Here is a 72,089-nt window from a genome sequence, read left to right on the forward strand (position 1 = left end):
GGAGCCCACACTGGAGCAAGTTTTCTGGCAGGACTTACAACCCCAAGGGAGACCCACTGGAGCAGCCTCTTCCTGAAGGGATGCACTCCATGTGAGGGATCCCACACAAGAGCAGTGTTTGAAGAACTGTAGCCTGTGGGAGGCACTCCGATTGGAGCAGTTCATGGAGGACTGTCTGCTGTGGGAGAGACCCCATGCTGCAGCAGGGAAAGAGTGTGAGGAGTTCTCCTGCTGAGGAGGAAGGGACAACAGAGACAATGTGTGATGAACTGACCTGAGACCCCATTTCCTGTCCCCCTGCATCACTGGGGAGAAGCAGATAGAGAATTCAGGAGCCAAGTTAAGCCTGAAAAGAAAGGAGGGGTGGGGAAAAGGTGTTTCTGAAATGTTGTTTTATTTCTAATTATTCACTCTGATTTGACTGGTAATATTTTTTTTTACCTAAGTCAAGACTGTTTTGCTGTCACAGTAATTGCTGAGAGATGTCTCTCTCTCTCTCCTTATCTACACCCACGAGCCTTGAGGAGTGTTTCTTCTCCCCTGTCCAGTTGCAGAGGGGAGTGATAGAAGGGCTTTTGTGGGCATCAGGTGTCCAGCCGGGGTCAGCCCACCACCAGACTACCACTGTACTTATATTCAGGCATTCATACTCACATATACTCATATTTATACTCATATATGTACTTATACTCAGGCACCAAGTAGCTGGTGACAGAGACTAAGAAATAGCAATTTGTATCTGATATAACTTTTATTCAGACTATTTATAGCAATCACATTTATTTCCTACTACTATTTTTCTAAAGTGAAAATGCTCAGTGTCAGGTTTGACCGTACTGTATTTACTGCAGAAGAAATACATAATTCAGTTGGTATTTCTAAAAATATGATTAGTTGATGAGTCAGAGAAGAATTTAATTTTCATAAATGTTAAGGCTGGAAGACTGGGATTATCATGATCAGTGTGTCTGACCTGTGACTCTCTCATGTCTTAGGAGGCTGCCTGGTAATTCCTGCATCAATTTGTAATTAAGATGTATGATTCTTCAGAGGAGACTGAATAAAGGGCGCAAACCGCTTTCTTGAGATGTGCTGAATGTAATTTCACACAAACAAACAAAAGGTACACCCCACAGACAAGCCCGAATATTGTGATTCATCATTTTAATTTAAAATTTTAAGACTATTAGCATTTACTAATTTCTGATATTTCAGTGCAAATTTTTAGAACATCATAAATAACTGTGAACCACCATGTTTTGTGTGTGTATATATAGATACATATTTATACATATAAGGCAATGAAGCACATTTCTATTTATGAGAATCTAAGCCTTACCAAGAACCTGTGTCAGTCATGGGAGATGTGTAAATAGAAAAGGAAGCAGCTGGGATAAAATGAAAAACATAAACTAATCAAACTCTAGACTGCAATAAAAGCTGTGATGAAAGAAGAAAATGAAAACCAAAAATTAACACCACATAGAGCAAAAGATCAATATTTTATTGACTGACAACACACTGCTATGTACTCATTGGTCAATCATTACCTATATTGATTTTATGCCACTGCACTTGGCTCTAGCTTAGCAATGTACACATATTCTTCCTTTTTTTCCACTTTTCTTCCTAAAATAATGGCTGTCTTCAATATGAATAAAGGCCACTCAAGCCAACCACATAACCCTATGCTCTCAAGGTCAGAGTCTGAAGAAAAATGACTTAAAGACATCCGAGATGAGACTCAAACTCTGCTGGACAGTGCAGAGCCTGCCATTCCTAACACCACTGCTCCATCCACAATGGCCCAGCACAGGAACCAGGCCACTGCAACACTCACTGTGGAAGAAGGAGGCAGACATATGTTTGTGACTCAGCTCTAGGTGACCTTTCAGAGTAGACATTTGAGTGCTGGAGCTCAGCAAGCAGATATAAAGGCTGGCTACTTAGAAACTGAGGCCCTGTGCTGCAAGAAAGAGCTGTCTGGCTTGCAATGACAATTACTAATTCTTGACATACTGTTAAAAAACACATGTGGCTAATGGTGAAATGAATCAGGAATTGGTTCAGTTGATAGCCTGCTGTCCACAAGCAGAGGAGTGAACTGTGAATCAAAGACCAAGCACATAACAGGGCTTCAATTGCTGGCAAAGCAATATTTAATGAAGGAAAGGACAAGGTTAAATGGAACACTATGAGTTGGCTCTTGAGTCAACTAATAAAGAAAGTATGTTTTGGACCTATATTTGAAGGCATAGCAAAAACAGTGTCTTAAGGCATATTAGTTATGGGAAAATGTACATCAGCACTATTCAATCTTGGGCATTCCTTACCTCTTGCAGTAGCTGAAAATATTTGTGTTCTAGAGCAACTAGAACGTAAATAGGGTTTAGGGTTTATTTATGTTCTAGAGCAGCTACGCCTAAAAAATTAAGTACAGTCACCCAAATTTGGGAAAGGATCCGTGCTGTGCTGTAGTATTTAGGGTGACTTCTTTGGGTAGCAATCCCAGTAAGGGAAGGTAAGTGACCTTTTTGCCGGTTGAATTGGCCCTTGGAATGGGCCTTTCTGTGCTCCTCAATGTGGAAGCATCTCCTACTCACAATTTCTGCCTGCTTTGTCAGCATCTTTTTTGCCCAAAGTATGGAAGAATATAATATTTACAAGGTGCTCACTTCAATGTTATGATTGAAGAGAAAAATGCTTGTTCCCAGCTTTCCATGCCAAAATCTGCATCTGTGAATCAGTGCTAATGCTTCATCATTATTCATATGCCAAACAAACGTTTCACAATCCTTCTTAGTTCAGAGGTGATAAAAGATAAATTTTTAAGCTTCTAACAGCAGAGTGCAGTATGTTACAAGGAAAACATACTGCAGTTAGGCTTAAAATATATACAAATCTTTTCTGCATTGTTTTATTAACCAATATGGGGCAGCTGATTAGTTTTTGTTTATAAGCAGTTGAGAATTACGACGTTAAACTGCTGTTGGAAAGTTACTTGAATGACAAAATAACTGTAGTACCTTTTATCTGGTTTTCTTACAGTAGACCAATGAACTACCTTGCTACAGAGTGAGAATACTGCAGCTGTAGAGCTTTCCACAGACTATGAAGCAGAGCCGCATCTGTGGCAGAGGATGTCATCCTGCCGAGTGAGGAATTCCTTGCCCACCAGGGAAACAGAGCATTTTGCACAGCTAAAGCATTCCCCATGCCACTGACGTTCCTCAAATGAGATGTATTTGGCACCTCCGAGAGCTGAAAGAGAGTATGAAAAAAAAGAAAAAAGAGAAGATTTGAATCCAGTATTTCTGGACCTGGTTCAGTAATGCAACAGATGACTTTCTGATGTATGTTCAGGTTGTCTGTCATTCATACAGCGAATGGAAAAATGAAGGAAAAAATCCATAATGTGAAATATTCTTCATTGGCTGAATTGAAAAGTATCTTTAAAATTTAAACAGTGGGTAATATTTAAAGCAAAGCCACAAGTCGCTTGCATGTCCCATTATGAGATCTGAACACAATGGGTTTATCAGAATGTCCATTCAGGTTTGCTGATCTTCCCAACAAGCTCTCATGGAAGTTATTTGCAATATTTGTATAGTTTCTATAGAACTCTGAATGAAATTTAATAATTAAGTTTCTTCAAGATGGATTCTTTTGGAAATTACCAGATAATGATATTCCTAGCAGAATTATCTGAAATAAAATCTTGAAGATTGAGGGAATTTTAATAGTTTTGATGGGGTTGTTGTTTTGTAGTTTGGGTATTTTTTAAATCATGCACATGTGATTGGGTATTCATTGATTTCTTTGTCCAATGGCATATGCAGCATCCACCTAAGAATCAGGAAGTACTTTTCAACAGCTGACTCCACACATAATAGGATTAAAGTGCAGAACACCAGCAAATGTTCTCAGAAAACTCCAGCTATCATAGACCAGTGACATACATGTCTAATTATAAATCATATATAAGTATACAATAATTCAAGAAATTGCTGCATTTGGCAAGCTTTCTAATTTGACGCGTGTGCCTTACCAGCAGGCAGTTAATCTGTGTTCAGCTTGATCACATTTGCATTTAAAAATTAAACTGTGAAGAAATCACAGAGGGGCTTGTGTGTACTGTCCTGGGAAGAGCAAAAAAAAGCACCTTTTGAAATATTCTTAAGGAGGAATTTTCTACAGAAAATACTACATCAAACAATGCCTTTGGGCACATAAAACCACTCCTCATCTGTTAGAGAACATGTGTGATCAGTATGTCCTAGGAAGATACAGGACATGTGACACAGAGAGAGTCTCTATGATAGTTAACTCCTTCAGTCTTTCATTATGATAGGAGTAATTTTAAGGTTTTTTTTTCCTAAAGTGAAAGTCTTTGAGAGGTGACTGATGATTCATTTCTGTCTGGTCCCCTCTAGAAGACAAGACTCACCTGCAATAGGTTTCTTGCAAGCAGCACACTTCTTGGCATGAAATTTGCTGAAACAGTCTACACAGTATGGGTACTCATCTTTGGAAATGAATCTTTGCCTAGACAGCTGAGTTTTGCACACAGCACACACAAAGCATTCTTCATGCCAAGGCTGGTCGTGGTAGGCCACTCCTCCAGAAGTTATAACCTAATGTATTGACAAACAAAGGCAGAACAAAGAAACAAAGGTGTGAATCATGAAGGATTGTCCAATCCTTCATAAGTACTTCCACTTGTTTTCTCTCTTCCAACATGCACAAGAGAAGAGAGGGTCGTCACATCAACTTTTTTTCATCTGGATTATCCATTTAACTAATCTGCAGTTGAATTCTATATGCTACTGGTTTGTTATTTTCAATTTTCTACCACAGTATAACCTCATAATTTGTAATAAATATGTTATCTTTAAATGAAATTTTCTATTGTACTGTAGATAAGTGTTTAGAATCAAGCGTGCTCTCAGAAGATAAATTCTCAGTGACAGGCAGTGGGTGAGAGAACTGATGCTGAGATAATTGTTAATCTCCAACCAGGATTTTGCTGTCTCTCAAGTGCAGCAGTATTTTAAACAGGAAGAAGGACAGCAAAGAAACAGAAGTAAAACAGAATGGAGGTCTACACAATCAGAAGAAGAAAAAAAAATCATGTTTATCAGTGTCATCTACTTCTGTTTGCCAGCAATACACTCACAGCTCTGCACTGGTTACTTCTGAAGAGGGAAATTTCCAGTTGTTATGTGGCTCCTATATGTGTGGTAAAGAGCTGCTTTCACAGAATTTGTGAGAGGCTGTACAGAGAAATTTCTATAAAGATGAGCTGTAAGACAGTGTTTCTACTATCAAGTCACATGCATGACAGCGAATTAATGAGTGAATGAATGAATGAATGAATGAATGAATGAATAATGTTGGAACAGGAGGAGAAAAAGTTGAAGAAAGTTAAGTAAAAATAGTGATATCATCAAATTTCCCTGGGGAATACAGTTTCAGGTAAATCAAGAATAATATGGGGTCATGTCAAGCAATAAAGAGATTGAAATAGTTTCCAATCCCTTTAACATTCCAGTTTTGGGCTATTTTGTGGTTACATTTGCTTTTCCATTAAAATCTAAAAATTACTGACAAAAATTCAAGATTCAGTTTGGCAATTTAATTTATTTGGGCTCAATTATCAGGTATGGGAATTGATGTGAGTTTCAGCTATTATGTAGGGGGACTATTTACATTCCTAGAATTTTTAAGAAGAAAATCCTGATTATTTCATGTAGGTGGTGTTAAAATCAATGCCTGTAATAAACATTGAGCATAATTACTATAATTGCCATGTGTTCATTTAATGCAAGTTAAAGGCTAGATGTAGAGTCTTGGGAATATATAAAAGCACTTTCTAAAGTTTAGTTACTGAAGAAAAAAGTAGACAGCATATTTTCCTGAAATTAAAAGCTTTTGTTAGAGGTAGAGGTTTACAGGTAATCATTACATAACTACAGGAAATTATAAGTTATTTGATGAGTGGAAAAAAAAAAAGCTTCCAGAGTGATGCAGGTACTAAACAATAAGTAAAATTCTGGCCTTAAAAACAGCTTCAAACATTTCCCTAGAGAAAAGTATCACACTAATATAGTATGATGCTTTGAGTATTTTCATGAACAAGAGATGAGAAGTCAAGAGAGGGAAGATATGATTTATCTGTACTTGGGGGAAAAAGAAATCAAATCAAGATTTCTGGTACCCACAAGGGTATCATTACACATTGCATCAGTGATCAGTGGGAATCCTGAACAGTATTATCACAATTGCAAGTTAATTGATCTGCTAATTGCCTGATAAATTTCAAGAAAAAATAGCCAAGATTGTGGATGATTTGCTCAGTTCAGGTGGCTAATTATACATACGAATACATCTGAAAAATTATGGAAAGAGGCATGTTTACAAAGACAAAGTCAGAGATTTTCAGGAAAGAAGGGTTTTATATAACTTTCCATTTAAATTTTTCTAAAAATCACAACCAATAACTAAAGAAGCCCAAAACATTGGTTTTGGCAAATAAGATTATTTCGGATATAATCAGTCTTAGATTAGTCTGATTAGTCAATTAGTCTTGTCCACAAGAGTGGACAGCAGGCACTGTCATAGTTGCCTTTCAGTGTCCAGTGTCAATGGGAAGACTCTGATTTTACTCTTAGTTCACCACATGTTTCACACGATCCATCCCTTTCTTCCATGAGCAATATTGCCTCACTAGGGCGTTTTTTTGTATTGTGTGTTTAATTACCTTTTTGCAAGCATAGCAATGGTGAGCAAATTGCTTCTCAAAACAGGGCACACAGTAATTCTCATTGTCTTTTGTGATTAATGGTTTGGTTCCCAATGGTTGCCGACAATACTGGCAAACGAAACAGGATTCATGCCAGCAACTTCCCTTAAATTCCATTTTACGTGAACCTGAAAAAAACCAAAGTGAACAATCCTCTCAGATATAGCCTTGTAATACAAGTTTTAGATGTTGGGAATGGTCTTGTCTTGAACTGTCTACATCAGCATTGGATTACCCAAGAAAGCAGTTATCCAGAGCTTTTAAGAAAGCTCTTGAAATTTCAAGAACACATTCAGTGCCATATATTCATCTGGCAAAAGATGTGCTGAATTGCCGAAGCTGTGATTTTTAGTTTGTCTTATATGAATTTTTCAGGGTTTCTTCTTTGTGGTTATGCTTGAATTGCTCAGTTTCTCTCAAACCAGCCAACTCAGTGATAATGTTCAGGTACACAGCAATTTTATAAATTAGAAACTAGTTTGTTGGATGCTTAGTACATTTATTATTGGCCTGTCTTGTATCTTTCTTAAACTAAGGCTCCTTCACTTATAAATGCATTATTTATCTTAATCTTATCTCAAATTGGCAACTTTCTAAAAATAAATATTTTTTCTCTGATACAGCACATTACACTGCCTTCTCCTATAGCTCACCATTTCTGTCCTAGACCAACAATTCTTTTTATCATGTTTCACTAGATGCTTTTGATACAGCACAAGGACAGAAAGTTGCTCAGTTAAATGTTTGTCAGAGGAGTCTCAGAGCTTTTATCTCTGTGTACAGGTGTCTTATCTTGATAAAGAAACATAAGTCTAAGATATGCACATATATCTGGGAGCAATTTTTCCAGTGGATCTCCATCCTCAACTTCCTATCTGTAGGTAGCGTAAGACTGCACAGAGAGGTGCAAGGTGCTTTACCATCCTTTCCACATGAAGAAGAGGATTTCTGCTATATCTGATTAATCCCACTGTATCTGTTTTCTGAACTGTGGGGCCAGTGGAGAAACTACTGGTTGTATTCGGACAGAAAAATTTGCAGCTTCATCCCAGTGATCATAAGGCAAATTTCACAACTAGTTCTTTTCAACACAGAGCTAGCAAGTTGGTGAGAAAGAAGTGAATGATATAGAGACTGGCTGGCATTCCCATGCCACTGCTGCACTGTTTCTCACACCTTTGGCCATTTGCTGCAAGAATTTAGACTCTGTGACAAAACAAGCAGCATGGATATACACCAGAAGATAATGATGCAAACAGTATCAGTGTATTCTGGCACTTTTTTGATCACATCTAGTGAGGTGTGCCTATTTGACAACATTTTTGTAAACGATATAAAATTTTTAAGAAATCCTTAAAATAAACACAACTATATTGTTACAATATTTGCTTCCACTAATGCAGATTTTGCTTGTAATGAAAAGGAAACAAACTGTAAAAATACAAGCTAGTGTTACAGGCTGAATACAACTTGAGTAATCTAGTGCCAATAGTAAGACTATAATTTTGCACAGCCTGGATTTTACTGTTTGGCATTAAGATATACTGAAAAATAAAATTCTAATGTCACTACCAAATTTACTGATGTTCCAAAAGTTAGGGACACACTTTCCTAAGCAAGCAGCTTCCTTTTGCAACAAATGGTGCCGTGGCTTCTTTCAGATGCCTGTGAAGAGGCAGTAAACACTCTGCTGTATGGGCTTTACTGGTGTGGTGACAATGAAAAGAGCGTGTCCTGAACAGACACAATCAAAAGCTGAGAAGCAACTTAATGGAAAGTGCAGAATCTTCAACATTCCTAATTGCAGGAAGTAAGCCTATTGTAAACAAGGATAATATTGTAAAATTGACTTTTATTCATTTTAGGAAAAATGCTGCTAATGATTTGAAAGCAAATTGTCATGTTTTGACAATTTAAACAAAAATTATTTCTGAGTGAAAGCACTAGTATAAAGAACACAAGCACAGGGTCTGGTCAATGTGGAAAACTTGCAGATGACTTGTCTAATGTGGCACTTCTGCTGACAATAGCTGAGTTTGTCTGCCTATTCTCACAGCGGGATATGCTTCCTAAGAACTGCAACGGAATCAAGGACACCACATGAACACAAATGTACACTCTATTGAACTCTTTATATTTTTATAAGGATTCATAAGACCTGTCAGTGATAGATCTGAAGTGTCTGCCTGCCTTCTCCTTACTCCTGGGAGAATGCTACACACAAAGGAAGAATAGTCACCTCCAAGCTGTTCTGAAAGTCAAGGACCCTGTAGCTTGGTTATTCCAAGAGGTAGTTATCATTAAAAATGTGGTTCCATTTCTCAACAAAAGGCCCCTGTTGTCTTACCAGGCATAATGGTCCTCTGGCAGTGAAAACACTTGGATGAATACTCATCAGAGTAGCACTCAGTGCACAGCAATACTTCGTCCTTGGCAGCAAATGGTTTCTCCACAAGTGAGCGACTGCACTTGGCACACCTGAAGCACCCCTCATGCCAGTGGCGGCCTTTGTAGGCCAAATCCTTGGAGAAAGTAAGTTCATGTTAATGAAAACATTTATTTACAGTGCTTTTATCCTTCAGTTTCTTCCAGAACTGAAAAAAACAAGGAAGAGCATTGCAGTGGTGGATCCAACCAGAAGTGTGCTCAGGAAAGGTGTAGGTACTCAACGTCACAGTGTTGTGTAGATCTCTTTCAGAGGCCATTAGGAGCTGCTTTGGCAGAATGTCCTTCCCTATGTAACAGAGAGGTATGTTTTTGTTGGAAGAATCATGTTATATATTACACTTGTTTTTCAAGGGGAAATAAGTGATCAACATTTTTAGATCATTTTTAGTGATCAACAGACCACTGGAGAAGAAACAGACTCTATACAATCTATATAATCTCTCAATCTGAGAAGATTCTATACAATCTGAAATGAACCTTATGTATTTTCAATGTTACTACTTCTTCTTCCATCTGACATGACATAATTCTAATAGTTGACAGAAAACAAGCAATTAAAATCTCATTGAGAACAAAATGATTGTTAGTAAAATTTAAAAAAATCATTGCTTTTGTTTACATCTGATATAAATCCTCCTGAAAACTTGACAGAAAAATGTTTAAGAGTCAGTGGGCTTAAGGGATGAAAGAGCTAACAACATATGTATATGAAAGAGTAACAATATCTGTATGAGATCCTGACTAAGAATTCAAAAAAAGACCAAACAGCAGATTTAATTTTCCCACAGTTAGAAAAGCAAGAGAAAAATACACCTCAAAAAAACCTTCCCAGCTTAAAAAAGAAACCCTTCCAGGTCTCTTTTATAAATAAGAAACATAAAAGGGTACATGTCCAATCTCATTGTTCTCCTTGATCATGTCCCTGTCTTTTAAAGAGATAAAAATAAAAGAACTACCATGCTTCGTTTCAGGAGGTGCTGAGCACCTAGCACTTTGATTTGCTTTAATTAGCACTCTGAACTTTGCAGGAACTGGGCTGTCAGCCCAGAGCAGCCTGAGGCAAAGACTGAGTGAGGAGGAGAGGAAGAAAACCAAGCTCTAGCCCCTTGGCAGAGGTGAGGCAATCAGCTGTAGATCTCTGTGTGTCACTTTTCTAGATGTCTCTAGCCAGATGCCCTCCTTTCTTACCATATCTGCTTTTTTCTCGCATTTTTTCCTTCCGCTCAGTCCAAAGACACGGCTTTTTGTTTATGATCTTCAACAATAGTAATTCTGTCACTGATTTAATTTTTGATTTTAAAGGTGAAATTAAGTGAACTCAAAGTGTGTGGTCTCCTGGTTAATCTGATGGGTGCTATGTGTTCAATATTGCTGTGGGTGAAATGCTGATGAGACTTTGAAGAGTGTCTTCGTCCAAATCAACATTTTCCTTGGATGATTCCTGTATGCAGACTATGTGCCTTGAAGTGCTTGGGCTGGGAAAGCCTCCCAAGAGGTTTATTTTAATATTTTTCTGTTATTTTCTTTCTAAGGAACATAGGCAAAGAGAGCATGGGAGAAGATGACCAGTACACACTGGACTTAGCAAAATAAATGCTTTTTGATAGGTTTCATTTGACCTTGAAATTCAATGTCAAGTATACATCCTCTAAATTGCAATATGGGGCACTAGAAAGTCTGTCAAAGACCACAGAGGAACTTGAATTATTAATTAATGTTGTAAAAAATGGAGAGGTGAAAGGAAAGACAAGGTCAGAAGCACTGTCACTAATACACCATCTGTGAGATAAGCAAGGTAAGCATGGAATTAAGCAGAAATTAAAAAAACCCCTTAATTTCCAAAAGAGAGATAGAGAGAGAATATGCAAATTATAAACATGTTGTCTTCTCAGCTTGGCATCTGCTTGTCAACACCTACAATAAAAGTAATTTATTCAATGCTCAAAATATTTTTTCAATGAACATGTCTCAGAAATTCCAAAGTGTCAATCAGCCTGATACACTGAATTACACTGTCCTCCTAATCACCCCCCCTCCAGCACTGTGCAGCCTCTGCAGCCAGTGAGCGACTGGAGGTGAAGGATGGAGCCCAGCTGAGGTCCACACATACTCCACAGCCCTGCTGCATGCTGTATGCATGTGCAGACTTCCTCGTCTTTGATCCAGAGCTTTCCTATTCAGGGAAAATAGTGCTGTTTCACTCTGCTGTGTATGGATGTACAACTGCTATGCTTAGGTCTCTTCAGTGATACTGGGATATGCAAAGGGATGGGTATTACATCTACCATTAAAGAAGTTGGATTTGTGTATAATTTAACAAGGAACAAACAGTGCAAGCTAAATCTTTACCTTGGAGTTGCACTCAATGGGCTGCTTGCACTCTTCGCAGGGGTTGGCGTACAGGCTGTCGTAACATGGAACACAGTAAGCATTTTCTTCTCTTAGTGCGTATTTCCTGCCACGGAGAGACTGCAGGCAGAAATGACAGTCTGTGTGGCTTCTGTTCATCCTGCTGGGGCCCTCCACGTGATCTGCAAAAGAGGGAAAAATCGTGTAATTCAGTGCATAATGCTTGCTCAAATACTAAGTAATGCTGCATTACCTGTGAAAGGTAGACAGGCATTTCCTGGTCATTTGCAGTGCCCTGGATTTCTTAATGCTGGCTTGTTCAACAATAAAATGGTAGCCTTTAACAACATATACTGTAAATTGTATCACCTACATGATGGGGAGCAAGAGGGCTGCTTCAGCTTATTCTAACACTGTTCCAGGTCAGACACCTGAAAATGAAGCCAACTTCACATCCTCTACGTAAAACTACTGGCATTGTGAGCATTATATACTGGATTCTGAGATATGGCTCATCCAGAAATTGGGTAATGGAGATAGAAGCAATAATTCAGAAATGAAACCAACTGAAGAGTTTAAAGGCCAAAGAGAAGAGGCAGGCACTTTGTCGTGTGCTCCTGACTTTCTCTTGATACTCCTGTCCTTCTGCTCATTCCTTTCTTTTCAAAATACCCCCAGATCTACCTGACCCAGTGGAAGGAACGGATTCCAGGATACATGACAGTTTTTTGCATTATCCCAACTGTGCTGCTTATATTTGTGGCTTTGTAAGGTCACACAAATACTCCTGGAGAACAAAAGGGTGAAATATAAAGAAGAACAAACTAAATAATAAGTCAAACAAAATCAGAACTCAAAGAAAGTTTTCCTTGTTGTTATTGGAAAAGATTGTTTTTTCTTACATATTTCTTTATTTCTATATTGAATTCCACATTGGCAGTACCAAAATAATGTGAAATAGTTTATATTTCTCTGCCAGACAAGTGCAGGAAATACCACAAATCTATTGAGAGTCAGTTATATGAATTTCCCACCCTTCAGTTTTTCAGGCTAAAGAGGCTTGGACAAGCATCCAAGCCTCAGCTGCTCATAGATCTGCAACAGTGAATGTTTTAAGGATTATGGAGATGAAGACCTATTTCAGTCTTCTTATTGCTGGTTGGATCATCATCACTTTGCTAAAATTGGGTCTTGATTCTTGGAAATGAAGGAAGAAGAAACCAAAAAGTTCACAGTGAAGCAACCCCAACAACATCTGCTGGGCTTGTTGGGTTGCATTCTTCATTAAACTCAATGGGTGTAGCTGCAGCCAGCACCAGCAATCGTGAATTTTAGAAGAGTTGAAAATGACTGGGGAAGGTCTCCTAAAATATTTACATGTCAGTGACTTTGGGCAGCTGAAATGTTTGCACTTTCAATAACAGTGCGAATTAGTTTCTCATAACCAGATGCACAGCCTGAGAATAAGGAAGAACATACAAAAGACAAGATCTGAGACAGTTCTCAGCCATGACAAAGCCTACATCCAGTCCACCTAGAGTTACACCCTCATACTTTGTTTTCATGCACTCACTGACTGTCTTATAGTCATGGTTCAGCTTTAAAAAGGCACAAAATCTTTTTCTGGGTTTTTGCTTTGGTAAGCTCTAAACCAAAATGGTTTTTTGAGCTGTGAGAAAAAAAACAATTACTGCAGGTTTCCACTGGCACCAGTGCATAAAGTCAGGCATTTATTAATCTGTCCTGAGAGGTGTAGTAGTAAAACAGTGGAAAGGGGGCAGGAGGTGAGGCTGTCATGCTAATTTCAGACCAAAAGTAATTACTTGATTGGAAAACTCATTGCTCCTGTAAATTGAAAATCTTGAGTTGAATTGATATATTGTATTTCTCACTGCCCTTAATATTACTACACCCTGTCAGCCAAGACAGGGTGTAGTAAAGAAATAAAATAATCTGGAACCCAGATCAGTGGGAAACATGCTTTCTTAAAAATATTTCTGATGTGTTTTATGTGATATCCTTGGAAAAACAATATAACAGGGCTTGAATCAGGACTTCCATTTCCTTAAGATCAAACAGCGATTTGTACGTATAACAAATAAACCCATTTATATGAGAAAATTACATCCATCAGCTTGTACATTTACAGAACATGACATATAAAGACAGGCAGAGCTCAGTGTCTTTAATGCACAATCACAGTCATGACCAAAGTCAAGGTTAAGTTTTGCGCATTTTGTCTTTGTCGGGGAAGAAGTATAAACTGGTGTCTAAGGACACAATCAAGGAGTGTTTGTGGTTAACTGTTCTCCATAGTCAAGGTCACAGGACAGGCTTGAAACTGGGTTTCAGAGGATTTTCATTTATTTTTTTTAGAGGGAACTAAAGTTATGAGCTGCCTCGGAGGTTAACCCCCAGTGAACCACCTTTCTGATGCCCTCCCTGCTGGATCAGTTCACCTGATTCCTGACAGAGTTTCATCTCAGCCTAAAAGAGACCAAAACCCAAACAGGATATTCATGAAAAGTTTTGTTACTTATACAGCATTTTTGTTGCACAAAGCTCTCCAACAAATAGCTTCCCATATCTGTAGAAACATCTCTGTATTTTCATTCTAATGAATGTCAATCAGGTTTTTAAGTTATCAAAAACTCTGCATTCCAAGTAATTTTTTTTTTAAAAAGCAGTTCTCTTGATTATTGCTATTTTTCCCTGCAGGGAGTCAGTCTGTTCAGGAAGCTCAGGCTGTGTGTACAAACAAGACCCACTACTGTAATACTTCAGAACGACTGAATTTGCAATGTAATTAACCTCCTAAACTCCTATATGGATATGGGAGCAAAGTGCTATTAATCCTGTTCTACAGATGAGAGTTGTTGCTTGAGAACTTATTTAAGTACCCCCAAGAACAGATTCAAAGCCTGAGGGTATCTTTGGACTGCTTCTCTAGTAAAATGCTCAAGTTGCCCAAAACTTTTCTTCAGACAGTCTTCAGAGTTTGACCATGAATCATCGTAAAAGACCATGTTTGGGCATGAAGCAGCAATAGTATGCAAAAGAATGAAGATTTTTTGCAAACCTTTTGGCAAAAATATGGGTAACTCTTGCGAAGAGTTAAACTCTACTTTTATCATTAGAAAATGCAACAAAAAAGATGAATCTCGTCTCTCCCAGCACCACTTATCTTTGCTCCAATAAATAAGTAATGGTACGAGGGCCACGCAGTGAAATAGAATGTTTTTCTTATGCTTTGATCCTAATCTCTAGAGAAATGTGTTTACTTTAAGTTTGCTGGAAGCTAGACTTTGTGTTTTGAAGGTCAGCTAAGAAATCTCTGGAGATCTGATGTTATTCACTCTCATGGAATGAAACGCTGACTCCAGCATGCCAGCTGCTAACTCGAGTCCTAGGCACAGGGAAAAACTGTGATGTTGCCATTCCTTGGGAAAAGATGATTTAATTATTTAAATTGGAACATCTTAAATTGGAAGCTAAATACTGTTGATTTTTATGTACCTGGTAGGTAGGGATATGAGGTATCATTTTTAATGGTAAGAATATTCAAGGAGGTGCAGAGAGATGTTGCCAAGGACGTGAGGATATTGTAACTGGAGTCCCTGGGGTCAGATCTGAGAATGCAGCAGTTTCATGGACTGAATGTTAAAAGAGGCGAAAATACAAAAAAGAGAGCTGGCTGGTCAGCCTGCTGTTAAAGCAGACTAAGATAGAATTTAGCTACAAATTAGGACAGGGACTTTCTGGAGAGTCAAATTATTTCCCATAAAATGCAGAGCACTAGAAGACCTCCAGTGAAGAAAGCTGAAAGAAAATGGTTGTGAAGTTGTGAATCCTGATAAATATGGAACCATCAGGAAAATAATGTGGTTTTTTTTTCTCACTGGAGATATAATGCAGAGCCACAAAGTTAATATACCTTTCAATAATCAATCTTGATGTTTTCTATGAATATTTGTTAATCTCCCTCACCACATACAAAAATGAAAAGCCCAGAAACATTCATACTACTCGGTAAGGAATTAGTATATACTTATGGATGTAGATACGTACATATAGGTAAAAATGTTCTATCTTTCACTTTGTGGAAATTCTAATGGACTATTTCTCAATCTAAATATAAGCACCGAAGGATAAGAAAAATAATTTGATATCTTATGATGAGGACACCCTGCAAGCTGCCCTAGGCACTTTTTCATTTTCAGGTACTTACCTGCACTTGCATGTTTTAATTTTCTAACATTATTTGCCTTATTTGCATGAATTTGCTGACTTCATTTTCCCTATTTCTATTTTTGTCTTATGCATTTACATACATTAAGCGTTCTGTAATATTTGCTTTTCTAAAAATGGCTAGAGAAGCAATAGGAATTAAGAGAATATATTACAGATCAAGTCAAACCAAGAACCTACAGGAAAGAAGACACAGGTACTAACTCTGAACTATCTTATCTCTGTGGCACAGGTTAGTAATACAGTGTCAGGTCCTGGAAGCATCTGAGTGAGTGAAGAGGTCTCACTGTTCAAATTCTCCTTTAAGCAGCCAGGATGGGATGCAGCCATAAGAATCCAAGTATCCTGCTCCATGGTCCACAAGTGACACTGTTTTGGTGGGGTGTCAAGGCAAAGCAGATATTTTGGAGGTTGGTCTGGTAATTTGTACTGAACTGTACTGTGTTTACACACCCCATGACTGCAAGCAAAAAGGGCAAGAGCTATGGCTTAACTAGGAGATCAAGCATCTCAGGAATTTTGTAATTTTTTCCTTAATTGGTATTGCTGTCTGCTTTGTTTACACCATACAAATTCAAACGGTGTAGTCATCTAAATTCTTTTTTTTTTTTTTTCTGAAATAATTCTTACCCACATTTTTTACAGGTTTTCACATAGTCTGGTAGAATTTTCTCCTGCGTCATTGTGGAGCTCATTCCTTTCTGACTACTGTCAAAGGTATGGAATAAAATGAAGTGACGAAATAATTCAGCTGCACACTGTTGTAGTTTCAATGTAAAATCCTGTCAGTATTCTTAGTTGTGCTTCCCATATTGAACCAGAAAACAGGTTTGAGGATTGCATCTGTTACAAAGGGCTCATCTGATAAAGAACATTCAAACTAACTGGTGAGCTAGATGGGACAGAGTGGCACCCACAGCAAACTGGTGGATGACACCACAGTGGGAGGAGAGGCTGATGCACCACATGGATGTGCTGTTATCCAGAGGGACCTCCCTCTAACCGGAGAAGTGGGGGGACAGGATGCTCATGAGCTTCAGCAGGGGGAGTTGCAAAGTGATTCTGTGATGGACCACAGAAAATTTATCACTGCTGAATTACAAGAGGGAGGGTAAAAGTCTCCAAAAGCCCTCAGTATTCTCTTATGGGCATTGGGACAGGAGTGATGGCATTCTCATAAAAACAAAACAGGTCTCTTGCAGATGCCTGTTTTTTTCAAGTACCCTTTCTTGTCTTGACAGTCACCTACAATCCGTGATTAGGGAATCATGAATGATACATCAAAAAGTGTTTAAATAAACAGAAAGTGAAAATTAGAAATGAAGACATACACTGAAGTCCTGATCTGAGACTTCCACCAGTGAGTTCATCCCTATTGTGAGACTTCCTCTAGTGAGTTCATCCCTAGACTCATAGAATTTTAAGGGTTGGAGGGAACCTTAAAGATCATCTGGTTCCAATTCCAATGCCATGGCCAGGGGCACCTCTCACTAGACCAGGCTGCTCAATGCCCCATCCAATCTGGCTATGAAAACTTCCAGTGGTGGGGCATCCATAATTTCTCTGTGCAACCTCTTCCAGTGCCTCACCATCCTGACCATGAAGAATTTCTTGCTAATGTCTATAATAAATTTCCCATCTTTCAGTCTGTACACATTACTCCTTGTCCTATCACTACAGCTCCTGATGAAGAGTCCCTCTCCAGCTTCCCTCCAGGCCCCCTTTGGATACTGGTAGGGAGCAGAAAATCAAAGGAGCACTTTGGAACCATCTCTGCTAGAGCAACATCTGCACAAAATGCCTGCACAGCTGGGCAGAAGTGCCCCAAGGAAACAGCAGCATCTCATCCATACACTGACACCACCTGGCAGGGACACACCTCCCTGGAAGTGACACAAGTCTGCCTTTGGGGCTGAAATCTTTCCCAGGAAAAACAGTAGTTACAAGAAATTATACCTGTTGTACAAGGGTGAGTGAAGTGTCTGGAGGTCACTGGTGAAAACAGTCTTGCCACTAACAAGAAGTAACAGAACTTCAATAGGGAATGCTGATTCTGATAGTAATCATTAAGATCTTAATGAAAAAAATGTGTAATTTCTCATCTTTGCAGATGTCCTAGATGTAGAGACCAGATTTCCCTACCCTTACATTTTATTTCAGGAATAGCAAGGTGGATGAAGATTACTCTATTGTGTAAGAAGGGGTGCATCACATGAATTAAAATAATAAAAAAAATAACTATAATTGTCTACACAGCACAGCTTTTTGTAGAAGGGTTATTTAAAAGCCTGTGATCTACTTAGAACTGCTTTAAAAAATAAAATGAACAAAAATATAAAGATCAGCAGCAGCATTGTTAGCAACAAGCTAAAATTGGAAAGGATTTTCATTACCCTATTTAAAAAAAGAAATACTTGCTTCTCCCAAACCCAAACATAAATCCCCCAAATGATAATCAAGTGTCTGCTGCAGTGGTTTTCCCTCTTATCTCCAGCTGTGCTATGCCAACCTAACCTAATTTCCTGAGGAAAAATATAAACTGAGAAACAGCACTCTTTTAATAAAAGGATGACACCTTATCAAAATGAACCAAATCTAAAGTTTTCTAGTCTCAGCCTTGTTAAGAGATTGTGATGAGTTAGATAGCATTACAGCTTAGGAAAAGCAGAAGCTACTGTCAGTAGTACTGGTATGTAAGATCCCTACTTCAATTAGCTTTATTTCCAGGTATTTTGATTTGTAGGCCAAATATTCCATAGGCCAGTTTTGCTGCTTGCAAGCAACCTCAGGCTTGGTTGGCACCTTCTTACCAAGCTCATCTCTGAAAATAGGATGATGACAAGCCCTAGGCTGCTTATCACAACAGAAATAATTGTAAAGCCACTGCTGTACAGTCTAAGAAAAGCTGGCCACTACAAATGTAGCACTGCAAATGTCTTCCTGTTATATCTGAGATGTTTGGGGCAACCACTGCTGCACCACTCTCCAATCCATCCCAAGGGAAAATAGGCTTCAAGATGGGCAATTCCAAGAGGCAGGATTAAGTAATAGTGGAATGGTTTGGGTTGGAAGGGACCTTAAAAATCACCTATTTCCTATCCCCCTGCCATGGACAGAGACCCCTCCCAGTAGACCAGGCTACCCAGAGCCCCATCCAGCCTGGCCTTAAACCCTGTCAGGAGTGGAACATCCACAGCTTCTCTAGGCAACAAGGAGAGAAGGGGCAAGCAGAAACATTGAAGAGAGCTAGAAACAGACTGATCTCTACCTAAGGACACTGGATTTTTGAAGACAATTAGCACAGTAGGTATAGTTATGATATTTAGCACTAATGATGCTGTGCAGTTGCACTGTTTTTGGAATACAGAGATATAATAATAACAGCAGAAGCATATTAAAATGCATATATTGCATCTCCTAGGTAGACAGACCACGAAGCATATAATCTGGTAAAGAAAATCTGAAAGAAGTGTCACTCTTTGTATTATACCATTTTTACAGTAATGAACTGGTTGTATGATATAACTGAGACAGATGGCGAGAAAGGTTTCTAGGAGAGCTCACAACAAACAACCAACATCAAAATATGCTGTGGGTACTCTTCAACAGACTTATTTCCCTTCCTTCTGCTTCTCTCTAAGTGCTACATGACCACCTGCTGTGTCTTCTCTTAAAACAGATCACTAGGAACACTGGCATCTGTGTGCAAATTAATGCAGCTGAATAATTTATCTCAACTCATGGATGTCAAATTAGGTGGTTTAATATTGTCTGGATTAGGGTTTAATTCTGCAGTTGGTGTGCAGAATTATTATCTATTGGGCAGTACTATGCACAATTCTGTTATGAAGTCTCAGTATCTGCACCATGGCTGCAGTTACAAACTAGTGCAATTCAGCTGTGTGTGCATACCACCAGTGATGTGGAATTATAGCAGGGTGGCTTTTTGCTTTTATTTCCTGCCCTGGGTGCCTTAAACACACTGTGGACAGGACAGCCTTTTAAGATTATCTACATGGGTGCATCAGGGGCAGACTGCTGGCTTTTGGGCTGGGGAAAAAAAAAGATTAAATATTCAGATATACACATTCCTTTACATCATGTCCTATATTCACTGTTGATAGTTATCCAGCACATTTCATCCTAGCACAGTCAAGGGATATATGGACTCACAGTGTAAAAATAGTTTTAGAAGTGGTCTCACAAAAGGAATTTTGAAGGCAGTGAACGTTTTTAGGAGAACCCTTTTGGGAGTGGGGCTGGTGGAAAACAGACCAGGGAGTGGAGGTCTTTGGCTTTTTGGTCCTCTACCAGGAGGAAAAATAACAGGGTCACAAATATAGGAAAAAAATGTTGGTGCTTTTCCTATTTTTGCTCTTTAAATATGTGGCTTTGTGAATCATCCATTAAACAGGCAAAAAATGGTACTTAAAGACCTCTGGAGTCTTGAGCAGTTGAGTAGATAATGTGCTGTCAAACAAGACAGGGGATAACATAGCATTGACTCAGTTTTAGCTTGAATCCTCACATCCTGTGGCAGCAGCAATGACCAGTCCTTACAGAGATTCAGCCCTGAGTCCCCACCAGTGACATTTGCCCCCTACTTGAAGCCTTTGTGACTCTTACATTACCTGTTCTGCCTTCTTGGGAGATAAAATCTGCAGAACAATTATGCGACTGGGTATCCTAATATTTCCCTCGAGCCTTAAAGTCTCTGCACCACACATTAAACATTTTCTACTTAAAATAGTCTAGAAGTGGCTATGATTTAAAATTAGTAGACCATGGTATTCTGTCTTTCTTTATTATGATGTGAGGTTACTGACCCTTCAGTAACTGCCCTGCTGGGATTTTTGTAATGTCCTGATATGTGAAAAAGTCTTTTTTGTTGTTGTTGTTGTTTTGTTTTTGGCACCATGACTTCAGAGTGAATTTCTTCCTGTGATTATAAATATACACTATCTAAAAATTGGTTCTAGTGTAGGATTGACCTTATCCGATTGAAGAAAAATTAAGGCTAATGTTTATCTGAACATCCAAGAGAGTCAGCATTTGTTTCAGACAAATAAAACCTACCACTAAATCTTAGAATGCTGGAGGAAATTTGGTAAGAATGAAGAAATTCCTTTCTAACATGAAGGAGCAATTTAAGAATATGTAATTTAACTCAAGGATATTGTGGAACAGTGAGCCCACTGATACCTGTAGAGTCTGGTTGTGGACTTATTCTAGTGACGATGTGAAGAATTTAGCAACAACCATCTTTACAAAACTCAAATGGATTTGACTAGTTTTGGTAGAGGATGGTGTTCAGATAATTCTGATCAGCTGTGGTGAAAAATGTTTGTCTGAGGAGGGGGAGAGTGGAACACAGTGGCAGAACTGCACCAAGGAACAAATACAATCCAAAGCCTTTCTGCTAATTTATGTAAAATTTATTAAATGTTTTCAGTAAAAAGTCTAAGCAAGTGATAAACAAATTAAGAATTCTGCTACTGTATTTTTAAATAATCAAATAAACCCAAACTGTTTGATCTTTTAATTTGAAATAGTTCTCAATGCTCTTCAACTTTCAAGCACTAAACTAAAGAAAGATTGCCAGTTGGAAGACCGGCATGAAATAGTTTTTACTCTAAACATTTTTTCCCATGCAAGTTAGATTTTTGAACTCTAATTATGCCACAGTTTTGTATGTTTTAGTACATAAATTAATCATTATGTGGCTGAATTTGAAACTTGAAGAGTTCACTTGAGAAAGACTGATCTTGACAAGCAAGTTTAAGCCTAATATTGTTATGGGCTTCTGATAAATAGAATGAAACCTAAACCTCTGAGGTATTTTACAGCCTTCCTTTCAAAGGTTTCAGGATGCTTTTCTAACAACAGTAATAAAGTAATCCTAAAACACATTTGTGAGTTGCTTGTCTACAGAAAAGATTAATACTTGTCAAAGCAATGTAATTGACTTCCTCGAGGTCAGAGAGCAAACCGTCAGGAGTGGGAAGCCATTCACTGCACCTTTGTCATAAGATGGGTCTGCTCATCAGGCTGTTTCCATGGCACTGGCCTGGGATAGTTAAAAGCAGTGTGCAAAGGTTGCCAACTGGTCAACTCCCAGTGCTAGAGGTAGAAAACACTTCCAAATTTAGCCAAAGCAATAAAATGCTCCAGTTGCGCACTTTGCAATTGTCCTTTGTGACTCTGAGGTTATGATGACATTCTTATGCAAAATGTTCAGTCAGCAACTACACCATCCTCTGGCACTTGGTCATTCTTGCTATTAATTCTGCTACCTATGCACAAAGACACATTACAGGAAGATGAATATTTTTCTGAGAAAGCCTCTCAAGTGTGAGGCCAGTAACCAATGAGGACATCCCGTTCAGATCCATTACACTGAGATGTGCAAGAATTAACCAGTCCTCTTACATGGATCTTGAACAAATTCAAAGACAACCATAGCTGGGAAGAAAAGTAGCATGAATGAAGTAGAATCAAAAAAACCTCCTAAGTTTAAGAAAGGGGAACAAGAAGGGAAGATAGCTGACACGTACTACATGGCAACAGAGAATGAGGATATTCACAAAAACTAGCTTAAACCTGGTGAAGCTAATGAGTAAGGCACTTTTTTTAGCTAAAGGACAGATACAAATTCCTCTCCAGGGTGACTTCTAGCAGAAATTAGAATTAGCCATCGTTATGAAGGAACTAAGGTAGTGTAGCTTCTCTTTGTGAGTCTTGTCCTTCCCTTTATCTCTGCTACAGAATTTCTGCCATGGGGTTTTATTAACTTGTTTTCTTGGAGTCATGTTTGCATATTTCCACACAAATGTCCTTACTTGATCCCTCTGACATTTTACAGGAAAACACAAATGTATGAAACAAGGAGCTCACAGCCTCCTTTCTCATAAGAGCTGCATGCCCCGTTCCCAAAAGAATGAGTTCAGCTGCAGCAGCCCAAGTGGAACATTAGCAGCATTTCACCACGCCAGCTTCCAAACTTAGGGCTCTAGAGATTTTAATAGAACAGTTGAACTAGAGATGATAAATTTATGAGCATAATTTACCCTAAATTGGCAGGGAAATGTGGAGTAAAACTCTGCTCAGATTTACTCTCCAGGTGATCTGAAAGCCTTGACAACACCTAGAGCTTGAGTCGGCAGGAGGGCTGCTCCTTCCAACAGGTTTGGAATTTCACCCTCTGATTTTGGGCTTGATGTTTGGAAGCATGCTGGTTAAAATATTTCTGTCTGTCTGTCCATGGTTAGGCAATACTAAAAGCTTTTAATTGTTGTTTCAAGAAATAAAACTCTGGTAGGGAAAAGAAATGAAAAAAGTTGGGATTATGGGTACGGAGACGACAGAACATGCGTCTTACCATGTCAACCAAAAAAGACATGCCTTATAAATTATGACTGCCCGCAAATAATTTGGAGACACCATACATCAGAATCTCTTTCAAGCAGCTTTTGAATTAATTTTTCTCTAATCTTGTTAGTTAGTTAGTATCATCTCAGTATTCTACCAATTAAACACCCTTGAGTCAAAGCGATTTTCCTGATCCTGAGTTAAAATTACAAGGGATGGCCACCAGCAATCTGTAATAATGTTAATATATCAAATCCACTGCAGTTTGTTCTGTTACTGTACAAATAACAACTTGTTGCACAAAGAGAACAAAAATATTAACACAAACCAAAAAAAAAGGCATCTGAAATTTAATTTCTAAATGTAAATTCTAAAAAATGTATGATCCTAAAAATAAAGAAATATAACAGAAAACATCTCATGGAGGGAGAATTTGAAGATGATACTTGTTTTTTATAGCAATATTTTGACTTCTTACAAAAGCCAGCTTGGAAACTGTTTTACTTCCAAAATCAAGAACAATCCACATTAGGTGCTAAAAGTACTCATGCTAGAAACAAGTGACTTAACAGAAAATACACTATCTAGAATTTTTTCTTGCAAAAGCAAATGAAATCTTGCTAGGAGATAAAAATGTAATGGGAAAAAGCATACTCATATTTTGTTGGATGGTTCTTTGGAGTAAACAAAACTTATTCTCATCTCTTTACAAGGGAGACCCCAGACAATCTTTCTGCAAATTAATGGGGGAGCCAATTAATACAATGAAAATAATTACTAAATTTTTTTTTTAAAACTCTATCTCTTTAGGTACACAAAATTAAAAACATAATATATATGTGGAAGTCTGCATCTAATTTATTCAGCAGTTTTGTTAGGAAAAACTTCCTGCACTCTTGCTCAAAACATCAAACTAAGTACCTTCTATACTAACAAGTTTAAAGTTTATCAGATAAAGGAATAATGGAAAAAAAGCCTCAATACTCACATTTAGTTTTAAGCTGCTTCTCTCAGTAACTTGCGCAGCAAAATAAAGGAAGAAATAATTACACGTCTTCACAGAAACAAGCATCCATCAAGTCCAAAAGAAACAGAACACTTTGCCAGAGCTATTTGAGGGTCCCATCAGAATTTCCCTGGATGGGGGAAGGCTGAGGGTCAGTTTGTTTCCCTTAGACCTCATGACATGCAAATATCTGGCTGCCTCACCACTGAATCAAATCATTCTTTGACATACTGTTTACAAATGGCAAATGCATACCATGTAGGAGGCTCTTAAAGGAACATATTTCTGAGAGTTCTCAAAAGGAAAAAAGCATTTCTGTTAAAAAACAAAACTGTTCAGTGCAAGGGCAAAAAGAAAGTAAGATGGAACATCATTCGTCCCCAGATACAGACTGGTTCATGCATAATGAATCCAAAAGACCTCATGTAGGCTTGTAAATCAGAAAAGAAAAAGTTGCAATCACTAAAATCTGATTGTTGTGTACAGGAAACAATCCCAGGGGAGCGGGAGGCAGGGAAAAAACCTCCTCCAGTTTGAGGAAAGATGTTCAGGAACACAGCAGAACTCGAAATTCTGACACGTCTTAAGCATTTTCTGGGCTGTTACAATTTGCTGCTTTCCACAGGGTGGGAAGGTGTTCACAAGGGTTACCATCAGTGTGGCAGCAATGGACTCCTCTAGGCTCTCTCTCAGTATTTCTGGCTTTTGAGTCACAGCCACCTCCTTTACTTTCTGCTTGGGCCCAACAGGGGCCAGCTTTCACAGACAGGCTCCTGCATGCACGGAGCATTCAGAAGTCCTTATACTTTGCATACGACACTATGCAGATCCTTAACAGCAGAAAGTAATGATATTGTGTCCATTTAATAAATCAGGCTGAAGTTAGGCAGAGTGAAGAAAGGATGGCTGCTCGTGGTATGAACCATAACTGACCTCAAGGCAGATTTTTCCACAACCAAGAGCCAATAGATCTGAATCACTCACTCTACAACGTCAAATGGGTGGGAGCTGTTTAATATCACAGACAGAAGAAAGAAGGAAATGTTTGAGTGGTTTAAATATGTATTACGTTATCTGAGTACTTTGGTAAAATTGCCAAATCTGGACATGTTCTGGAGGTTATCTATGTCTAGATTGTGCCTCACAGTTAAGACTGATCTTCTGACTACTATTGCCAAGACCTGATCATCTCTGCTTGTAGTCTTGTTAAACCTCTCTAGATATGCAGTCATTATTTAAAGAAGACTGATCTCTTTCCTCCTATTTTAATTTGTGCTACAAGCTTTATTTATACCAAGCACCTTTCATTTCAAGCCTGTGATTTTAGCAGATTGAGGAGAGAGAGGACCAGCTAGGTGTGAATTTGAGTCTAGAATGAGAATCGTAAATAGTTTTGTCTTGTCTTCCTTCCAGAAAGAAAAAACCCTGATAGTATAGTTCTTAACCAAGTACCATTTCAAGTTCATAAATCAGATCCAGACAGAAGTATTTCTCAAGCAGATCTGTTGAGAGAGTTAATGGCACTTAGAAATACTAATACAATATCTTCTTGACTTCAAGATGAGAAGTCACACATGTCCTACAGCATATTACTTTTCTTATGCTTCGAAGACTACCCTCAAACTTGTCTAAGCTGTAGATAGAGATAACAACTGTATTAATAGAAGACAGGCCCAGAGAAACTTCTAAAACAGAAATAGGGTTTTCCCTAACAGGTACAAATTATGTACAAATGAGGAGGTCAGCAAAATCCTGTTATTTCTTCAGACTATCAATTAGATGATGCCTCCTGCAGCTCCCACAGCACTTCCTGAAATACAAAGCAGCTTATTTTATCTGTCTCCCAACAGGACCTGTCTTGACTTACCTTCCTCTTCATGTTGAAGGTTTGGGAAATTCATCAAGCAAATGGTGGTTCTCCTTAAACTACTCAAGTTACTCGTTCCATTACTCATTCATTTATTAAATAACAAAACTTCAAAGAGACTTAACAATTCCTAAAGAAATACCTTGCTTTCCTGACAAAATATCTTTGGCATATACTGAATATGTTCTGTTATTTGGGCTAGCAGAGTATCTATAATAAAGTACAATTGTTGTTCAAAAAGTTTGGGCAACATGAATTTGGCGGCTCAGAAAGCACTCAAAGGAGAAATACATGTCTCATTCTTATATTCTCTCTGAGCACTCACTTTTGGCCTCTGCTGGAGACAATACTGGGCTACACTCACCTTCAGTCTGACCCACCACAGTCATTCTTCTGTCATCTGCACGAGTACTAAACTTCCTATTAAACAAGAAACCCCAATCTACCCATATTTGTAGAAATTTCAATTTTCTTGGCCTACGGTCACTTACTAGGAAAAACATTCAAAGAGCAACCACTACTTGAGTAGCCTTATTCACGAGCCTAGAGAGAACAGAACTACTGTAGTTTTACCTGAACAAGCTCTCAGATGGATTCACGCAGACAACAAACCCCACTGATATTTAGAAACCAGTAACAAATTTAAGAAGCTGTGAAACTATGAGATGAAAGTTCTAACAGGGCAACAATTTGCTCAGTTCTAGCAGATCTGCAAGTAACCAACTACAAGAGTCATCTTTTGCCACTTCAAAAAAAGGAAAGGCAAGGCTGTTGCTGACACAGGATTACTCTACCTATGGCTAATGCACCCACTCCAATCTGAGAGTAGCAGCAAACAAGGATATGAGAACATTGTTAAGTGGTTGTGTATAGACACATACATGCATCTATACATGTCAGTTTATGTGATTAAAAACATAATGGTGGTGTTTAGATCGCATAAGTGAAGGTGAGAGGCTGACACTAACACTTCAAACAAAAGTGTTAATTTGTATACTTTGTAATGCCTTTCATTTTCCTAGATATTCCAAAGGGCATTTTTGCTTTGTGAACTGCACCTCTGATTTGTAAGACAAGATTACTCTTCCTCCCACATACATTCCTCCTAGGGAGAGGAAAAAACCCTGTGAATTAGCAGAATTGCTTTTTTCTCTTTCAGAAGACACACTTCTGTATCATAAATGAAAGACTGAATTTCCAAATCAAGAAAAAATGCCTGGGACAGTTTTCCAACCATGTCTCCTTGAATTCTGTTAGTAGCCAGAAGATAGCTCTGAACTATAGTGTTTCCATTGTATCTACTTCAAAAAATCTGTTTTTTAAGTCCTTCTTAAAACATAGGCTGGAACATAGCAAGTTGAACACATGATTAAGTAAATTTTGCAGTAGGTTGATTATTATACCAAACAAAAATACACTCAGGGACACTCAGAATGGTGTGTTAAGTCTAACAGTCTAATATTACCTATTGCTGTTTGAAAGCTGCAAGTTGCAAGATGATCAAACACTGGTGATGTCAACAGAATGCTCTTCAAATACTTCATCATTTAATGTTATTAAAATAATTTCTTATTTGCATACAGAATTTCATATAGCATATTATTTACAAAAGAGCTCAATGTCATATAAAATTGTTTACATTCATTATAGGAACTTATTAATTATTCTGGCTAGATAACACAAAATCAAACCTATTCCTGGTACACAAACTATTTCTTAAACAAAGTTCAACAACCTGAATATTTATTGTCTTTTATTTCCCCCTCTCTTTTACTGCCAGCTGTTATAACCTCCCACCAAGGAAAGAGAAACAACTGCCTTTGCTTCTGCCTTACAATTCAAACTGTTCTGGTGTCATGGCTGATAAAAGATCAGCATTGGCATCGACATTGTTAAGCACTACCGCCTTTTAAATACGTGTAAAATTCTATTGCTTACACTGCCAAAATTACCTTAATTTTTGTTACTCTGTTACTGGGGTTCCATACCTGGCCTCTTCAACTTTCAATTGTTGCAATTTCAGGCTTGGATATGTTTATGATTAAGCTCACAAGGATATGTGAATTGTTGGAAAACAGAAAAATTTGAATGGGGCAGAATTTGCACAGAATCTGCCCTCTTTGAGCATTAATTTTGGCAAAGATGGGTGAATGACATTTTCAGTGAAAAGTTTTTCATCTCGTGTTACTCAACCTCGATATTACACAAACCCCCTGAAATTACATACATGAAATCAATGGGTATTACTGAAGTAACAGAACTTAGATATTTCAAGTTTGAAAATTATCTTCTCTCCAAAATAAATTTAGAAGTATATTTGCCATACAAGAATAATGGCATTAATAGTGACAGAACTCAATTTTTCACTTTTTTGTACTTTCCTGAAGACATAAAGTACTGTAAATGTAAATATAAGGCTCACAAAAAACTTGAGGGAAGCAGTATTTCTGTCTATGAAGCTTATGTAGAAAGATCATGAACTAAATTATTTTCAAGAAACTCAGGATAAACAGAACACCACAAGTTCTCTCAAGAGCTGACAGAATGCAAATATTTCTATCTGCTATGGGAACTGGACTAAGCACTCAACAAGTCTGCTGACTAAACACATGGCATGTACAATATGGCAAATGTAACAGGATTTATCTGCTTCAAAAATGCCAATGCAACAGAGAGCCACCTTTTCTGAATTACAAGTTTTAAACGAACAGCTATTTCAGACATTAGCAGAATACATCAGTAGTATCAGTGTGCTGATGTTCATGAACTTGAATGTTCATGAAACTCATATTAGTAGTGGACTACTTCCCTTAAGTTTATCAATATCCACTCATACTCAAATTGTTTTTACAGTTGCAGTCCAGTGAACAGAAACTGAAAACATCCACTAATGACACCAGAGTAAAGATGGCCTTTGCTGGTGTGCTGTTAGGGATTCTAAAACCAGTATTTGAAATTAAGATAGACAGGCTTATACGCAATCCTTATCTCACTACAAATCCAAATCAGAGAAGTAAAACTATCAGCCTGTGTGTGTATGGAACAAAATACACTGTTATCTGAAGAGTAATTTCTTGAGGTGTCACATGAGGATGCCAATAAAAACCCAGTGGTTTTGTACCCAAAGCGTCCACAAGTGTGTTCTGCCACATCTACATTAATGTGTGTTAGAAGTACACTGCAGAAATAACAAAATTCCATTTGCCACCATCACCCAGCAACTGTGTCTCCTGGCTGTGATTTGCAAACTACTAGAGGCCAAATTTAAAGTCTGTCAAGCATTTTCTGTTGTCCCTTTTTTCAGCATAAAAGAAAATAAAGTCTGACTCTGTCATGGATGTGGATGTGCTAGATAACATTTTTATTCCTCTGTTCCAGAAAATTTCCTAGGTCTGAGAACAAGATCTTTGATAGAGGTAGTGATTTCCTGAAGCTCTTTTCGAATGCTTTCTGCTCCTTCCTCCTCTTCCATGTTATCTTTTGTGTCACTGTCCTCGTGTTCAGTTTTCTTAGTCTGGCTGGTCAATTGTTTCACCACTAATCCGTGGTATTTGACTATCAGCGAATACTGATCCTGAGGGCAAAAAATGAGAACAAACCCAGGGCATGTCAGTGTTACAGAAAAGGTATACAGACCTATAATTAAGGATGTAACTTTTTAAAAAGCATTCTCCCATTCTTGGGAAAAGAGAGTCAGTGATACAGAAATATATTTCTAACACAGTACTTGACAACCTAAATTCCTAGAAACGTTCCAAGAGGCAAAAAACTGAAAGGGCATCCAAGTGCTGCAAAAACAGGACAATAAACCACTGCAGCATGAAAGCAATGCAGTTAGCAAACATCACAAGTTTCAGTGGTATAAAATACAGAATTTCAATGTATTTGCTCTTTAAGAGGTACATCTTTCTTTAAAACTGGATTAGAAAAGTTTAAAAAGCAACCACACTCGAGCTCAGAGGAAAGATGTAAAAAGGTTCAGTTGTAAGAACTGTAATATGCCCAAAGATAGAGGTGTCTCTATGGTTAAGTCAAAGGACTAATAACAGAAGGATTTTTAATTTTATAAAAACAATTTTGATGACAGATCCCTGAAGAGATTGATCTGCAATGCAGTACAGACCAGAGCAATTGTATATTCTGCACATAAAGTAATGTTTAGGCATGAAATCAAATGGTGTCAGGTTTATACAGCAAAAATAGTGTAAGGTACAACTTTCATGTTCTGTCATAGAAAAAAGGTAATTTCCCCTTAAAAACCTACAAAAGAATACCTCTGGGATCTTGCCACTTAGGAAATTAATGATCTGTGGTACTGATCTTCCTGGTGCATGAAGCATGCAGTGAGTTGAAAACTGAAATAACAATACTGATGTCAGGTGCAGAACAAGAGCTGGATCTTCTGTGACTTTGAGCTGTTCAATCAGAGCTTGTCTATGCTGAAACAGGACTTGCCTAAAGAACAAGAATATATTAAACAAAAATATGATTCTATGATTTTATTATATAGTAGTTGATCACATATGCTAGAACTTATTTAACCTCAATTAATTTTCATTTTCTTCTCTGAACATTTATTTACGTGGAATTCCAAAATGTTAATTGAAAAAAACCCAAAAAATCCTATCACTGGTATAGCTCAGATTTTCCAAGATCCCTAGGCAATTTATACACTATATCACAGAAAGCAGTAAGCCAACAAAATTAGCTAAATGTGAATTCTCCTCTTCTCATTCTCTCCATTCTCATGGATTTAGAACTGCTTGAATTTCTATTTTTCAGTTAAGCAGTTTGGAAAGAAGGACTGCCTCTTTACACACTGAGCACGACTCCCATACTAACCATCCAGCATTTGTGCAGCAATATAACCATATTTCATAGAATAAATAAAATGAATGTACCTTTCCTTCTTTTTGTCTCCTTTTTTCACCATAACACCACAAATATCCACTGCAGAATCAAGGCACGAAAGAAAATCTTCTATACTCTATTAAAAATAATATAAATATTTAATCTGTGTTTGCAGATTATAAAAAAGTTTAACTACTGTTCACAATTAATCACACAAATCACACTGTGAATACACTTGAAATAAACCACAGAAGAAAAGAGAAAATAACATGTATTTAGCAGAAATTACCTTTGCTCATCTTACAATGGTTCATATACTTAAACACCAACCCAATCTGTAATTCATTAGTCTTGGAAATAAAATTAAAAATGAATACACGTTCTACAACTATTTACAGATATATTTTTTATTAAGAAACACTTCAATATGGCCTATTGCATGAGAGAATCAATAAATAACTCTCCGTGTGCCTACACTGCCATAATCTGAACGTTTGGGGTTTTTTTAAATATCCTTAATTTTACTAGTTAAGAAATACATGGGAGAACAAGCAAGAACTCTGGGAACAAAATACAAAAACATCAACCCCTTTAGACTGGAGATTCCTGCTCAGTTTTCACTCTTCTCACCTGCCTATGAAAGGCACACTGGATTCCATATGGCAGCAAGGAGCCAAAGGTGACCGTCAGTATCAAAATGTAAGATCACCTTTTCATCTCTGAACATTCACAGATACAAAACCACACTTTCTCTCACTGCCTTACACAAATACAGAAGATGATTTTGCCTCCAAGCTTCACAGCAGCAGTGGTTACGTACTAAACTATGTGTGTCAGCTATTTATTAACATTCTATCAGCAAAACAAAATCTGAACTTGATTTTTACCTTGCCATTCAGAGAAGTATGCAGTTTAGTTAAAGGACCTTTGGTATCTTCTGGCAGTTTACCTAAAATCTTGATTCTGCCCTGTATGGGACAAGAATGGAAATAATCTGTAATATTAATCATCTTTTTAGATGTAGACATATTTCAAGTGAAGCAATTACTTATTAACAAACATCACTGATCTACTTGAGACCATTAGAAAGGAACTTTTATTTCTGTACCTCACTTGTGATTGTAGAGTAATTTTCTGTTGACATCATTGACTCAGATGCCAAGAAGTTGAAAACCAGATTTGTAATGTCTGTACACAGAGTCTTCAACAGGTGTTTGGCAAGGTTAGCCTGAGTATCATCTGTTAAAACAAAGAAGTGATTGAAGTAACTTCTTATAGTTATCTGATTCCTATGATGTTATCACACCACCTTCCCACCTGTGGACTCCATCAACCATGAGTACAAGAAAGTTATCTGGATACACGAAGATAACATCCCTTATTTGCTGCGACATTCTTATGGAATGTTGTTCAGTGAAAAATGTGAGCTTTCAGCTCTGTAAGAACATTTTCATGCACTGCTAGCATTTCAAAGATGTATCTGTATAAGCTGTAAGCCAGTCCCTGTACAATCCTCCTGTACCATTGCTATTGATCAAGTCAAGAGTACACAAAGAAAAATTCTGCAGGACAAGCGGTTAAATGGAAGAACATCCATGTGACTTTAAAATACTGCAATTTGGAAAAAAAAAAAAAAAAAGAAGCTACAGAATGTAGCTAATGGGAAATAATTCTATATATTCCAAAATACAGGAATATCAAGTTGTTTTGCTAGTGTTTCCTTCTGCTAGAGGATTTCCACAGGGAAAATTCCAGGAGAAAGTTGAATGCAGCAGAGAATCTTGGAAATGTCTACAGCATTTTCCTAATGCTAAATTTTCTGCCACACCTTACAGAATAATCCCCTGCAAAACAAATCTGACAGACTATCCTCAAGCAGCAGCTACTTTCAATATCAAACCTATGAGGTTTAAAGAGCAGCTTCTTAGAATCAGGTGGTATTCTATTTTTTCATTAGTGGGACAGCTGACAGAATAAAATGAGCTTACTAATATCTTCCTTTTTTTTTAATCTGGACTGTGAAAAATTGGAAGGAATGCAAGCACTTGGGAAGGAAAGACAAGAACACAGTTACCTTGACATAAGGTAACAGAATATGGATATGAAATAAAAATCATGTATTTCAATTACTGTGCAAAGCTATGCACTTCAGCATAAAGGCAGTGTTATGCATACTAAACATATCTCTAGTTTTTTCTTTCTGGATTTTCCTTTTTAAACTCTTGCTCCTGACAATTAACGTAGATTCTGGAACAAATTTAACATCCTTGAAGGAGAATATTAATTTTTCAAAGCGTATATTTTGTACCTGTGAAATGCTTTGCTCCCTTTTCAAATAACCGAATGTTGTTGTACAGGTTTGAGAATTCCTCCTGCAAGTCCTTCATAGCCTGTCTTCTGTTGGCTCCAGAGGAAGATGCTGAAGATGTAAAAACGGAACGCACAACCTCCTGGTAAGTTTTTGTCAAAGGTCTTAGAACAGGAAAAAAGAAAGGAGAAAACATTGAGGAAAGTGTGAAACTCTACAAGGTTTTCCCAAATATATCAGCAACAGAGAAAATTACCATTATGTAGTAAATGATGGGGATAGGAATGCTACAGAATGGTGAGATAAACAAAAAGCAAATTATGAAAATCAGAAAAAAACCCCCATGAGGAAATTTAAATATACTTAATGGCAGATGGTCTAATGTTATAATATGTATGGTATGCAAATGTATAACAAGGTTTTAACTCTTCACAACTCCTCAATGGAAACAAGGTGAAAGCTCAAAGAATTTTAGAAGCAATGCTATTCACAAACTTTCAGGGGCCTCTGGACAAATTTCTAAAGATGCAGTTACTATGGCACTCCAGGCTTATTCAAGCTTGGCTGTTCTCTTATCTCATGTTCCTTTTGCTCTGAACATACATATTCACATTCTCTCTGGTATGGAACACCTTTTAAAAGAAGTTATTCATTTTTGCATAGCTAGCTCAGTTTGCTAATATAACTTACTACCCAGCTCTCATGGGTACCAGTGGAGACACAGATGCCAGGAAACATGAACATATATCAAAGGCTGTCTAGAAGATGGGACTTGTGACACCCCAGCATGGGTCAGTGTAAGGGGGTGGAAATACATTAATGAAGCTGAAATGAGCTTGCAGGACCATGCACTGCTAAGGGAAACACATTCCTGTGTCAGCACAGCTTTCTAATGCATGAGACACTTGTAACATGGAGCAGCACAGAAAGAGAATATTGTGGTTCACGTCTATCAACAAGGCCCTCTTTTCTAAGCAAGAAAAAAGACTGAAGTATAGATTCATCTGAAGTGAATCACAGATTTTCTAATTCCAGCTGAATTATTGAAATTACCTTCTTAGATGTTCAGCAATTTCTGTAATAAGCTCTTCAGGGCAATCCTGCAAGCGGGTCTTTAAAACATCCTCAATTTCCTCTTGTGACATGAAAGAGAACTCCAGCTTCTTACTCCTACCTGTAGTGGCCATAAACAACACTCACTGAGAAAACATTCCATTTAGTATTGCTGCAATTACTCTGTAGCATGAGACACTGGAAAGCCTCTAAGTCCAAACACCATAGAAGAAATGCTTATCAACAATGGAAAAACTGGGATGATTATACATGACAGTGGAATTTCACACATATGAAAAACTGACAAAATTTCTCTTTTAATCACTTAGAAGTTTCTGTAATAGACAACTGAAGTAGTGTATGAGGATATGCATTTTTGGTGACACTTTTTTTCTGCTTGGCCCATTATTTTAGAAACCATAATGTCACCAAGACCAAATAAAGTGCCAAAACTGAACTGCGTGTTCCTACTTGAAGGATTTCACAACGCTATTGTTTTTATTTTTTTAAACTCCATTTAGTAAAGTACACAATCATGTAACACAGTGTCCTAAACTTGAGGTTACAGTATAAAACCTGAAATATGATAAATTAAACCAGACAAGGTGTTCCACTAATAAAAGCAACTTACATGCATACCATTTAGTGCACCTGTATTTTGGTTTTGCACAAATCATGAACCTTTCCTGGGTGCTGTAGAATTTTTACATATAAGAATGAGATCCGAATGATGACAGAGAACCAGAAAATGTTCCAGATTCACCTTAAAACAGGCTTATTGTGTACATAAGTATGGAGATCAATGATGTTCCTTGTTGTGCCACAGCAGTAATGAACATACAAGGTTTATAAACAAGTGAACAGCGGGTTAAATCAGGTTTTAAAAAGGATCTTATTTATATTTGAATGGTTTCATCTGAGTTTACCTTGAGATTATGGTTCAAGCTATTTATTATAATACAGCAATACAAGCATCAATAAGGGCAAAACAGAAAGCCTACACCAAAAACCGAAAGTGACTGAACATTGTTTTGCTCAGTAACTGAGTAGTCCTGAAGAATAATTCCATTTATATGTGAATTACAGTACTCTGTGAGAACAGTATCAAACAAAATTAGTACACTGTATTTCACATGTCAAATATCATGTTTCAAAGTATTTTTCAGCCAGTATTGAACGTCTCAATCCTACACATAAAATGGAAGCACACATTTCTGTTTCTCCAGCAAACAAAAGAAAGAACACAATTGCTTCATTTACAACCACTGTTTGCTCTAAATCTAACAATGTTGGCTTTTACTTAGCAAGACATTCATGCTCATTTTAATAGTGAAGGTAGAGAAACAGGCACCAATAAGGAGTGATATTAAAAGTAACAAAATATTAGTTTTGACTGTATATTTTATTCCTATGAAGAAAAAAACTGTTTGATTGCTATGATTTGTTAATTTAGACCATTCATTTATCATATGCTATGCAGCAGGTGTTACAAAATCAAGTGAAATATTCACCCCAAAATCTACAGCATTTCCTACATAAAATAATGAATATAAAATGGTACTATTTCCTTGACTTAAATTTCTTTTTTAAAGACTAAGTTATACTGTTCAGTGAACGTGTAATGTCCATTTCATTTAAACAGCAACACCAGATGCACAGATACAATTTTAACTACATCGTGTTCTCATCTTCTTGACATTTTAGCTGACCCTCTCTAAACAGTGGGAGAAGTACAGACATGTAGGAAAAAAGGCAAGTAGCAAAACCATGTTGAATAGATATTAATAGATAGTGCCTAAAATAAAATTACAAACCTGTAGCAGTCCCTTGTGACTCTTCATCACTGTCAGCATCCTTTCTTCCTTTCTTCTTGGTTTTCTTGATCTTTATCTCTCTGGCATTCCCACCACCTCCTCCTCTCACGCTTCCACTGCCCTCTGGTGGGGAATTACTTGCTTAGTACACAGGAAAGTTGTAGCACTTAAAAAGTTTACAATACCACGGTAATTTATCTATGTTACTTGCTAATGCTGGATTGAAAACCACAACCTGATTCTAAACACAGCCTAGAACATATATTTCAGAATCTAAAGGCCGTAAGTTTAATTCTTAAAAAAAAAAAAAAAAAGGAACTGAAGCAAAGCTTTGTTTAAGCTAATGTCATTAATTAATACAAACACTAATATCAAATGCACATATAATAAAACATGAAAAAAAAAAAAAGAGTAGTATCTTGCTTCAGCTAAAAAACAATGAGATACCAGAGTCCATAATGAAATGGGGGATTTTCTGTTCACTGAAAATAGCATCTTAGTAAGCCTTTAGCATTTTTATTCAATGATGCTAAACAACAGTTTATAAAAACTATTTTAGATAATGTAACTTTGTTAATTTTCAGAGAAAGAATCCTACATTATAAGCATTTACCCAAAATGTTCTTGGAAGCACACATTAAATTAACCAGAGCACTCAATCTTTTCTGACTTTTCCTAGATGACTACAGAGTAATGGGATGTTCCAGTTCTGACACACATAACAAATTACTTTGTTCAGAAGTCCTGCAATCAATGTATGCAACTGCAGACAGAATCTCAACTTGCTATACAGTCCCTCTCCACCACGCAAGCTGTTCTGCTCCTTGTTCCCTTTTTCACAGCCTCTTCTGTTATTTTTTCACTTGGAAGAAATTTAAACTCCAGGGTGCCAGACATATATACACTATGCCTTGACAAAGTGGGTGTTTTTTCCATTTAAATATGGTCCAAGGTTTCAAGTAACTTCATTATGTAATTACTATTGTTTAAGAAAAGGAAACACAAAGACATTGTGCTCTTATTTAAAAAGTTAACTGCATCTGTTACATGCCATGGATGGATTTTTAAGCATCACTTTGCAGGAACAGCCAAAAAAATTAGTGCTTTTCACAAATTTATTTGAAATGTGACTGCATTACAGTAATTACATTACATAAAACTGTTATTTTAAGGGGTGTTTTTAGGTAATGCACATAACAGTCCATAATAAAACATTTCAGGGTAGTGCTTGCTGATGGTGCAGCATGTTACCTGTGGGTGTGAATTTGTCTATACATGTAGTACAGGCTCAGTAGAGTCTCACCCCACAGAGGACTGGAAGCCAAAGTCATTCTATTATGATAGTTCAATTAAAGATCCAAGCTTCTCTGCCTTAAGCATGGCCTAGAAAAATCTGCCATCTCTTGTGGCAAGAATAAGTTTAATTTCCACGTCAACTCAGGCCTACTCATACTCTTTTTTTAAGAGTAGAATGTTCTGTTTTACAGATGAGTACATTCAATCAAGTCAGATGCATCAGTGCTCTAATTCTCTTATTTTCAGTAGCACAGTAACACTCTGCAAGTGAATTCAACATAGATTGCTCAGCTGTGTTGCAGCAGCACAAGAATCACAAAGGTTTTGGGATTCACAGTCTTCAGACTGAATATTGTTTTAAAAATCAGAAAGATTTCAAAGGGTTAAACCCACATATATTTATTCTTTCCTCAACTGAAATCTATTCCAAAAGGACACCACAAAAATGGAGTAAGGTTTGGGATTAATTTAATCAAGAATATACCTCAAAGTAACCTGTCTTTACCTCCAAGTAACTGTTACATGTGCAAAACCAGAAAATTCCATGGCATGGTTTCCTCAGAAATGATGGTAAGTATTCTTAAAAAAAAACCCGAAAAACTCATTCTCAATTTAGACAAAGTTATTTTGGAATTAACATCCAAAGAACTAATAATAAGAAACATATTAATTTTCCTGTACCCCTAAAAAATGGCGACTAAAATTTTATCTATACTGTGTAATAAAACATGGCACAGAGGTTCCTCAGCTAATACTGGTTTTATTCAGTCTTATGTGATCATACTGTATAAAATAATAAATGAACACAGGATTCCTTGCTATTAAAAACATTTACCTTGTGTTGAACTAATTCAAGAATCCATTATAGTACTTCCTATGCATTTCTAAGTCTGAAATTAGTTGTCATGGGCATAACTGACAAGTATGCATATCCACAGTATCCACAGTAAGCAGTTGGATTTTTTCTTGAATATGTTAAACAACAGACTGGAGACACTTAATGGACTAAGAAATATACTAACTTTATATTTAAATATTTCAAAGATAAACAAGTGTTTTGGTTTTGGTTGGTTTTTTTTGTGGTTTTTTTTTTTTTTCTTAAGCTGAATATTAATATCTTACCTGCTGCCTTCTTTCTTCTGTCATCCTTTTTGTCTTTTTTATTAGCATATGAGTTCTCTAAACAAGAAGCCTGTTTTAAATCTTCTTCAGTGATTAAATTAACAGGGTTGTTTTTAATTTCCTAAAATCAAGAACATGCACATCATAGCAAAAAGACACAGCAATGGAAGAAACATTTCAGCCAGCTGGCCATTTTCAAGTACATGAATCAAACATCATGTTTTCCAAGTGCAACACCTGAGACTGGACTTCCTGAGTGCACCAGAATACAAATTACACCCATTAAATATAGAAACCTGTTGTTCATTTGTCTTGCTTCTTCTCTAGTTGTATTTCAGATGAGATGTTCAGAAGTTGTAACAGTGACTGAAAAGTCCCATGAGCTTTACTCCAACACTCAACGCGCACTATATCTTGACCAATAAAAAACCTACTGTACCTTTTCTGCTTTCTGTTGCATCAGATCAGAAAAGAGGTCAGCACAGCTGCTTAGAAATTTCTCACTGACTGCGATGGTGTCACTGAAGACTAAACCTGAAGAGCTTTTGTTTAAAGATCTCATCACTTGCTGGAGCAAAATACCAACATCTTCTACTGACAGTGAGCTGGGCAGAAGAGTCTAAGGTAAAGAAAATTAAAATACAACAGCCTTGTAAATGGATAAACAGAATAGAAACAGGTATTTTGACATCTGGTAACTATTTAGAAAGTATTGCACTTTTCCAATTAAGCTACTAATTTAAGAGTACACACTATTTTAAATCTTCCAACATGGCAAATCCACATTGCTCTAGAAATATGTGCTACCTCTGGGCAAATGCACGCCAATTTCTCCAAAATGAAGCTCGACAGCTACAAAGCAACACTAAACACAAAACAACAGCAGTACTTAAGAGCAACAAAGGTAGTGCTATAAGGCCTAAAATTAGGACTTAGGACAAAATGGCTGAAGTCCCTCTGCTCACCAAAGTGTTGTAAGCATTTAGTTCATAAATTTCCTCAAAAAACCAAAACAAAACAAAAACCAAAAAAAAAAAGCCCAACAGAAATATATTGCTCTCTAGCAGAGAAATGTACTAGTTCTGAAATTAAAGTTAGTGTTACATGCCTATAAACTGAATGCCAGTATGTCCTTCCCCTGTTTTTGTTCAGATCAAATCAAAGAAAAATAATGCCCTTTTACTAGTCATTTTAATTAGACTGAATTTTCTTCATTGACAACATAGAATTTCACTTTACATATGTGTAGTTTCATTAAAATATAATTTTGACATAAAAATAAGAAAAAATAAATCCAACAACAACTGAAAGGATTGCTTACTGCTACATCTATCCAGTTTCCAGAGCTGATGGCTTCCTCCACAGAGGCTTCAACTTGATCCACAATTTCTTGACCAACACAAGCTGCTCTCAGAAATAAGAGTTGTGCGGACTTGTACCTTTTTTTAATGTAGCCTGCTGGATCAGGGATGCCAAGTCTGTACAACGCATCAAATTCTATAAAATAGTTAGATGTCTGTTAAAATTTATTTCCTTCATATACATACAAGATCTTATGGGATGACTTTATTTTGAAAGCAAGCAATGAAGAGTTAAACATATTTTTTATACAAGTCAATGCAGCCTTAAGGTAATGCTGACCTAAAACTTAGTTCAGTACAAGCTACATCCAAATACTGTTAATAGAAGTATGCAGATTAAATCATGGATGTGACTTTGATATGAGTTTAGAAAATTGTTTTTTTCAGATTCTTATACCATTAACTTTATATTTGCAGTCATATATTTCCAAAGTATTCTAATAGATAATGAACAATATTTACAATACATACAGTGTCTAAGTGTTTTGTTTTCAACTATTTAGCAGCTTATACTTAACGTGGGGAAAACATCCAAAGACTGACAGACACTCCATCACTCAAGCAGTATTACAGTTATTTAAGTTATGGTGAACATTTTCAATCTACAAGAATAACTTCCACTTAGGGCCTGACCATTTGGGACCATAGGGGGACATTCCTCTCTTTATTTAGATCCATATTTTCCCATGGTGGTGTTTCAAAACACCATCATCCAGCGTCACTCGGCTTGAAGTTAAATATAATTGTCTAGATTCTAATCAGGACACTAGTGCTACTCACTCTAGTTCTACAAATATTATTTTGGGAAAAAAATGCATGTTTGGACTATTAGCAGCCAAAGTTTGGTTGTAATCTGGACACTTGGCCTGAAACTCCAGCTGTGATGATCTGAAAAGTCTACAATGAGCAGGCTAATCAAAATCTTCAGAGTAGTAACAAAAACAGCATTTGCAATTGCTTGTGAGAAATAATTACTGTTTAGCAGTATGGTCCCCTCTGCTGAAATACAGTTCATTGCGATAAAGCAACACACATCATTATGAGCAAGAAAATCTTTTAGTAAAAGTGTATCAGCCACTGCACTGATTTCTACTTTTCCTTGTGAGGCTTCACTCTAAGCACTAGCTATATAAGGTAAGACCAATTACCTACACTAGTTTTAGAAAGCTATTTTATCTGTAAGAATATAGATTAATTACCTAAGTAACCATTCTGCTTGAAAAAGGAATCCACCCATTTGTTCTGTGTTTTGGTATAGATGTCTGGAACAAACACAGCCTTATCCTGTCTCCCACCAACCACGGTGCCTTTCAGACGACCAGCGTTAACAAGTTCTTCTAGCAAAGCTACAAGAGGAAAATAAATGAAGAGATGTTTCCTAAGTCAGTATATTCATTAATCAAAAGACAGTAATTATTTTCTCTGGTTTGTTTCCTCTTTCTTTCCGCCAATTAGTTTGTCCTTGTTCTAGTGAAACATTGCCAAACTCTATCAATTATTTTTAACACTTATGAGAATTTCTTCACAAAAGCTCTGGAAAACAGACAATGTTTCTAAAGACTGAGCCACAATGGCAGGATCAAAACATTTCTTATTGAATATATACCTGGGCACTTTTAGCTTTTAATTTAAAAAATGCAGACATAGAAGAATCTTTCTCTGGCCCAAAGAGTAGAATATACTAGCATTTTATTAGTAATTTTTCTTTGAATTCACTGCTTGCATGTTAACCAAAATGGAAAAAAAAAAAGATCTGAACGCAGAAAATGACATGAAAAGTCATTATCTAAACTGAATAACACAGTTGCCAATAATAACCTCTTGAGAATACACAAATACTGCTAACAAAAAACATATTGGTAACTGGTAGTACAATGCTAAAAAAGATTTTTTAAATACATTTAAGTTGCATAGGAATATCTGTTTTGCCTACTATGATCTGCTTCTGCCTTTCTGTTTTACAAGAGATATATTTTAAAAAATCAGTGACATCAACTAACTAGGCTTTGCCAGATGGCTTTTTTTAATACTCAGTTTATGTTCATTTTTATTTCATTAAAAGCCGTGTTCTACTCTGGAACAAAACATTAAATGGTATAACATGGCAAGGCTTCTTCCTCATTAAATAGAAGCAGCAATCAACACTTCAACATGCTTAGTACAGCCCACAGAGGTTTAGCTCACTTATGCAGGAAAGTTTACCTGAAAGCCCAGTTCCAGAAGAAACAGTGCATAGCAAATCATGATAGTTTTTGTCAGATATGCCCACAGTGTAGATGAGCTTCTATAGCTAGCAGTTATTGAACACAACTGCCACTAGCAAAGCTGAACAATATTTATACTGAAAAAATGCAGCAGAAAGAGAAACTGATTTAAACAAGATATATCTCTATGTAATTTAAGACAAGACCCAGAAATCATGTTCTGCCATGGTTCAGTTACATTGAATAAAATGGAACTTTTAAGACCAATTCTGGAAATAAAATTAGTTTTTTATACTTCATAATATTTTAGTTGCCCTAGAAAATAGAGTCAAGGTGTCTATTCCACTTAAGCAATTGTCAGATAACACAGAATGGTTCTCTGTTTGCAATTTCAACTTCTTTTATTCAAAGTTTTTAGGAAAAATAATTAGACTTTCCCAGAGCTCCACAAAATTGGTTGAAAAATCTGTTTGTGAAGTGAAAGAAAAATCTATTCTTTAGGGAAAGAAGATGTCAGAAATAAAGAAGTGAAATGAAAATACCAATTAAATTCTGTATTTTATCAAGTGCCAGTTTTAAAACTCCAGAGCAGAGGAGGTGCTCTCAGAGATTTCACAAACCATTGCTACAATGTCTAGCTCTATGCTGCTGCCAGGCAATGTCTAGACCGTATTTTGTTTTAAGACAACAGGATCCCTCCCTATAGAACTACCATGAATTCTCATTTATTTTTAAAGGTGACCAAGTAGTTTGTAGTGTCCTGTTAAGGCTCCATCAAAGTCTAACAAAGATGGTAAGTGTCCCTCCATGTCAGTCCTACACCAGTAACATAATGCCCAGAAATGAATAACATATGCTATTTCATTATGCTTTGCAATTACTGTCTTAACCTGAAGTTTCTCATTTCTGAAACTACTTTTTATTGTAACTTTATGAGAGCTTAAGATGAAAAGCAGCACATCTAAATGAAAGAACCAAAGAACAATGTTTATCATGTCTAAACCAAAGTATTGATTAAATCATCAGCTGTTTGTAAATAATACAAATATTACACTGAACATATATTTTTATTCTGGAAGAGACAGAAAACTGATGAAGACCACTTTTAAACACATTGCTAACAGCAACAGACATAAAAAGCAACATCATTAAAAGGTATTTTTCAAGTTCCCAACATTTGTGAAATCAAAATGGTATCTCAGCAAATGGACACAATAAAATCTGGCAGTGAATAAAAAGATAAAAAACTCTTTGAAACAGAAACTGCAGAGGTAATGAGAGAAAGTAAGAAAAACTAAAGAAAAGGATGAAAAAACTCACTAAAAAAACCCTATGGAAGTACTAGAAGTATGTATTGTGATTCTCACTGATGTCAGGAAAATACCAGAACTTCAATTCACATTAACACTGTACATCATTAAAGCATGATGATGTGCTTGAAGGACTTATCTGAAATGGACTGTAACGAAACACTGAAATTTGCTGGGTATTCAGACATTATTATAATGCAATTTCACAGATTTTCCCTTTAATATATGAAAATTTGGATGGTTTATTAAAAAAAAGGTGGAAATTGAAATTGACCATGTGGAAGCAGACTGTTTATATGATTTTATTTAAGTGCTAGGATTTTAATTTTTAATGAATAAGCTTGTGGTGGAGAACAGGATAAGCGGAGAGATAAACAGTGGATACAACAGGATAAACAGTGGAGCTAAAGAGAGCAATGTCCTGAAGGCAAAAAGACCCAATCAAAAGAAGTATTAAGGTTCACCAGAAGAGACAGAAAACCATTAAAGGATTTTAAAAGACCAGCACCACTTGGTCAGCCAGCACAAAAGACTAATGGTGCTTGAAGCAGCATTTTTGAGAGATAAGAGAAAGCACACAAAGTGACAAACAAGTAGAGCCTAAAGATTTCAGCAGCTGAATAGGGATTCTTTATGCATTTCTATTTAGAAAAGGAACTGTAGAAAGTAAAGCAAACAGTTTAAGGATATGTTTTATCTCTCAGTATACAAAGTAATTTAACTAAGAGTATGACAAAAGCTTAGCCTCCATTATCACAGAAAAAAGTCAGTAAATAAAATCCTGAGCAATTAATGTCATTTGGCTACATAAAATCTGTCCCCTTTTGTGTGCTTCACTGATAAAACTGCCAGTAGCTAAGGGCAAATAATGAAAGAGATGAATAAATAAGTACTGTACTTCTTGCATCATTCTGTCCCCAGAGGCATCTCATCAACAAATGTTTTCATTGCTTTGTATACAGAGAACATCCCTTCAGTTATGGATAGCACAAAGGGTTTAATACTTCCTACACTAAAGAGAAACACATTGTTCTGTATTTCAGAATTAAGGCTATGTGCTAAAAAGCTTCTTTGAAAGCACTTTTAATAATGAGGAATCGATTTCCTAACAAACACACAAAATATTCTGAATGAAACTCACAGTAAAGTAAATGTTCTTGAAATCCATACCGAGTGATCAAGCTACTTACAGGTGTAGGCCTTGGGAAAAAAAGAAAAACAAAACAATAGAAATTAATGATGTGAAACTGATGGGAAGAATCCAAAATTATAAAGGTCACTACAGACGAACACAGCCTCAAGGTACAACACTGATGTTAAAATAGCTTACAAGCGTTTAATTCTGAATTACTGTGAAGTGATAACACAAAAGCTATGATAATAATTGTAAGGAAATTTCTGCTCTGTTAAGTTTTCCTCTTCCTACAAAGTGACACAAAACCATATTGATTTAATAACAAAAACTTATATATAACCATATGTAGCAACCACATCAATATGTAACCGACTAAGAAGCAGTGGAGTGACAGGAGGACATATATTATACAAAGTAGCAAAATAACTATAGAGTAACATTTTCTTCAGCCAAAACACTAATGTATGTTGTATAGGGTATATTGTTATACTTCCCTTGTTTTCCAAAAGAGAGCCTCCATTTCTAACAAGTGAGTCTAATGTAACTGAGAATTGGTCCCAGGAACTGAACTACACTGAGGGAAATCTATCCATAGGTCTGTTTTTCTTTTCTTTTTCAATCACAAGTGAATCTGGACCATAAAGACGTACAGCAAAAATATTTCAATATGTGGTTGCAGGCATTGCAATTTACCGAGTAATCGCGGTGAAGAGCCCACGAATGCGTGCTCGATGGCGGGACACGAAGGCTTCTGTAAAAATCACCCCACGGTTTTCCTGGTCTAGTTGTCCATGAATAATTCTGCCCAAACGCCTGGATAATGCCTGTAAATAGAAGAATTAAGCTTTTCTAAGCACGCTTTCTTCCATCAGATATATGGGTATCTAATGACAGAAAACTTTGCAGAAAACAGAAGTATGGTTTGCAGGTGCACCATGAAAACTCAGTATTAATTTTGTACTAAACTTTGCCATGGATATTGCAAAGACAAAGAAAGAACCTGGTCATAACCAATTCTGCATTTACCAGGTTGGTGGCTCTCATCACCTGTATCAGGAAGTCTCCTGGAAGGTCATATGCCTTGCAGAGTTCCGATATTGTCACCTGGCCAGTTTCCTGTAGTTTATCATTTATTTCTTCTGCTAATTGATCCAGATAACTCCTTTCATAAAAACAAGGGGAAAAAAAGACAACACATTAAGTATGACATTCAAAATCAACCTCAAGATCACATACTGAATAACTGACCTCTTCCTGCCACATCATTGCAAAAATAAATTGAAAGTTATTTAAAATTAATAAAGGAGAACAGTGTAAGTGAAAATGTGTGTGTTTTTTTTTTTTTAAAGCCTGCTAAGCAGGTAGCTAGTAGTAAGATGGGTCATTTATCTACTTGTATGAAAACTTCAAGCAAGAGAAAGAGGAAAACAGTATGTCAATGAAAATTGGAAAACAGCTTTAGTAAGCAAGACAGGTCTTAACTACTTCAAGAGAGTCAGGTACTTCATATTCTTTGACAGGAACAGATCCTGAAGCTCAATCAATAAAAAGGACAGCCCCATAAGAGTATTACTTCAGTGGCTGTTAGTGTGCTGGAAGCCATTAAATAACTAGCTCAAACGTCTTAGGCTTGTGAGGTAAAACAAGATGTAGAAGGTTCGTCAATAGCTGAGGCAGACAGCAAAGCCAGAGAGCAAATGAGATCTGGCTGCTGTACACGCAGACACTGGGTAAGAAATGCAGTCCTTAAACACAGGACACTGAACACAGACATTCAGCAGGGCCTTTACTCCGTGGGTTCACTGGATGCTTTGCTGAGATGGTCTCACCTGCCAAGAGTAGCACTGATCACAACCAAGCAGCTCTAAGATCAGCCAAGAAAAATGCATTTCACTTCAGAAGCAGCAAAGGTTGGACATTATTTTTAGTCTGTGTTTTAAAAAATAAACACAATATGAATTATACATATTGCTCCTGAAGGTACTCACTCATTTATAAGCTGTCCCAGTACAAGCTGAATACCTTTTTCAGATTTAACAATGTCATTAGCTCTGTTTTCAATGTGCAGAAGGTCCACATTTATTACCTAAAAGAAACACCTCTTATCAGAACTTCAAATTGAAAATCATTCTCAAACATTGAGATATTAGGTACACATTCCTGTATCTTCAGGAAAGCTGCTCTTATTTTTTTATACTATTGTATACAAACACACTTTATCTGTGTTTTGGAATAAAACAGCAATCCTTTAGGGAAAAAACCTCTGTTTGCAACTGATACAAGGTTAAAAGCAACTAATATAATAAAATAATACCAGAAAGCAGTAAGACAAAATAGGAAACTGGCTTTCAGAAAGGCTTTCTGTTTCCAAGTAATTTTGCTCAAACCTGAAGGAAAAATTAGCCACAGAGGAAGACTACTGCAGGACAAAGATTACTGGAGACAAAGAATAATGAAGGAAGAGGACAGATTCAAAGAGTCATGCAAAGTTAATTATGCATGCTCATGCAGCTTTAAATTTAAATGGGTAACATATTTCTGTCTGCCCTCATTAGTCTACAAAGTTCATAAACAAAAACTGTATATATCAGTAGTGATTTCAGAACTCCTAGATTATCACTAAGTAGAGAGGTTTCAATAAAGCAATAAATGGACAGATTAAGTAATCTGCAGTACCCTGACAGGAGCTACCAGATATTCATAAAATTTGTTCTGTTTTAAAAAAATTATTTAGCTGGAGTACAACTAATGAACTCCATATTGACACTATACATGGCGAAGAAAATAAAGAAGTATAAATTTTTTTTACTAAAGTTACCTGTTGTAAGTCGACAATGTTAACTCGACCTTCAAGAAAAGTTAAAACACACTTTTAGTACATGAAACATATTTGAACAGATTTAGAATAAAGTGCAATCATTGTGCATAAAATATTTAATTACTTTTTCCGTAGACCAATTAAACTAGTCCGTAAGTGCCCAGAGATTGTTAAAACTTTCTATCTTTGCATGATGCTACTAACAAAAAACCCAGCAAATTTTAATTCAGTCCAAGCTGTCCCACTGGTATGATACACCATGGCAACTGAGGCAAACCTGTGGCAACAGTGACAAAATGGCTAATCTGTATGGACATAATAAGAAGTCCATTTTTCTAAACATATGACTCTTTGGAATTCAAAGTATAACTCAAAGTACAATACACTGCCTGCTCATTAAAGTCATCAACAAAAACTGAACTTCCTTACATATCTAAGTCATATCTTCCAATACAAGTGGCTTTTCACATTGGTAAAATAAAAGAATCTCTCAATAACAATTTAGAACTATTATTATCACTAATGGTGTGAGAGGAGAATGACTTTGACATTCTAAGACAAGGCCAAACATCTCGGCCAGGTACTAAACCATATTAAACAGCCAAATTTCCTTCAAAAGGATTTTTATACAACTTTTATGTCAGAAATTCCACATGGATGAAAATAAACCAAACAGCCTATCTTGATATGCTTATCTAAAAGCCTGACACAGATCTGAAGTGAAAATAAAAGAGCAGTAGGTGAATTAATGTGTAGATGAAGCAAACTGACTTTTTCTGAAAGCTTAAGGGTACTGAAAACTTTGAAAATCTTTCTGTAGTGTTCAAAATTAACTTCCAAATCCAAAGGAAGAAGGAAAATGCCAAGCTTACCACCAGAAACATGAAGCTCATCGCGGATCTCCTTACTAATCTGTGCTGGAGTAACGTACTCCTTGCCATCAAGTGTGTGCACTACTTCCAGCTGCTTTTCTGCGATCAGCTTTGTGACAATTTCTATACAATTCCGTTCTGACAATCTAGCAGAAGCAGAAGAAGGCAGCAGTTATTCTAAGGAAATACTTGCTAAAATTACCTTTGAAAGCTTCAAACATACGAAACATGGGAAATGCAATGAAGACTGCTTGCAGTTCTTTGTGAATATACTTTTCCAGACTTAGAAATTAATGTCTGTATCCTGCTTATTACCCACCAAATCATCCATATGGTTTCACTTGAGCGGGTAATCTCCAAAACTTTTACTCTCCTCCTGAACAGCTTTCAGCCCTGTCACCTGCTGGTGAATTTAGGAATGCCTGTAATTAAAGAATTCGTGTCTACGACACTTCAGTGCTTTTTTTATTTTACTTCTGCGCATTTCGGATTCATTTTTCTTTAACAAAAACAAGTTCTGGGCAACGGCCTCAGCTAGTCAAGCAGACAGGAGGGAGAAGCCCAGCACTGGAGCCGTGACGATTTTGACCAACACGAACTTAGCTGTGGTTACACACTCAGTAGGGTCCCTGGGCCGTGCTCCGGGGTCCCCGAAGGGACGTGGGGCTGCAGCAGTGACACAGGGACGGCAGCGGGCCGAGCCAGGCCGGGCCCCGCGGGGTGCCCGGACCGGGGGCTGCGGGGAAGGGAGCGGCCGGCGCGGGGAAGGGGCGCGGCAGGCGGGCTCGGCGGCGGTGCCGGCGCCACCCGGCTCACCTGTGGGCTACCTCGGCGAACTGCGCCCGCTGGAAATCGGCCGCCAGCCGCCGGATCTCCTCCCAGGCCGCCGCCATCGCGCAGCGACACGTCAGCCGCGGGCGGGCGGCGGCGGGCAGGCAGCGGGGCCGGCCTCCGCCCGCAGCGCCGCCCCGCGGCACCGAGGCGCCTCTGCGCGGGCTGGGTCATTGCAAACAAACGGAACAAAAGCTAGCCACGGGAAAAGGAACAAAAAGCGGCGTCCGCAGTCGGGGCTGGCTCCAGCAGCTGGATGCGGGCGGAGCGGGCACGGCAGCAGCTCTCTTGTGCTGCCGGCGGCGGCCGCTCCGTCTGGGCTTGGGGTATCGCAGCCGGGCCTTGGCTGGAGCCCGGCTCTCAGCGTGAAGCGCGCTAGGAGCTGCCACTAGCGAAACCTGAAATGAAATTTAGACCGCGAGTTGGGTTGAGGTCAATAGTGTCGCCACTTAGCGGGATCACTGTTACTCAGCGAGGGGCAAGCTGGGTTTATTTAGCTGTCAGACCAGAGGTGAGCGCTGCAGACTTAGAGGCCTTTTGGGCGCTGGAGTTGACTCGCCTGTGGCGATGGCAGAGAGCACCGCACAGGGAGCGCTCCCGACGCCTCAGCCACCAGTGCCTGGCACCTCCCAGGCGGGACAGCAGCAGGACACAGTGCTGGCACCTGCCAGGCGGGACAGGAACAGGACACAGTGCCTGTCACCTCCAGCACCTGCCAGGCGGGACCGTAACAGGACCCAGGGCCTGTCACCTCCCAGGCGGGACAGCAGCAGGACACAGTGCTGGCACCTGCCAGGCGGGACAGCAGCAGGACACAGTGCCCAGCACCTGCCAGGCGAGACAGGAACAGGACACAGTGCCTGTCACCTCCCAGGCGGGACAGCAGCAGGACACAGTGCTGGCACCTGCCAGGCGGGACAGGAACAGGACACAGTGCCTGTCACCTCCCAGGCGGGACAGCAGCAGGACACTGCCAGCTGCCCAGCACCGGGGGCGGGGTTCGTGCTGCTGAGGCTCTGTCCCTGTCCTTCCAGATTTCTTGCTGCTTCCTGCGTGGCCGCTGTTTTCGCTGATCCTGACAGCCGCTCTGTGACTCTGCCTTCCAAAAGTCACAGGAAAATGTGTCTGGCAGGGTTGGTGTCGTGCTGGGTGCGGTTTAAATAGCGTGAAGAAAGACTTCGCAACAGGCATAGTAAGCTGTAGCAGCATTTATAGTGGGATAAGTATGTGCCTTCAGGTTTACTGGTCCTTCCCTTTGAGATAAAAAATTAGGGGCAGGATTCATTTTGCTTGGGCATCTGAGGTTTGCTGTTGAGGTCTGGTCTTGGAGCCTTTGCCGGCAGCGAGACAGGCTCCCCAAAGAGCATCTCTTCCTAAAACATAGCTCTAAACCAAGCTCACTCATTACAGCAGGGAGGTGTCTGTGTTCCTCTTCAGGCAAAGAAGACAGCAAGGGAGATTGCTTAGCCAGGTCCTTGATTTAGGCATATTTCTGTGAATGAATAGTGTAGTGGAAGAATAGGGGAAAAATGTGATAGCAATTTTATGGACAGTATTTATGAAGATTATATAGAAATAGACTACCATGGGGGACAAGGAAAAAGAACTAGGGACATAGAACTGTATCCCTCCTACCTAATCTTCAATGGATTTGAAGTCCTTTAATTATATGTATACTCTACCAGGCAATAGAGAGTCCTTTTCAGCTAAAATCTGAGCCACTGGACTGACCAAACTGAGTGTTGTAGTTAAGATTCCAAAGTGATGTATAATGGCTGGATCTTCACTTGTCTGTGCATGACTTGAGTTCCAGCCACTGTTCCCAGATTTTTCGGAAATATTCGTCTGTAAGTAGAACTAGGGTTGTTTGGTTTTTTTTCTTGTTGTTTGTTTGGTTTTTTATTTATTAAGCTTAGAGATATGTTCCACCACCATGCAAAGAAGAAGCAGATGAATCATAAATACCCAACTGTTACAAGCACTTAATATTTTCAAATTGCAGGTTCTGTTTTGAGTCTGCAATCACAGAAATTTTATAAGGACACTTTTCTTTTGAGATCTATGTACACATGCACAACAGATGCATTAATATTTTCAATGCCGAATTGCTAATCAAGTAGCAATTCAGATTTATTTTTTTCTGTCAAAATCCATTTTCTTTAGACAGCTTATAGGTTAAGTTAAATCTTGTTTTAAAAATAGAGTAACTGATTCATTTTACTATACTTGCACAAACTTCTTGCAGTTGACTGAGCCTTAATGTCATTAGCATCTATTTTATGCATGGGTATGATGTTGAAAAATGAAGTTGATACCATTAATTTTTCTGCAGTTCTTCTGAGCTCATTGATTCCAGAGCTATCACAATTGCAGAAGTGTTTTTGTTTCATTGTTGCAGGTATATAAAATAAGTGTGAAAGGTTTTGTAGCTATAATGAGGGCAAAAGTTTAAATGGACTTTTACATAGTTATTATAATATAGATTGATGGCTATATTCCATTGACACAAAGTAAATAATTTCTTATGAAAGCCATGCACAGAATTGCATTGATTCACCCTAGGAATATCAATTACACTGTCTTAATTAGGGAAAATAAAAGCAAATGATAAGGTTTTTACTCCTGTCAAAATGAATCAGTGCTGTCTGTATGACATAAAGTACGTTATGAAGGTTGGTATTCTAGTATTCATGTAATAATATAATAGTAATATAGCAGGTATTTTTAGGAGTATATAAAAAAAACATAGAAGAAATGAGTAATGCAAAATAGGGATGAACAAAGTTTCTAAGAAGTATGGTTTATTACAAAACTTTTTGCTTGGCATAAAAATGAGTTGGAGGAATTCTGAAATGCAGAGTATATTTTCCTTTTGCTCAGAAGACCAGTGTCACACCTCATAATGGAACTTTACCTGATATTTGCAGGGGAATTGGATTGTGTGCAATCTATGTTTTTGATACACAGAATTTATGAAGACAAAGACAGTAAATAGCAGTGTGACCACTGTTTTGGTGTAAAATTAGAAATGAGGCAGGTGGAAATGAATAAATAATTGTGTAATAGGATGTCTGAAAATGGTTTGTAAACTGAATGAAATGGAGTATGAATTAGAATTTTTTTTATGGTTCTTCTGCGTATGTCATGATATTATCTTCATAACTTGCTGGACATATTTTCATACCAAACAGGTGAATTTGTGGATTTGGATGGTTCAGCTGTCATGTTTTGCTCATTAATGTGTTTGGTTTGATTTCAGCAATCAAAAAGGTTACTTCTCACTCATTTGTTTTTTATTGTTCTGGTATACAAAATATTAGTAACAATTTTGATGTGGTGACTCATAAGGATTATTCTGATGAGGGAACAGGTGCCTAATGACCCCTTCCTTTATCAGAGAGAGCTGCCAGGATGAAGCACAAGCTTTTTTTAAATGGTAACTGGCTATTGGACTTTCATTAGAGGAAGGGTTTTGTTGCTGTTTGTACTGTGTGTGGCTTTTGCTTTTTTCATTTTCCCAGTCCCTTTTTAATGCAGAGCTATAAATAGCATAATGTTTTGCTTTTCAGTGCACTCTTTTCTCTTTTCCTGTCATTTGCACTGTAGCTGTGCTAATGGGAGGGTGCTTAGCTCAACCTCAGGCAGCCTTTTCTGCATAATTGGTTCAGTTAGGAAACAACACACTTTCAATTAATTAGTGTGATTACCTACCTAACAGTAGGTAGAGGAAATTTGGTACTCATTTGGTTCTTTCTTTGCAGTGAATATTTGTATCAATAATAAAATCTTCCCCGAGCAAAATATTTCTAGATATACAGGGTATTAAACAGCACATGTATGTGCAAAATCTCAGAAGTGAGTGTACTAAATGCATCAGCAGCTGCCTCATTCATACACTTTATTAATGTGGTTCGGACATATGGTCATAAAATTATATTCATATAAGTACCATGGTTTTTGTACTATTTTAAGTAGCTCTTTCTGTTAATATATGTTTATAGCTAATGAGTTTTTCTAAGCTTTGAAGTACTGAGTTCAGTTTATATCCTTGTTTGAAAGGTAGTTCTCTCTGTTTGGATTAGAAGACTAAATGTACTGAAGTGTTCAAATGAGCAAATTCCCACCTCGTGTTTGACAAAACTGCCTTTGATCTGTTCTGAGGAATGGTTAAACAAAATACACAGAATTTAGAGTAACCATTTGTTTGACCTGATCTGTGAACATGATTCAAGGGAAGAGCCATGTATTCCTGCAGTTTTCAGCCATATGCCCAGTTAAAAATTCAATATTTGTAGAAAAAAAATGGAAAAAACCAAAAGCCACCCACATTTTGTCATTCAGCTGAATATTTTGATTAATGCTAAATAGAGAATCAAATTGTCAGTAATAGCATAGCATGTTGTAGTGAGAAACTGCAAACATTAAATATATCTTCCTCTGGTATACTGAGCTATCATGGAACAAAGCACTGAAGTAGTATATAAAATTTTTATTCATAGTGTGCTAGAAGCCCCTGTGAAGTATCACAACAATACAAAATATATGTTGCTGCATAAACAAAGAAGCATTTATAGTATCAAAGGGAACGGAGAAAATTTTTCATAGTTTGTCGACAGAAGGTCTCAAAATCCAATGGCAAGCAAATACTTAAGTAGCACTTACAACCAAAGAATTAAAATAAAAGCCCTTAAAGACAGGAGGGAAGTACAGATTTATGGCTAATACAATTAAAAATGCAATGTGGACAAATATTTAAATAAAAAGAAAACCAAACTTTTTAAATCCCTGGAGTGTTTTTTTCACAGTGGTATATTTTCAAAGGCCTTTTATGTGATGGTTCATTTGTATGAGGATTATGTTGTAGTTGAGCTGTCACTAATCTCATCCTAAAGCAGAGAACTGAGATTTTGCATATTCTTGACAGATATCAAAAGATCAGCAGAGGTGCCAGTTCAGAGCACAGCGTGGGTTTAGGTACTAAAGGTTCTGGAAATCCATTGCTATAAAATGGGAGAGAACTTCATAAAAGCGTAGAATTCTGTATTTCACACAGGAGAGGGTATTTTAATGGAAAGGAAGGAACCAAGATTCAAGCCTACCTGTCTCTCTGTCATGCCTTGACCTCTGAAATTGCCCCTTTGAACCATGTGGCTTCCATCACTTTACAGGAGAGAAGGCTTTTGACTGCAGATTCTTTCCTGCTCTCCCGTCCTCCTTGGGATGTTTTCAGTCCTGAGTGAGAATAGAAACTTCAGATCACTGCTTTGCCTTTCTCATATCACTTCACAGGAGACCAGATGTTCTTCATTTCAAAGTACAAGTAGTAACTGTCTTCTTCCCTCATTCTCTCTTCCATCTGGAAAGCTGTTTTGGAATCAGTCTATCTAGATGATTTAATCTAATTTCCAGATTGACTTAATGAGCATTAGTGTTTGTGTCACCGCAGCACTCCAGTTGAATTAGTCCACAGAATCAGTGTGGCCTAAAAATGTGTAATATTGTGAGAAGGATTACTATGATGCAAGGATGCTGGAGGTCGGATATTTCTGGTAAAGATGGGAGTGTTAATGCCCTAGTGAAAGGCAATGCTTATCAGAAGCATGTACAATTCTAACTGTCCAAGTTAAAAAGAAAAAAACCCTGTAATATGTGTAGGTACAGTTTGTGATAAGGGAATGGAGGGTCTGTTTTACAAAAATTATCTGAAAAGCCTGAAATATGATTGAGCTTTTAGTCAGGTTAAAAACTGATCTATAGGGAAAAGCTATAATTAAGATAGAGGCAAATTTGGTTCAACAGAACAGTGAGGTTCTGTAACTACTTCAGGATGTGAGTTATGAGGCAAACAACTGAACTGGTTTTAGCTGGAGTTTTGTAAGGGAGATGAGACTCAGTTGCCTAAAATGACCAGGGTGTGGATCACTGCAGGAGATCTGTCCTGTGTGGTAACCTGCCAGGTTGCAGTAGCCCAAATGTTTCTGATTGTGTTCTTGCATACTATTTGCTAATCAATTTCCTGATTGCTCTTACCAAAATTTATTTATGTTTGTAAGTGAAATAAACAATCCTACGCTTTGGCTTTTCCTTTGTGAACTGAACAATAAAATTACTTGAAAAACTTAATTTTAATATCTTTCTAGAAAACTAATTAAATATACTCAAAGAAGTAGAAGGTTTTCAGAAAAACCTTCAAAGACAGATTTTTTTTTCATATTTGTTTCAATTTAGTGCAGCACCAAACCTCTGAAATTATAGGCATGCTCAAGCAGAACAACTCTATTTTAGTTCAACATATTAATTTATTCAGTTCTATGTTGTTTTATTTGAGGGTGTATTTGTGCTGTGCACACTGCAAATGGATCTTTTAGATGGATATTTATGAAATGCCAATGCACACTGAGAAGCAAATTCATCCTACAAGAAACAATACAGCTTAAAAAAAAGAAGAAAATTAAATTCAACCTTCTGCAAAATGCACATCTCCAGATGTTAGGTTTGAGGAAAAAAAGTCTTCCTGTGCACATGCAAAAATTGAATAGAATAATCTTCCTAAATGCTCCAATGATAACCACTGAACCTGAGGAGTCAGATATTTAGGGCAAAAAGTATGCCTTAGATTTTGGCATTCTGCACAAAGTACTTATTATTGCATTGCTGTTATCAGGGCCGATGTAAATGTTAAATCTCAGAAAATTAGTTTGTAGAGATTTTCCTCTTCTGTTTTCTCCATGTGGCACATTGTCTCAATATTTTGAATAATTAATTCACTCTTTCCCTATGGAAGTCACCATCTTTTAATGTCAGTCTAAGTAAAGGGCACAGAGAAACTGATGCTGGTGAGGAATAGGAGAATTAAAAGCCGGAAACAAAAAGTGGGAAAAAATCATTGAGTCATCAATTGAGATACAATCTATTATTTAAAAAAACAATCTGTTTAACTCTGTTTCTGAGATCGGATTTTTAAATTTCATTTTGAATAGAGAAAACGCTTTTATATCAGTTTGCCACCTATGAAGTTCTCATAAAAATTTTGTTTTCTTACAGAAGTTAACAGATTGCCGGTGTGCAGAGAGCACTTGACACATAAAGATGTGTCGTGATTTCACTGGTCTCCATCTGCTATGTCTTGTCTTGTTGTTAGACTGCAGGTTCCTAGGGCAGATATTTGCCCTTTTGTTGGAGATATATATATATATACACACACACAACTTAATAAAATGAACGCTTGGCTTGGGAAGAGTGCCTAAACAACTGCAACAGGACAAAGTAGCAAAACAATGTTCCTTGGTTTTTAGGATGGGTTTTGGAGTTTTTTGATGTTAGACTGTTGTCTAAGGAAGAGCCAGCAATTACATTGATATGCTGGAACTCTCTGCATAACATTGGCTCCATAACACAAGTACAAATTTTAGTCTTACTAGTAAGAGAATAGTCTTCTTGATTAATGCCCTCAAGTGAAAGTCCATGAGCATTTTATGCTTTTTTTTTATCTCTTCTAGCAACCTCCTAGTTAGTTAACTTCAGATATTAGATAAGAAATCTTGCTTGGGATCCAGTCTGAGATTAACATTTGCCACCTGTGTGAATCTGATAAGTATAACAAAATGCCTAAAGGAGTCCTTAGCTTTTCTGAAAGTCACGTGGAAGACTTTTAAACATCTCAAATGGTATTAGGTTCTTATGCTTAGTCAACTAAAATGAGAATCTAGTCAATATTGTCAGTGGAGCCCAGAGGAAGATTCAGGTGACCAGCTTTGAGAGGTGGTTGTACAGATATTGAGTACTGTTTGAGATATTAAAGAGCTACCCTCCTGGGCTTCTAGCAACCACTCCATAAGGACACTGGTTTTCCCCAAGTCCTGTGTCATGTTTGGGAGTCATGCGTTTTGAATAGCTTATGACATCAGAAATAATACCAGGTGATGGACAATGAAATCAAGCTGTCAATATCTACTCAGTAAGATGATGCTTTCTAGGCTCCTTGGATTATGCTGGTTAGATCTTCATTAGTTGTAGTGAGACCCTAAGTAAGCAGCATGACTGCAGGCACTTACCTTTGGGAAGGATTCAGCTGCATGTATCTAGTGTCATTTAAGTTTTGTGGGATATTTCTTTTGCTCTCTCACAGCACCTGTAGAAATGTGTGTCTTCCTCAAGGATTGTGTCATGTTTACAGGCCCTGTGCAGGTGTTCTGAACAGCTGAAAGCATTTTATATGCATTGGATGTCTGTACTTACTCTCCAGCTTATTTAACCTCATGTGGAATTGCAGCCATTATCTTCAGCTTACACACAGAAGAAAAATAGTTCTTAGGATAGCCCCAAAGTGCTGTGATCAGAAGTGGAATTTCCAGTTCCAATAGAGTCAAAAAGACTGGGGGGCAGAGGGTGGTGATCAACCTTTTAATAGAAAAGCTAACACCAGATAATTGACCATGAGAAGTTAACAACTTCAGTCTGAGGTATTCATGAGCCAACTGCCTCACTATTTCTGTAGCACCTCTGTGCTCTTTTGTTTTGTGATGTGCTTATTCCCTTTCTCATGACACATACTTACAGCATCAGTACTTCTGGCATTTGCTGAATAAGGGAACTGCACAATTGCTGTGTCTAATATTGTGTATGCAGAATTCCAGGCATGATGATACTAAAATGATAATACATTTTAATACAAATTATTTGGGCCTTTTAAATGTCTAGTTTCTGCTTTGTTTAGTTTTTCTAACTACTGTAGCCTTGTCAACAGGTCCTCTCCTTGAGAGGGGACAAAATTTCAGTTTGTTCATTTCAGAAAGGATATTTGAAAAGTCTATTAGCAGAATTCTGAAAAGTCATGGATCTTTTTACTGAAGGTTCATATATATACTGTAGTGCTTTGTCATGTCTATGGATATTAGTAACTGAATGCTATATAATGACTGTGTTTTTAAGCTCTGAAATATTTGCACTCAGAATCCGCCTGTTGTTATGAAACCTATTTTTCTAGGTGTTTCTGGACATACATTCCAAATGAAAATGGCTATGTAGATATCTGATAACAAAGTTCAGACAAGAGATGTTTTATGCAACCTTTATGCTATCTGATTTATAATCTTGGAAGTTGCATAAGTTTACACACTGAGTTTTGAGTCAGTGAAATGAATTGAGTGTCTGCATGGAGTGATTTATCTTGTCTAAAACACCGGATTTAAGGTGAGATGAATTATCCACTGGAGGTGCCTCATTCATTCTCTTCATACATACAGGGCTTAAGGTTACTCATTTTGAAGTAGTCAACTTTGAGTTGACTGAAGTTGATAATATTAATCTTCCCTTTTGTAATTGGAATGTGGAATGCTGTGAATATGCTAACAAGCTCTTGAGCTTTTCATCAAATCTGCACTGACATTGAACACTCAGATTTAGCTTGCAGATGGTAGATATGTCTGCTGGTCTGGTGTTGCCTTCAAAACAACAAATTGAACAAATTGTTTACTCAGATTTAGCTTACAGATGGTAGATATGTCTGCTGGTCTTCTGGTGTTGCCTTCAAAACAACAAATTGAACAAATTGTTCAAGTTTGTCCATTACTCAGCCATGAGAATTCAGAACAAAGCTGCTTAGAATAGCTTAAATGCATTTTTGGACAGTGAAAATATGTGATGCATTTAATTCTTCAGCACTCACTGAGACTGTCAGCCCAGGTAAAATTTAGAAATGCCTATTTAATTGGTAACCAATATCTAATTATGGTTTTACTTGAGTTTGCTGTGATGTTGGCATGGGGAGAATGAGCATGTGACAGTAATGGTGTTACATACACAGCTATGTGAGCTGTGCCCAAGAGGTTCAGGGAGGCATGTTTAGTTTTACAAGAAGGAACCTGCTGGGGACAGGCATCTTCCACAAGAGTGGGAGATGCCTGAACCTGGCTCCTGTTTGCTTTTTAGCTGGCATTTCAGGAGAGCGGTGACCAGGAGTGCTGCAGGCAGGAGCCACAAACAGAAACCTGGCACTTAACTTCCTTGACAAATACTTGAGCAATGGTTGTCCCTAATGTTCAGCAAAACCGGAACTTAACTTCAAAATTATGAGTTTTGCTTTTATGTCTATATTTTTAAATTTATTTTTTATTAAAGGAATAATTTTTTGAGTTCTTTATTTGTCTTCTTGTTTTGCAGCTTTTTTGGCTCGTTCCTTATGTGTTCTCAGTAGCTATGAAGGTTGAAGCTATGGAGGTTGATATTCTATCAAGAATAGAAATTTAAAGTAATGGAATTAAAGTCTGAGTACTATGCCAGTTTTCATGGAAGTTTACAAAGGAATGTTTCCCATGGGATGGACCCCACACTGGAGCAGGGAAGGAGTGTGAGGAATTCCCCATGGAGGAGGAAGGAATGGCAGAGACATCCTGTGGTGAACTGACCACAGCCCCATCTCCTGTCCCACCTAGCTGCTGGAGGGGAGGAGAAAGAGAATTTGGGAAGAAGTTAATCCCAGGACAAAGGGGTGCATAGGTGGAAAGTGTTTCAAGATTTGTCTTTATTTTTCATTATCCTACTTTGATTTGTTTGGTAATAATTAAACAGTTTCCTCAGGTCAAGTCACTCCTGCTGTTAATTTCTAAGTGAACTCTCCCTCTCCTTCTCTTGACCTATGAGCCTTTTAAATTTCCCCATCCAGCTGCAGAGCAAGGTGTCAGAGTGGCTCGGTGGGCACCCAGCATCCAGCCAGGGTCAATCCACCATAATATGGAGGAAAAGTCATCTTGAGGGAATGGAGTTTTAAAAAATGGAAGAAAAAGTGAAGTGGATTTCACAGAATCTTAATTGTGTAGTCAGAATCTGATATTTTAATCTAAGTGACATTTAATGAACTCAAATCTATTTCCAGTCTCAGAAATTGGCACGCTTTCATCCTCTCCTTGAAACAAATTTCATCTAATGAAATCAGGGATCTAGACCTTAAGGCAGTCATTCTAGTTCCATATAGTTAAAAAACCTCATGGCATGAACTGCGAAATACCTAATGAAAGACAATATGTGTGGCAATAGATTAAATATTCTTTTACAAACCTCTGATTATTCTGCAATGGGTTATGAGTTGTGTAGGTTTCATGACAAAAATACAGCTTGCAGGTAGCTGAGGCAATAACTTTTAAAGGACTGGAAAGCAGAGTGCACAGAAATCAAAGTAATGTTTATAACCATTGAGCTGATAACATCTAGGATGATTTGCAAATAAGTTCCACTATTTTACTCTTGGATTTTGCACAGAAGAAATCTGTAAAATAAATGCCAATGAATTTGAGTGGCTGAGTTTAACACTGTTAGTACAGCTTTTCATTCCCAAACAGTTCAGAAACTTGGAGATCTGTCTTATAGAAAATAAATTTGCAGTAGTGAAGACTGATTGAAAGTAGAGGAAAATTGACAAATAACTTATACATTTATAAGTTAATTCTGACATCAAAAGATTTAACTGCTTAAGCATGTTTCTTTTCTGCATGAAGTAACATCTGCAAATTGGAGTCAAAGCTTGGATTCTCACATTTCATGAATCTAAATTGCATAGCTTATTTGTATAAAATGAAATATCCCTGAAGTAGTCAACCTATTCCCTTCTGGGATTTTGTTTCCTGTTTTTAATTTTATTACGTTCTCCATGGCTAACCAAGCTGCCTTAGGATGACTCCAGAGGTGAGTAGAATAAATGCCAAATCAAACGGACTGACATTGTATAAGAGGAATAGAAAGGGAAATCTCAGTCCACAGATGCTGAGCAAAATGATACGTGAATACAATGGAAAGATTCACATTCCCAGAGAACTGATCTTTTAAAATGCAAGACCTGTCATAGAAGTTCCTTTGAATCAAAAGTCAGAATTTGTAATTCTTGCAACAGTGTCTTTTGCCCATGCTTCCCAGCGGGACTGAATTGTTATGGATCGTGCATTCTACTGTTAGCCAAGAGATGCTCCGCATGCAAGTGCTGTTTGTTGCCTGTCTGTACTGCACTGTCAGCAGTAGTAAAGCTGTGAGTGTTTAAGAGGCACAGCTGGCCTAGAGCAGAAAGTTGGTCATCCCTTTTTTATATACTTCAGTTCTTGATAGAGTGCTTACTGGGAATTTTTACTGATCATCTCAGGTGTCCTTATGGCAAGCCCAGAAGGCACTAACGTGTCTCCTGTTCTTCATTTCTCAGTTGAATAAAAAAGTGAAACAGATATGAATATAAGGAAAGAATAAATGTGCTAAAATATTGGAATCTTTACAAGTAGCTGATATGTCAGGTAAAGAGCAATTCAAATGCTTCAGTAAGGACACGCTAAGGAAACAGTCCTTTATGGAGTTAGGTTGTGTGTGAGCATGTGTCCACTTTAAGCACAGTCTTAGAGATGTCAACTTATTGAGGACTAATGGCTTGGTAAATCCAGAGTAGTATTTGCCACTGCTTTTCCAATCATTTGGGTGGTGAAGTCCTTCATTTGAGGGTAGGGTGGGATGAGTGTATGCCCATGAAATGTCCTCACTACATAACCAATTGTCCTTCCAAAGAAAACACAGTAATGTTTTCATTTGTGTGCCTGCAATCCCTGCTGGGATTGCCTTCCCATTCCTTGAAAAATGCTCTCTGCCTTGCTCTGTTAGGTGAAAGTCAGATGTCTTTCAGCTTCATTGAATCAAGGGTAGGTTGCAAAGGCTGGCTGCTGAAAAACCTAGCCGTGCATGCAGCAAACACCCCACAGTGGCTGTTGGTTTAGGAGGTTTCAGCTGCTGGTGGAAAATGTAAGAATATCAGTGGCTTTTAACCACCCAGGGAATTATAGATCAAAACTGTTATCTAGAACAGCACTAAAAAATGATGTGCTTAAATAAATATGAGCCTTCTGAGGTTCCAGTGAACTTTATTATACTGCCACATGGAATACAGCAGTTCTGGCATTGCTCAGTGGAAGCAGATAAGTGTTCCTGAGAACACAGACCTGATACTCTTTTCTCTGATCCTGTAAGATGAAGGGAAATTAATATTTTTTCCAATGTGCAGTCTTGGAAATACATTCTATTTTCTCTAAACAAACTAGCAAAAAAACCAAACCCCTAAAGACCTCCGAAAACCCTTACCTAAAACTTGAATGTATTCCAATTTAAAGCATTAAAACTTGTCTCTGTTGTGAAAATAATGTATCACTGCTCATTAGTGCTGGCATTTAATTCTCCCAGGCAGCTACCTTTTGGCATAAACATGTTGGTACTACACCTGTCTGAATCCTACCATATTTGTACTTCCCTGTTTATTAGTTTTGACTCTGGAGAAAAGAAGTGTTATAAATAGTATTACAATATAAATTAAAATCTTAAGAAATATGGATTAGTGGGGTGGATGAGAAAATGAAGAGTGACTATGGGTTCCACTGACTCCCATTTTCCCCTGAAACTGGCCATTTAAGGCATTCTTTTTCAATCTGCTCGTTGCTTGATTTGCCCTGAACTCATTGGCCACCCTACATATCAGATACTCAGTCTTGCTCCTGATCTGTAAGCTTCTGAAATCCTTCTCCTGGAGGGTTTTCCTGGAGGTGACCAGTAGGAAGCAGAGAGGTCTAGAGAGGATTTAGAAATTTGGGAAGAATGGAAGATCTTCAGGTCAGGTTTTAATTTCAGACATAAGGGAAATTCCTTCTGAAGGAAACATTTTCAGTGATATTGTCTGGTCTAATAACCCTATATTTAACGAAGACTGGTTTTGCTTATGACCTTTGACAATTGTGTCTAATGTACCTCTAACATCACATGCTTTGTGATCCTGGAAAATGGTATAAAGGTGGGTGCTTTTCAAAAGCATACCTATAACTTTAAAATTTATGTCCCCTATGGACTGATTTTCAGGATAACTTAATCTCAGGTCACTGCAATTTGTCAGCAATCTTTCTTCCCACTCTCTCATTTATTGAAGTAACCAGATATGTCTGTAGGATATTGTCAGCTCCTTTCTGACACAGTTAGTGATAATTCATCATGTGAATCCGCTGTGAGCCTTCGGAATTGTTACCTGCTTTTCTCACTTTCTCTTCTTCTTCTTAGTTGGTTTTCCATTTCTCTATCTATCCTCTAAACCCTGGCATGTTTTTTACTATTTTTTTTTTGCTGTACATTTCAAAGAATTGAATTCCATCAAATAAAGGATTAACAAGAAACTGGGTGATCAGGCTAAATAACTGCATATTTTTGTGCTGTTCTTGTAGAAAGGAGTTTTTTTTATTAACAAGAAACTGGGTGATCAGTCCAGGCTAAATAACTGCATATTTTTGTGCTGTTCTTGTAGAAAGGAGTTTTTTTCTTAGTAGTAAGAAAAAATGGGTTGGTAATAGCTATCCAGAATACTGGAACTAAGAGGCACCAGATCTTCACTATGCTAAAGGATATAAATAAATAGTAACTAGTGAATAGTTACTAGTGAATAGTAACTAGTGAATATGTGTTAGTAGAATGAATGGGCAGAATTTGTCATATTTCCTTTTAAATTCATCTCGTCTGGAAGACAGTATTCTTTCCTTTGCAGAAGAGAAAGTTGGCCTGAATATCATGGCAGATGCAACAAAATTGCCAATACACTGCCCCATTTGGCAAAATTATAAGTAGTGCATTGCCTATGAGTCATTTCCATACTGTTTGTGCCAGTGCACAGCAGTGTATGCAAACGGGGCTTCCAGTACAGTGCAAACTGATGCAGACTGGTTCTGTAGGTTGGAATAAAATCTGAGCATGTGCAATCACTGACAGATCATAACAGTAGCAGGCCAGATGTCTATCTAATAATAGACATAACAAACCACCACAAAGATAGATAAGGAGAAAAGGTAGCTCTAACCAGTAAGGAAAGATGGGGCGAGAGCATGTAGTGACAGGACAAGGGGGAATGGCTTCAAATCAAAAGAGAGTAGGTTTAGGTTAGTTATTGGGAAAAAAATTCTCTACTGAGAAGGTGATGAGGCTCTGGAACCAGTTGTCTAGGGAAGTTGTGAATGCCCCATCCCTGGAGGTGTTCAAGACCAGGTTGGAAGGTGTTCTGATCAACTTGGCCTAGTTGAAGATGTCCCTGCCCACAGCAGGGGGGTTGTAACTAGATGATCATCAAGATCCCCTTCCAACCCAAACCATTCTATGATTCTGTGATTCTATTGTATTGTATGGGACTGTATAGATTTCCTGATGTCATGCTTGTAAAACACATAAGAACCTTGCTGTCTTGCCTATCCTAAATGATTATTTTTTGTTTCAGTAACAATGCCCTTAGAGGGAGCCTGGGAGAATAAACTGCTTTGTCTTGTTTTCACCTTTGCCATTCAGCTTTTTTATTTTTTCACAGGAGGATATGGGCACTTAAACCATAGTTAACAAACAGTATTTTGTTAAACCAGCATCCTATTCAGAATCAGTAGCACACCTATTTTCACTGCTGTCTTGAGTTCCTGCTTTCTGAGGACACAGGACTATTCAAGTCTAGGGCACAGATCCAAGTGAAGTCCAGCACTGTTAACTCTCTTTCTAGCATGATTTTAGCCCATGCCAGGTAATAGCTTTTCAGACTTCCAGGACATAGTCTGGAGAGCAGTACAGGCTATGCATCATTTCCATTTTGAATGAGTTCATCGTGTTTGGTGGAAAGAAAATACAGGTGCATGGTTGTAAATTGCACTGTGTTACATGTCTCTGTGACAGTAGTCTCTACTGTAGGCAGCAGAGATATGAATCCACTCATTAGAGGAGAACTGACCACAAACCATGTTGTAAACCTTTAATTTTGCATGAAGGGGCCAAACCAGTCTTAGCTCTAGTGCTTCCTGGAGAAGAGAGAATCCTTGTGTGCATGGCTCTGCAGCAGGGCACTTTGGGCTGCAGGCTGACAAAGCAGATTAAGTAAGGCTTACTCACCTTTTATCAGTAGGTGTTGGGTTTTGGCTCTTTCAGCTGTCACCAGCTGGGAGGATTGTGGGGCTCAGAATACACACTTCTCAAGCCTGTTCTCCACCATGCAGGACAGACAGAAGGTAAAGCAGTGCTGGTTTAGTTCAGTCAAACCCCTACCAACATGGAGGCAATTGGCTTAACCCTTCTGCAATCATATACAGTAAAGATCTATTCAATCTCATTCACCAGCAGGAAGAAGAATTGCAGATCAGCCTGTTACTGGGACCATGTTCAGAGCTCAGTGGAACTAGAAGCCATCAATTTGACAACAGGACAGCAAAGAGAAAGGAAAGAAACATAATATGAACTTGAGAAAAAAAAACAAAACAGTACTAGAGTGTGAAGAAGCAGTAATAATGTCTTGGAGGGAAAAGAGAGACTTTGCCATCATAGTCCTATATATTGCCCCAGTTGTGCTTGCTAAAGTATGCATGACAAAGTACTGCTTTGTAATGACTCCTAATTGAAATCTGTAACCCCATTACAAATGCATCCAGACACATTTAATCAAACCATATCCTGTTGAGCAAATTGAGATCCAGGTTTGTAGCTCATTTCTAAACAAATAACACACAGTGTGAGAGTCCAGGCATGGAATTAGGCATCTTGTAGCAAATGCTGCCAGGTCCTTCAGGTTAGCTGAGAAACTGGGTTACTGCTATTTGCAATTTCTAAAGCATAGCAGGATAGCTCATTTTCCAGGCTGCCTTGGATTTCCAGTTAGGCTGCTTCATGGGGATATTTTGTCTTCTGCAATATTCTACTGAAGGAAAGAGAAGCTTAAATATGCTTTCTCTATGACTTTTTGAGAACTGGCAGGCTTTTTCATCAAAATTGAAGGCAAGGTTGCACAACTAGAACATCTCTTATTCTGCTAACCATTATTTTTCAGACCTGGAAATTGAACTGGAAATAAATCTCATTTTTAAGTATTCTGATAAATGGACAGAGTAGCAGGTCCAATTTGCTTTCCCATTCTAAGTTCTACCATTCCACCTTTCATTGTAAGACCTGACTTTGACCATTACTGAAGGAAGACACAAACTTCAAGGTCTAAATTTGCCTTCTGCTTGCTTGGCTACTCTTTCACCTTTTCCTGCTACCTACTCCCCCACAAACTAACACCTCCACCTCCACACAAATTGAATATTCCTGCCTGAAAGTTACTTTATAATCCTTGTGTTCACTGTGTCATAATGCCAGACTCTAGGTGGCAGCATCTGTGAGTGAATATCAGATGTTTTTCTAAACTGCTTATTTCAAACATGTCTTAATGATAACCATTGTAGAATAGTCTTCCTTAAAGCACTTATTTTTTTTTCTTCCCGCTCTTCTTTTTCATCCTATAAAACTTAGTAATGTACTTAATGTACAGGTGTTGAATGAATTCATATCAGCATGTTAACAGAGCTTCCATGATAGTTCAGTGCTTTACTGTAGCTTGAGGCACAGATGGAGAGCAGCACGACGTGCTGAGCCATTACAGTCTGAAACAGAAAAGACAATGTTTGGGTAGAAAATATGCATTTTTGCTGCTGCCATAGAAGGTAAGATGTGCCTCTGTGTCTTGGCTCTTCATCAGCTGCTTGTACTGTAGCAGATAATGCCATATCAGGGTTATAAAACCCAGGCTGGTGGCATAGCTCTTTAAGTATTTTTCAGCGCAAAAAATAATATTCAAGCTGGGTACAACAATGTGCAGATAGACAGCATTCATTCTAACAGTAGCATAGGTGTGGTGGATGTTACTGCAGTCTAATGATGATCTGGGACACCAAGCAACAAGCAACAAAGCTAGGGTCAGAGCTGAGCACAAACATACCTACAAGCATAATTCAGGCAAGGAGCTTAACTGCATCTCCTGGACCAATGGACATGGATGGAGGTCAAAGCAATTAAAACTTATTGATGTGCTGAGGACTATGACAATTAATTTTCTAACTCAGACTGTTAGACTAGTAAAACTTTAAATGGAATAAAAATATGTTCTTAGCCTCATTTATATGTTATGTTCATTTTTGTCCATAATAGGAGTTTGAGTATAACAGCATCTCTTTTAATCCAGCAGCTACTGCTCTAATTATAGTCCCATTGCCATAGGGCAAGTACATGGACAAGCCTGTGCCCTGATATAGAATGAGCTTGACCACCCTCCCTACCTGGGCTCTTTTCAGCTGTTTCCAGTGATACTTCTCTACTTTCCAGTAGAGATTAAATAATTTCTTTACATCATTTGTACAGATACTGCCTGAGGCCTGAACAATTGGATCCCCGAGTGCAATGAGCACAGTCCCAAAATAGTTTTATTTTGTAATGGTCTGGTGTTACAATACAGCACAGCACTCTTGTTACTGAGGGAAAATAAAAAAAAACAAAGATGAGTGGCTAGGTCACCAGTCCAAGCCCTTACTTATGTGTGTAAACAAACATACAGACACATAATTAAAACTGAGGATAAAATTTACTTGCTGTGTGTTCAAGAAAGGGCACTGAGAAGGGGGTGAGTTTGATATGTAAGTAAAATCAATTAACCTTTGTTTGCCCTCAGCAAACACTCCTGCTCACCGGTCTCCACATCTCTGTAAATAGAAAGTTACTCTCTATAACCTACAAAAGATGAAAAATAACAGCTGCTGAAATTCATATTTATCCTTAAAATGTCATTTGTCTCAGGAGGTATCTATACTTCTCCTTAATACCAAACAGACTTTAAAAAATTGGTGCAGATACTTTTTTCCAGCTGTTAACATGTTTTTATAATTTCCATTGTGATATTCTTGCTTCTATGATTAGCACATCACTGGGTATGCATATATTTAGAGACTAGAATCCTTAGAATTCCTGTGCAGTCAGAACAACAGAATATACTACTGATGCCAGAATTATTTTTGTTTTGTATTTCCTCTCTATATATTCTGTAATAGGTCTGTAGACTATTGCTGTATAGTTACATGGTTCCTAGCTAACTCCAGTAATTTTCCTCCCCTGACAAGCAGAAAGACAAAATATATCTTCCAGAGACTCCAAGTCTTGGGGGTCCAAGACTAAATTCTCTAGGAAGCAAGGATGAACTACTCTCCCCAGACACTTTCTCATGAGCAAAGTACAGCTAGTACCAAGGGGGGCAGAGGGGCTGTCCAGAAAAAGGTTTAACCAGATGGAGGAATTCCCTCATCACCTATGCTTCTAATTGTCAATACTTGTCAATTATGCTAATTTGGTAAACTTATAGAACTGTATTCACCCTGAGTAGGGTGGGCATTTTTCCATATCTATGCCTGGAGGTCTCCATTAAAGACCAGCCTTCATGTTATCTCCTATACTAATATTGTATTGAAAGTCTGTTTTTAAGGTCTTTAAGGCATCACCACGTATCCACATTTGCCTCAGTCTTATAATCTAAACAACAAGAAAACAGTCTGAAGAACTTTTCAATATCATCCAGCTGAATGCTGCTCTGTCATGTTTTCTTGTTCTGTAATAATTTCATTGTAATAATTAGTGATATGACCTGTGCACATGGAGTACAGTGTATGCATATTGTGCTTTCCTTTGAATATATACAGTACTGAATAAAAGTCTGGGTTTTTTAAAATTATTTTTTTTTTCTGAATAAGAGGATGTAAAGAACTCTGTATATACATATATTTAAATAATAACAAAAATAGGTTAAATGGGGAGACTCAAGAAAATAGTGTCATACAAAACAGCAGTCATTTCATATACAAGCTCCTGTACTATACTCAAAATATGGCTCTGAAGTTCTAAAGATTGTAATGCAGAATGTGAAAGAAGATTTTGTGTAATGCCTGATGCAAAAGGCAAAACAGTGGTCTGAATTCTGACTTGATTAATAGATGCTCTGCTCATAAAGCAGAAGCAACATACTTATAAACTGGGTCAGCTTTGTGGAAAGTAGTCTCAAGAAGAAAACCAAATATGAGCTGTCTCTGCAATACTGTTAGGATTATTCCCACAACCACTGCTGCCATAACCATTCTTATTTATGTCAGAGCCTTCGGAGAGATTCCTTGTTTCACTTACACTGATTTGCTCATACCTAGACAGGAAGGTGTGGTAGGTCTCAATCAGGTGCTGGTATGGATGTACTAATCTTTATGGTCATATTTAAATGCTAGTCTCTCTTGCTCTTAGTGAACTAAACTGAAAAACAGAATCTGAGCTCCCTCAAGTTATGAAAATTAAATTCTGGTTCTTACTGCAGAGAGCCTAAGGCATAAGCATCTCCCTGAGAAAGAAGGGGTTTATTACAAAATTCTCCTAAACAGACATGTTCAGGCTAGCATTGTTCAGTCATCCGCAATTTGTTTATGGAAGATTATCCATGCAGCCAGAAGCAACAGAAAAGTTATATTTATGTTCTCTCAAATATAGGCTATGTTGTATGTGCTAGGTTTACAATCATAAAGCTGTTGGTTTGATGCTTTGCTTTAGCGTATAACAAATATAAACACATAGATGCTGTGATGCTGAGTGTAAGTCAAATTATACAATTAAATAATTGTGTAGAATAATTATAAACAAATTTTAATTTGTTTATTTTCTCAAAAGTCACTGAATACAAATTCAGTTCATTCTAACCATTACTCATGGTTCTAAGGCTTTTCAGTTTTTACAGATCTTGACTGAAAACTGTAGCAGACCTGTGTGGCAACATGCATGTAATACAACAGATACTCAAGAAAACAGTGTCATACAAAACAAGAACATGTGGGATTTTCAGTGTCGAAATAATGCTAACAAGATAAGAGCATTTTTGCTGTATGTTGGAAAATGGGAGGAAGAAAAGGCCATTCCTTTACACAGGACCTTGTAACTTAGTCCTCTACAATTTTTGCACTTAGTCTAAGTGAATATATGCCTACTCTGCAAGTCAGTGGTTAGCACAAGAAATCTTTACTTGTGGTACCATGCAAAGCACATGGATCCACCACTACTCTGTTGGTTAAGGCAAGTAAAAATGGAAACATCTTACATATTTAAACATTTCTTTTAACAAAAACAGAATGCAAGGGAAACCTCAGAAAAAAAAGCATGGCAGCCCAGTCATGACAAAAATTTCCTCATGGGAGAATTTCAGGGTTCTTTTGCTATCCATTACCAGCCCTCCTGCCAGTGGAGTTCTGAAATTTCTTTCTTGTACATCTAGTCTTAGGCAATAACCAAAAAGAATCATTATTACTAAAAAAAAAATGTACATGTAAGTCTTTACTCAACTGTAAGAGATATCTCCAAAGTGTCATTTGTTTATTTCTCTTTCTCAAAACAGTAACCAAAGCCCTAACACCAAATCCTACATGTCACATGAATTTCACAAAAGACCAGATGGACTTTATCTGTACTGAAAACTGGCCAAAATAATTTTTTTTTTTTTGAACTCACAATTCCTTCTGATGGTCTCCTTCCAGACTTAGTCTCCCTGAAGTTCTGAGCTAATTCTTCTCCTCAACACACCTAACATTAACAGAGTGCCCTAAGCCTAGCCTGGGCATTGGAGAGGAGTCTCCATTCAGACAAACAATTATATGGATATGATGCAATTCTCCCGTTGTAGTATCAGTTCTTACTTAACAGTGGAGGATACATTGCAGCCTCCCTATAACTTCATTTCAGATTTCTCTTTTTCTCTAAATCTCCTCTGGCACTGACATAAATGCTTGACTGATGCATAAACCAAAAACTGTTCCATGCAAAGATTCTGTGTTCTTCCAAGGAGAATATTAGAGTCTGCCCATGGGTTTCTTTGTCAGCTGCTGTCCAGATGGGATCAAACATAGCTGTGGACTTTCAGTCAAAAATAACTTTAACCCAAACCCTGAAATGAACCTCAGAAAATAAAAGGCCAGTGAAGATGAAAAATTCCTAAGGAAACAATTATTTTTGCACCAGTCACTTCCTTTTACAACTCTAAGGATTGAGAGAAAAAGCCTAGAGCTACAGCTTGAGTGGTGCAGAAGAAGGGCTGTCTGAAAAAAAACCAACCCTGCAGGCTTCATCTACCCCTGGAGTAAATCCTTTTCTGGGTAAAATGAAGAAGGAAAGTGGCTATACTTATTTTATGTTTGGGATTATATTTAGGAATAAAATTGCAGTAAACTGTAGGATAGCTGTGTTTAGGACACTGAAAAATCTTCTAGGAAAAGGAACAGCTGAGACTTGAATTTTCCTCCTAGGAATCTGAAGCCTCTGATAGAAGCAGGAACTGGGGCTGGAGCAGTCACCTTATCAGTTGGGATGCTTAGGAGCCAAGAAAATAACCGCAGAAATCCAGTTGAAGGAGAGCTTCAAACAGGCTGCCACAAGAAAGATATAGGCTGAAGAGAGAAACCTAAACCTCTCTGGGTGGCCCGTTTGCAATGCCACCCCACTTCCAGCTGTAGGTCTCTTTCCTGACCCTAACTCTCTTCCTTAGTTGAGCCTTCTCCTTGGCTGAACCCTAGCTCAACACCCAGTGCCACAGCAACGATGACAACACTTGGAGGAAATAATTCTTTTGACAGCCTTGTTTTTCAGCCGCTTTGCAGCCTCTGTCTAATCTCACTGCTGTAGATTTTGTCCCTTTCCCAACCAATACCCTAACCCTTAATACTGGTCCTGGCTGTAGCTGAGCCTTTGAAATCCAGTGTCCTGGCCCAGATGAACGTGTTCTCAGGGGACAATTATTTTTACAGCTTTGCCTTCACTTTTTCAGCCCGTTTGCAGCTGCAGTCCAATGGGAGGTCTAGGTTTTCTTTTTCACCCAATTCTAAGGGAATCATAATGCAAATTCTAGGCACATCCATGTTCCCAGACAAGACCAAGATGAGAAATTTTTCAGGGTATTTCTAATTCTTCTACCACCCATCCCTGTCCTCCACCACCTTTGTTTTAGCTTTGCCTTTGTAGCTCTATTGCAACCAGATGCTTTCTCTCTTAGACCTAACCCCTACCCATTGCAGGTGGTGCTATCAGCTTTCTCACAAGTTAAAAGCTTGCCACATTCTGACCTTTGTGCCACTGTTCCCACTGCCAGACGTGACCATTTCCATATAAGAATTGCTGCATCAGCGTATCC

At 37.7% G+C, this 72,089-nt stretch overlaps 2 protein-coding genes across 3 annotated transcripts; both read right to left on the reverse strand.

The window, feature by feature from the left end:
• Window positions 1-1,157: 1,157 nt before the first annotated feature.
• On the reverse strand, window positions 1,158-24,666 carry FHL5 (four and a half LIM domains 5). 2 transcript variants are annotated; one of them, XM_039727677.1, is made up of 7 exons: window positions 24,477-24,666; window positions 24,204-24,232; window positions 11,600-11,781; window positions 9,150-9,324; window positions 6,761-6,930; window positions 4,448-4,634; window positions 1,158-3,261 (listed from the first exon to the last, which is right to left on the reverse strand). In XM_039727677.1, exons 3-7 carry the CDS (start codon window positions 11,756-11,758, stop codon window positions 3,110-3,112), a joined length of 843 nt encoding a protein of 280 aa, XP_039583611.1. In that variant the 5' UTR covers window positions 11,759-11,781; window positions 24,204-24,232; window positions 24,477-24,666; the 3' UTR covers window positions 1,158-3,109. The 2 variants fall into 2 exon arrangements, with proteins under 2 accessions (XP_039583611.1, XP_039583601.1); XM_039727667.1 differs by lacking the exon at window positions 24,477-24,666 and having other exon boundaries at window positions 24,204-24,461.
• Window positions 24,667-27,618: 2,952 nt separating this feature from the next.
• On the reverse strand, window positions 27,619-49,166 carry UFL1 (UFM1 specific ligase 1). The gene is made up of 19 exons (XM_039727654.1): window positions 49,049-49,166; window positions 48,233-48,378; window positions 47,361-47,389; window positions 46,531-46,628; window positions 45,590-45,704; window positions 45,236-45,366; window positions 44,549-44,607; window positions 41,093-41,239; window positions 39,854-40,029; window positions 38,972-39,151; window positions 38,533-38,653; window positions 36,115-36,237; window positions 34,301-34,421; window positions 33,248-33,411; window positions 32,048-32,178; window positions 31,827-31,907; window positions 30,990-31,075; window positions 30,363-30,543; window positions 27,619-29,662 (listed from the first exon to the last, which is right to left on the reverse strand). Exons 1-19 carry the CDS (start codon window positions 49,123-49,125, stop codon window positions 29,450-29,452), a joined length of 2,379 nt encoding a protein of 792 aa, XP_039583588.1. The 5' UTR covers window positions 49,126-49,166; the 3' UTR covers window positions 27,619-29,449.
• Between the last annotated feature and the right edge of the window lie 22,923 nt (window positions 49,167-72,089).

The sequence above is a fragment of the Passer montanus genome, unplaced genomic scaffold (assembly GCF_014805655.1).
Source record: "Passer montanus isolate IOZ18808 unplaced genomic scaffold, ASM1480565v1 scaffold11, whole genome shotgun sequence".
Taxonomy (NCBI): Eukaryota; Metazoa; Chordata; class Aves; order Passeriformes; family Passeridae; genus Passer; species Passer montanus.

Coding starts and splice junctions, on each gene's coding strand:
- FHL5 (XM_039727677.1), bottom strand. CDS start 11,758: ATGAACAGAAGCCACACAGACTGTCATTTCTGCCTGCAGTCTCTCCGT. Junction 4,635..6,760: donor ATTGCTATGCTTGCAAAAAG/GTAATTAAACAC, acceptor TCAATACATTAG/GTTATAACTTCTGGAGGAGT. Junction 3,262..4,447: donor TTGCAAGAAACCTATTGCAG/GTGAGTCTTGTC, acceptor ACTCTCTTTCAG/CTCTCGGAGGTGCCAAATAC.
- UFL1 (XM_039727654.1), bottom strand. CDS start 49,125: ATGGCGGCGGCCTGGGAGGAGATCCGGCGGCTGGCGGCCGATTTCCAG. Junction 48,379..49,048: donor TTCGCCGAGGTAGCCCACAG/GTGAGCCGGGTG, acceptor TGCTTCTGCTAG/ATTGTCAGAACGGAATTGTA. Junction 40,030..41,092: donor CAAGCAGAATGGTTACTTAG/GTAATTAATCTA, acceptor ACTATTTTATAG/AATTTGATGCGTTGTACAGA.